At 31.9% G+C, this 72,089-nt stretch overlaps 1 protein-coding gene across 1 annotated transcript; it reads right to left on the bottom strand.

The window, feature by feature from the left end:
- Window positions 1–64,045: 64,045 nt before the first annotated feature.
- Window positions 64,046–70,424, bottom strand: LOC128997210 (HEAT repeat-containing protein 3-like). Its single transcript, XM_054422815.1, has 6 exons — window positions 70,307–70,424; window positions 68,726–68,874; window positions 67,356–67,468; window positions 66,193–66,300; window positions 65,266–65,439; window positions 64,046–64,227 (listed from the first exon to the last, which is right to left on the bottom strand). The coding sequence occupies exons 1-6, from the start codon at window positions 70,399–70,401 to the stop codon at window positions 64,120–64,122; spliced, it is 747 nt and encodes a 248-aa protein (XP_054278790.1). The 5' UTR covers window positions 70,402–70,424; the 3' UTR covers window positions 64,046–64,119.
- Window positions 70,425–72,089: the final 1,665 nt, after the last annotated feature.

Here is a 72,089-nt window from a genome sequence, read left to right as displayed (position 1 = left end):
TCATCACTTCCTGCATAGAAAGAAGATTGAAACTTTGCATAGTACTCATATAACAAAGCTTTGTTTCCATTCAATGGATCATATGGGTAGTATATTCCATTTAAATAAAGCCTTATGTTATTTAAATCACAAAAATCAAAATGTGATGCATTTTTATTATTTTTTTCTTTACGTTCAGTTTGGAAACCTACAATAACATATCTAGGTTTCTCAATAACTGATAGTGTCTTAACAGTCCATGTTTGAGAAGTGGTTTGAGGTAGCACAGGGTACTCATGCATTTGCCACCTCCTAAAGGCAATTCTTAAAGGTTGATCTTTTTCCACTAGTTTTAGAAGTGATAGTTTAATTTCATCATCAATTTTCACATAAGGCATTTTCCAGATAAGTTTGGTTATTACAAATTTAACAGTTTGTAAAGATGCTGCAGCTTGCAATATTGCATTTTTGTCTGATGAAGATCTTAACAATACTAGTTCTTGTTTCACATTTAGCAAAATCTCTTTAAAATCTTCAGCAAAACCAAGCAACAGCTTGAGTGGTACACAAAATGAAAAGTTGGTTTTATCTTCATGTACATCAATCTTAGGTAATGTCCAGCCAGCGTTCCCCATCCAGTGAACATCTCCAGGACGTGATGTAAGTATATTTTTCATTGTAGTAGTTATTCCAACATTTTTTACTCGATCTATTTCTGTTCCACATAGCTCATATCTTATTTCTTCGAATAGAAATGCGATTGCATTATTTATAAGATTAGTTGTAGTATCATCATTTCCATCCTGTTTTTTCAAAGTCACTCATTTGCGTCAGCCGAAATTGTGATAGATTGGGTACATTACTTGTTGTCTCTATTCAATCAAGTTGTGGTTTTGTGTTAGCTTCAGTGAGCATCTCCTTTCACTAACTTGGTGAGTAAAACACAATTTAAGAATTAGAATCATTTTGAAACTTAAATATTTTTTGAAACTTTAACTTTTTTGAAACTTATACTTAAATTTAATTTTTTTTTACCAATAAATTCTTTAATCGCTTATATCTTGGAAACGGTAAGAGATAGAGCAAAAATAAGGAAATTTTTAAGAAATTCCATAAAAAAGGTTTTCATATATGAGCCATATACTGATATAACTTCCATTCCTCTGGGACGTGTTTAGGCTGGACTTAACTATTGACCTTTGCCCAATGCTTAATATATACGTTATTATTTGACCTATCGAGTTGAAATTTGGTATGTAGGACGGTTAGAGCCTCTAGTTTGTTTTAGTGCAAACAAAATTCGGAATGGTTGATAAGCTTGCACACTACACACGATCATGTGAATTTTTAAAAGTTGCCTTGCGTTTGGTTATTTACTAACCGATTTATATGAAATTTTGTACATATGTTAAGGACATAAAATACAGTTGACTCGCATGCAAGGATTTGAAAAAAAAAATCATAAATGTAGGACTTGGGCTTAACTATTTACCTTCACCTTACAATTAATATCTCCATAACCATTTGAGATATAGAGTTGAAATTTGGTATGTAGGATAGTTGCAGTCTCTAGTTAGGATAAATGTAAAAAAATTCTGCAACGCTACACTACTTAAACCTTATCAGCGGAGCTCTTGCCTCCCAGCTTCAAACAGCACTCGCCTTTTGAAACAAAAAGCTCGGTTCCAGAAGAGACAGTGTTTTTCCAAAAAGTAAGTTCCAGAACAGACATTTACTCCCTACTTATGGTTTGAAAAGGGATTGACATTTACATAAAATGAAAAACATATGGTGGAAATTAAATTATTCTATTAAAAAATATTGGTGAAAATATTGAATTGTTACACCTCGTTCCACCCTGTATTTTAGTAAGTAGTAACTTCGAAAACAGCCTCTGTTTACTGACAAAAATTACTTTAAATAGTGTTTAGTGTAAGGTGGGTCTGACATAGGTTTATTTTAGCTACATTAAATAAATAAGTTGGTTCACCTTATCGAATTTCATCAGTGAATATTAGGTGAACCTGATGCATTAGGACGTCCATGTCATGCACCGTTGCTTATGGGATCAGCCACGCATGTCATTATATTTGGAAATCCCACAGGCTTTGGGACTTCAAGTTTAATGCTCAAAAACTTGTAGCAGAGCAACTAACACCTGTCCCTCTTAAGCTTCACAATTTGACCATGTCATATCTATAGCAACGTACAACCTACTAATATCTCCATTTATTGATATTCATTTACACATTAATAAAGGAACTATCGTATGTTTTTTCCTTGTTTGCTAAGCTTTCCAAACTAGAGTATCATTACATATTGTTGTAATATAAGTGGATGTTATAATTAACATATGATGGTTTATTGACTTGGCATTGTAAATATTTTGAATGTTTTTTGCTATTTAAATTAATGTGAATTAAATAAGATACTTTTGAATCAAAACTAATGAATTCTCATTAATTTATTTAAAACATAGCGCAGTCGTCCAATGAACCTAATGTTTCCCTTAATGTGCCTCATGAAGCTTCAATTTCCCTAAATGTGAAACCACCAGAACCTTTTACCTTCAACCCAAGTGGATGGACAAGATGGAGGAAACGTTTTGAAAGATACCATTCATTGAGCGGACTTAAAGAAGCCAAAGGAAAACAACAGGTAGATTTGCTTATTTTCTGCATGGGAGAAAAGGGAGAACAAATACTCGATTCATTTAAAATAAATGAACCAGATATAAACAATTACAATGTTGTTTTGAATAAGTTTGAACAGTATTTCATTCCAAAAAAGAATATCATTTTTGATAGAGCTAAATTTTTCAAGCCTAAAAAAGGATCAACTAAGTCTATAGAAGGCTTTGTAACTGCTCTTCATTCTCTATCAAAAAGTTGTGAATGGGGACAGATTGAAGAGGAAATGATTTTAATAGTCTTGACAATTGGTATGCATGATGAAACCCTTAGCGATCGTCTTCAGTTGGAAAATGACCTAAAACTTGACTTTGCTGTAAACACTATTCGGAAGTCTGAGGAACTAAAAAAGCAAAAGCATGAACTATCACACTCTAAAGTAGACACAATCACTTAAATGAATCCTAAATTTTCAAACCATTTCCATTCAAGCCAAAGTACTAATCAGTTTAATTCACACAATGATACTTTTCCTAACAAACTTAGTAATAATGCTAAAGCCATTCATAAAAATATCAAATCTTGTTTTTTGGTGTGGTTTAAGTCCATCTCACCAAAAGTATATGAACTCTGCCAGAAATCACACATGTAAACTCTGTGGTAAAGTTGGACATTACTCAAAAAGTTTGTCGATCAAACGTAAACCATGTTGAAACCTACGATTTTAAATCAGTTGACAATCTAAACCTTGAATCACAAGACTTAATAGGATCGGTGACTCCAAGCCAATTAAATTTATCTACTAGTAGATCCATGGACAGTATTATTAAATATTAATGACAGTGACAGTGGTGCATTCAAAATAGAAACAGGAGCAGATGTAACAGTCGTGCCATCAGACATTAAATTAAACAGAAGAATTAGAACTTGAACTTAGAAGATTGTCACACACCCTTAAACAGTTTAAAGGGACTAATGGGCAAGATCTGTCAATTTTAGGGATGGCTACTGTCAAAATGTACAGGAATACAACATGATCAAAAAGACCCTCAATGGACAAAAGAATGCAGTCGCTCATATGGACGATATCATTATTTGGGGAAGAACCGAAGAAGACTACGGTCATGCTCTTGAAGAAGTACTTGGAAAACTTCAAAATGCAGCCTTTACCTAAATAAAGGAAAGTGCCAGTTTTCACATTTTGTCTCTCACATTTTTAGGCCATCAATTATCTAGAGATGGTATTAACATCTACGAATCAAAGGTGGAAGCCATAACAAAATTGCCTCCTCCTACTAACATGGCAGGTGTGCAAAGATTTATTAGAATGGTAAATGCAAAGCTCGGAATGGTAAAATGGAGGAGTTTGGAGCAGTTCATGCAGTTGACTAGCTTGTGAAGAAATAGCAGGTCAAGCATTTTTCTTCTGGCGTTGAGAGATGGAACATTGAAATTTGTTTCCAGCTCCTTTATGGGTGTAGAACAATAATCCAAGCCAATTCGAGTCCCCAGCAACCTGATAAAACGTACTTGGACTCTCTCCAGCATGTTGATATGCTTAAGTTGATAAGGACCATACTAATCAGCCATAAAAACTTAAAAGAAATATTTATCATCAGGATATATGCAAAGCAATTGTAAATCAGCGAAATCATGGGTATGGAGAAACGTCATGTGGGACCTCATATCCACAAGACAGGGACTAACTGCGCTAGACGAGGTCATACAGCAAGACAGTGCTTCAGAAAACAACAAAAAAACTCATAAACTCGGGGAGGTGTAAGAACCGATCTTCACCTGTATTATCCTCCCAAAAAACAAAATGTTAATGATAATACAAATCATAATTTCGCATTCAAAAATGAATTGAGAAAACTATTAAAGGGCACAACAAGGTAAGGAAACCTTTCATAACTAAAACTAAGGTAAAACTCTGAATTCCTTGCTATGGCGCAGTTAATATTAACTGGGAAGATACATGTAAAATCTCTACTCGATACTGGAGCCAGTATAGTAGAAACGTTACTAGTAAAGAGTTTTCTGACAAACCAAACGCAGGAAATAAAGTTAGGGTAACTAAGAAATGGACTGGTATAATGTTAGCTGCAAATGAAGAACCATTGGACTTCATAAATGAATGTAAGATAAAAATCAAGATAAAAAAGTATTCCTGGTATGAAAAAAATTGGTGATAAAGCAAAACTATTATCATATGATACGAGAGCTCGCCCCGAGGTCGAAAACTCGACCAAAAGTATGTATTGTGCAAACTTCTCTAATTTTACCCCACGCTGTAAATAAAACTTGTGATTTGAATTTATTCCATTTGTTTTAATTTTCTAATTATATTTTGTTGTTATTTCGTCCCCAACATGGCAACCCATAAAGCTCATGTTAGTTTTTTTTTACTTTTAAATTAATTTTTCGTGCTCTTTTTTGAGCCTATTATAATTTATAAAGGAATTCTGCATATCTACAGGAAAATATCTTTCATTTGGTACCAACCGCGTGTAATTTGGCCCAGTAGTATGGCCTAGCTGTTATAAGTTCTGCAAAAGTTTTCTAGTATATAAAACTAGAGCTGGCACGTGGTCGAAAAACGACCAAAAGTATGTATTGTGCAAACCTATCTATTTTCACCCCACGCTGTAAATAAAACATGTGATTGGAATTTCTTCAATTTGTTTTGATTTTCTGTTTATATTTTGTTGATTTTCGTCACCAACATGGTAACCCAAAATGCCCATGTTAATTTTTTTATTTTAAATTATTTTTTGTGCGTATTTTCAAGCCTATAATTTACTCTGACAGCAGTCTACCTGATACCCTCCCTTCCCATAGCATTTACGTATTGCAGATACATTAATCCAACTGCCACAAACGGTTCCTATACTCCGCACCATGGTGGAAGTAAGTATTTACTTCCACCATGCTCCGCACTGCTTGCCTCTGATACTTACTTTACCACTTTCTACGTTGTGGACCTGTTTCCATCCCTTCCCATAGCTTTTAAGTAATTCATATACATTAATCTAACTGCCACAGACGGTTCCCACACTCCGCATGGCCTGACTTTACTACTTCCTTCACCACTTCCTACAACATGGACCTTTTATCACCCATCCTATATCGTTCCTTAAACGACTTCGTTAAATAGTAAACATAGTAAAATAGAAATCTTCCAGTGGTTGAAAATTCTACCGAAAATATTATGTATACATAAAACATGTGATCGGAATTTGCTTAGATTTTCTGTTTATATTTTGTTGTTTTTTCGTCACCAGCATGGCAATCCATAAGACCCATTTTATTTTTTGAAAATTCAAACTCATTTTTCGTGCTTATTTTTGAGCCTATTTTAATTTATAATGGGATTCTGCACATTTACAGTCAAATATCTTTCATTTGGTACCAACCGCGTGTAATTCGGTCCAGTAGTATGGTCAGGCTAGCGGTCGTAAGTTTTGCAAACGTTTTTTTAGTATATAAGATTGGGAGCTACATGCATTCGGAACGAAGGTCTACTTAACAATTTAAATTACAACAGCTGCAATTTTAAATTCGCACATTTGAACAACGGAAATTTATGTGCAAATGAAAATTTGTAGAAATTGGTGATAAATAATATTTGTATTTGGAACTCCAGAGATGACCACCGAATTAAAAGAACTAGTAAAATCATATCCAAATGTATTTACTAATAAGATCGGCGAGGCACTTGACCTACAAGTAGAATTAAAGCTTACTGATGAGAAACCTATATTTTTGACTATTAATCTGTATCCAATAGTCAATGCCTTTATGTATTCACTCTTATTTTCTAAGTCCGTCCACATTGAACAAAATGAAAGCTATAGTAGACGATTTGTTTGCCCAAGTTATAATATAACCATCTACTTGTAAATATAGCAGCCCAGCATTTTTAACAGCGAAAGATAGATTAGTAGTCAACTATTCGGAATTGATAAAAGAGGTTAGTAAAAATAAACTATCCAATAGGTTACCTGCAAAATGTATTTTAATCATCTTTTAATTTTACATACTATACTGATATGTTCTGTTACCGTTTAAATATGGCCTCGATAACAACATATGCCACTAAACATTAATCGTGGCCATTAGGTGGAGTTATTAGTATGTCTATTTTAAATATTTACAGGCTGCTGCCAATTCATTTCACTACAGCTATTCGAGACTACAACATGGCAGTACTGCATCTCTTGTGCTTCACATCTCTATTGACCTTTGCAGCTGCTGACAACTACGGCTTGAGTGATGAACTGGCGTCTTCTTACAGGGATACTAAGTCTATAGATGCTTTGAAGGAAGAAATCGCCAAGAAAATCACACCAAGTAAATTCCGTTTCGATGCTAACGAGCAAGACGGTGTTGTAACAACACGGATGGATTGTGATGTACAAGAAATAAGACTTACGCACCGGAAAACAGATATCTCCAGTGAACAATTGAATGAACCCTCATCGATATCAGGAAACGGAGGCTCTTTGGCTGTCCACTCAATGACATACGACCTGGATATGTCTGTTAAAGTTACAATATTTAAATCAGGAATCTTTCACGAGAGGAAAACTTTGACATTCTTTAATAGCAAAGTCGTTTTCACCGTCGCCTCAGCACAGAGCATCGGAAAATGTTTCGTCGTCATCAAGGATGCAACATTCGACTTTAAAAAGCCCTCGGGAATCATAGAGAGAGGATGGAATGGTTATAAGAGACTGATGGGACCGAAACTGGCAGATCAAATTAAAGCAAATATGCAGAACTCCTTGGGAGACAATGAGAAGTGGATTTGTGGAACTATGACTACTGTGAGTAACAAAAAGAAAGCATAATAATCTATCAGGATACTGTAATTTGAGTAATTATGTATAAATATTTACTTTATATTTAATTTTTGAAGTAGAAGTTCTATACTAATCGACAACTTAAAAAGAGGATTAAGAGGAGTTATGGTATTTTTCGAGTATTAAGGATCCACCAAAATCTGTTTTTAGCACATGATTAGCAAACAAATAAAAATTTACGAAAAATAAAATAAATTACTCAGAAAACAGTATCATGTTGGATTATTGTAAAGAACCTGTTTAAATAGTGTACAAATCCAACTTTCATTGTTAAACTGTGAAGTCTTGAAAGGAATCAATAAACAGGTTTTATTGACTTGCTTGATTTATTTAACAATAACCTAAATATAGTTATTGAACTATGTACCTATACTATGTTTTAGAGTCAATCATATAGAAATGACTTTATAAAATGACTAGCAGTGTGCCCGATGTACAAGCGGGAATCTTATACAGTAGTCATTTGAACCCTTATTTAACTTAGAACAACAGTTTGTTTCCATACCAAGTCTGGGCCCTTAAAATATTCAGGCAAAAATATTTTACATTATTATAACAATCGAAAACACAATAATTGACAGATTTATGGCAAATCAAATGGCTCGCAAATAAAGGTTACGCGAAAATCTATTATTTTTATTCTATATTTGATATCCGAGGATAAAAATAGTACAGCAGCATTTTTAAGACGTAGCCCTGAGGTAAAATTGTTAAAAGTTACTTTCTACAACGGTCAAAATAGTTAAATACTACCTCGCCATTATACACGTCACACGGTTGACGTTTTCATCAACAACGGTGCTCATGTCCGTTAAACGATGATAAAAAACACACAAACATACAAAATACAAGACAAAATTGAGTTAAGACATTATGATGCTAACCAAAGCAATTTTATAAAGTTACTCTTTGAAATATATTTATTAACTTTAAAATAGTTGTATTATCACAGACAGGGTTCTATAGTCTGTGGTATTATTTAGTTTGGGGAGCGAGCTGGTCTAGTGGTTAGAGTGCGGGACTCCGGTTCCTGGGGTCCCGGGTTCAAATCCCGCAAAATCCCTAGGTCTAGCCTGAAGTAATGTGAAAAACAATCCCGGGCTCATGCCTAGCGTCCTAGGACAAAAAAAGTATTACTTACTCATCGACTTATTGGGCCGTGATTATACCGTTGGTAATAACAATTTATATGTTTATGCTTGGTCCTTAAGATGACCCGAAATGGTTTTGAAAATATTGTATAGTAAAAATTAAATAAATTACTAAAGCGGATGATCATAAAAAGTTATGGAAAGAACAATACACAGCCTACGAACTATTGATATGTAAACAACTTAAAGCGAAAAAACATAATGATTGTTTGCTCAAAAAATGTTTCACTCTATTGTGTTAAATATGTCATGGTATAAACTAAGATTTAGAATCAAAACAGAATATTTTACGACAATATAGATTTACTGGGGTAGTAATATTGGGATATAAACTCAACAATGAAGTTTTTTTTTACGCAATTATGTACTGAAGAAAAACAATTAAATTTAATATGACTCTAAGAATGGTGCAACACCAACGATAAGTAGTGATTTTTTTGTGTTGTAAAAGTGATTGTCACTATCATTTGTTCTTGGGGAATGCAAAATTTGGTAGGCCTACGTACCAATAGGACGTAGGATTATGGGCCTATTGGGCTTACCGACCATAGGGCTATTATAATTGGCGGTACGGTCCAGCGATGCAGGGGTGCCCGAGTGTAGGACTTTCGGTCTGGGGTGATTATGAGAAACTTACCCTCCGCAACAAACAATAGGGAACGTGGGTAGCTCTGAGTCTACTGTCCCCAAAAGATTCCCTATAGGTAAATTGAAAAGATTTTGTGGGTAAGAGGGAAATAGGGAAGGGGTGATATGGGGTGTTTGACACAGCAAGCTGGCCAAAAACTATGAATAGGATTAGGTACGATACTTCCAAGAAGGACCTGAGCCCCAGAGCACTCCAGAGCAAGAGCAGGTATTAGATGGATTTAAATCTAAGTTTGGGCTAGTTTAGTTACAAACACCGTGCTAAAAGTTGTATATTTAAACAGTTTTTAACCAATTTTAACGACGATTTGACGACATATGTGTCACCTCAGTTCAAGATACAAAAACAGTGGATATGTATAAATTGACCATCATAATATTAGTTATAGATATTATAGTTTTGTATATACATTATAGCTTTTATAGATAGGCTACTGCAGAAGGTGGGGCCACCATCCGCCTATTGTCACTATAGCTTTCATAAATCACAAACGTTGACGAATTAGTCTCACTTTATATGATTTCAAGGCTCGTTTACATAAGAATCCATCCACTCAATAGTACAAAAATATTATCCATACAACAGTATATTATATTATTACAGTGATACAATCAAATTTTATGTAAACGGTTAAGGCCATTTACCAAATAAAAATATAGGCATATGGCATATCAAAATGAAGCTTAGAGTGTGTAGATTTTGCCGAAAAGTATTGATATGGACGAACTCCCTAAGGGCTCTGCCCCACAGGCTGATTTTCAAAAGGCTACGCCTTGCATGTTTTGGAAGTTATTATTTGATTAATTTAGTGAACAACAGCTGGCCAATGCAATCGACAATATAGTTTGTTTGTTTACATTTTTGTTTACTTATTTTATTATTTACTTTTACGTTCTTAAAAGAGTCGCGGTGAATGGACAGTGAAGCTATTTATAGCTGTTTGTTACAAGTGAGTAACTAAAGGTGTTCGAACCATGATGACTATGAGATTAACAAACCATGTATGTTGTTCGTTCCAAGAGGTTGTCACCGAGATCGCAATTTCATTGAAAAGTATTAAAGATGTCGTGAAAGAGAGCTGCGTGTTCAGGTACAACCTCGGCCAACCTTAGGACGTAAGGTATGAAGGTTCTACTGCCTTTAACATCCTTTCACATGAAAATTTCTCGAACTTGGGCCCTTTAAATGAAATATAAAGTCAAAGTTGATTAAATTAATTTAATGGTGGTTTCTGTTCACCCGTGAATTCACGGGTAGAACCTCTTGTTTCAGTTTAAAGTGTGAATTGTAGTTTAACAGCTGAATGTACATTCGTAGTACATTCATTCAGATAATTTAAACAAGAGACGTAGTATAAAAATAATGATAGGCCTACTTTAATTAAATTACAGTCTGGTGTAAGGTAGACAAAAAACTGCAGTGTTTAAAATAATGTTTACCTAAAAAAACTTCTGGTAGTGTCCTATTTACAAGCAAATACAAAGTGAAAGTAAATAACAATTTGTTATGTAAAAACCAGATAAACACTAAGTATAAAATACGAAATTAAAAACTAAACCAATGTAACAAGAGACAAGTATGTTATAAAAATGTGTTGAAAATATTAACAGTCTGGTGTATTGGTACAACAAAATATTAAAATTAAACTTGTAACTGCAGTGTTTAAATGATCAATTACTACAAAAAGGCTTCTAGTGATGTAGATATTTACAATCAATAAAAGAAATTTACAGTTTGTTATATACAAAATCAGAAAAGTCAGTTGGATGGAATTAAATGCCCCTATGCATTTCATTCAACAATTAATTAATGTAATTTGCAATTTAATAATTGGAACACACAATTCAACATTGTGCATTTCCAACAAAAATTATGTTGGATGGAATTAAATGTACTGTTGATATTAGGTGAAATAACACAGAACAAGTAAGTAACAAAATTAAACTTTTACGGCCAAAATTTAGCGTACGCAGCCAACGAAATAAAGAATTCAAGTTAAAATTACTACAAGTATTTTGCATTTAAAGGTTTCGTAATACAGTAAAGTTAAATAGACACCTTCTAGTGATGAAATGCACTATTTTGTATTGTTTTACTATCTTACACAAACATCTGTTACTTTTATATTTAGTATTCGCGGCCAACGAAATAAAGAATTCAAGTTCAAATTACTACAAGTATTTAACATATAAATGTTTCGTAATACAGTGCTGTTAAATAGGTACCCTCTAGTGATGAAATGCACTATTTTTTATTGTTTAACTACTGTACACGAACATCTGTTACATATTTAGCGTTCGCGGCCTAAGAAATAATGAATTCAAGTTCAAATAACTGCAAGTATTTTACATTTAAATTTGTCATAATACAGTACTAAAAACCACTATCATATACAGTATTAAAAGAAGCATAAAAGATTTATTATATGTAGTAAGAATTTGCGTATTTTTGAATCTAAAATTTTGAAACAAAAATAGGTTTATTTGGGGCGGATATCCACCACCCGTAGACACCATCACTTCCTGAGTCGTTAATGCCAAAGATTACAGCAGTATTCTAATACAATAGTAATGTATTTCCTAGAAGGTTGGCTCCAATGCTATTTGCCCTGTTTCCTGTGTCGACGACCCTGTCCACCACCCACAGGTATTTCCGGGAGATTCCTGGGATTTAGTGGGTAAAGCGCAAGCTCAGGTCAGGTACCTACTCCCGAGAAACCTACCCTTTACACCACAATAGGGGCAGCCCAGGCCGAGTCACGGGCAGCCCAGGCCGAGTCACGGGCAGCCCAGGCCGAGTCACGGGCAGCGCAGGCCGAAAGTCCGTTTCCCGGGGTGCCCACAGGGGGGTTTGATGCAGAAATTTATTTGGGGGGGATTTTATGATTTTGGGGGGGGGGGATTCAAGCCAGTGGTTGGTTAAAAGCACATAAAAGATTAATCAGATAATTTATACGACCTCCTTAATTTATTACTGGAGTAATTATGCAATCAAAATCCCGTTTGACATTTTATCTTGATTAATAAATCATTTTATAATTGCAATAAAATATATAGATACTGTTATGTGGATTTCCACTTTCTGACTCGTATCATGTTTGACAGTGAGAACAACTCCATGCCAACTGCTGTCAAAGGATTATGGTTGGCTTATTAAAATATTGTATCTGCAATTTGAGTTTGTTTTTACCTTTCATTATGAACTCATTCTCAAATAGTCTCATTGCCTTGAGGACCTTTTGATGGTTTTTTAGGTTTGTTTATTAATATATTCTTGATTCATAAAAAAAACCAGTATTATGATAATGATAATCATTTTCTATTTTTACAACATGAACAACAACATGAAAGCTTGTGATAATATTTTGGCTCTCCCAAATAATTATGCCTGGGTCATTTATTCATTGGAAGAAATTGACATACAGTACTGTGACAATTTAATTAAGATTTTTGATAGGCTATGTGTTTACGTTAACTTCAAGAACTAAAACACATGATTCTGGATTAATTAAATTGTATTTGTTATTGTCTTTTCTTGAATCTAAAAAGAGCTTCAAACAAATGATACTAGTCTTAGAATAGATATATAATTATTTTTTTAAGCCACACTACACTTTTTTGACGAACTTCCCATGCAAGGATTTAGTCCAGAAAACAGCTGTTTGTCCTTAATCAAATGGGGTTTCATACAGTACTACTGTACTGTAATGAGTTTTGCCGGACACCAATCAGCTGATTATAGTGTATTTGGGTGGCAATGAGTGGTTATAACAAAAACATAACCTCTATGACTAGTGATTTTTAGTCCTTTAGTTGGTGGTAATATAGGGATTTGAACGGATTTAGTAGTATGGCCGTAAACTATCGTACGTCACTCGTCCAAAATGTGTTGGCCGGACTCGTATAAAAAAACCACTACTCGACTTCGTCTCGCACGGGATTCAGGACTAGTAACGTAATATACTATTTTAGCATACTATGATGTTTTAAACAGTTTTACATATAGGTAAATTAATTGGTGGCTGAAAGTTACGTTTTGCAGGCCATGCCAGCTGTCATCGTCATTCGGGGATCGAGCAGGTTTTTACATCCCTAGGGCCGCAAAATCAGCTGCCCGCTTTCAAAACACAATCAGTACTGTATCCATAGCATTGCAATAGAGTTGTTTTATTGTCACCGCTGCCTAGCAACTATTTATTATTATTTTTGCTGATTCCTCAAATTATTTATCCACATGACCTTAAAGTTGTAGTTGTGTTGACTATATCAGTGTGCAGTGCATTATCATTGAGGTGAATTAGTGGTAATAGGGTATAGTGTGGGGGGGTGAATAATAGCGTTCGTACCACGGACTGAAATGGTTTTGCAGTTCTCGATCGTTTTAAGTCCTCGACCTCGTATCGAACTTAAAAACTACCTCGAACCAGCAAAACCTCATTTTGGCCCTAGGCACTAGTATCTAGTATGTCATGGCAGCCCTAGGTGTGTAGTAAGGATTGGGAGAAACGTGACAAAATCGTACGAAATAGGGATTTTGAAAGTTTGTTATTTTATTTCGAAAGTAGTGAGGCCATATTTTAATGGTCAAAAACGCTCTCACCAACCCAGTGAGTACAAGCAACCCTTTTTGGGGCTTGATCTGTTCGGGACTCTAGTTTTCTCGGAGTACGTTAGGTTGCTTTTGTATACAGGGTGAGTTTTAATTGCTCCCCCAACATTTTTCTACATTTTTTTTAAATATCAATCCCAGACCACTTCCAAACATTGTTGGGTAGGAAGTACTTCATTTTGACAAGGTGGTCATTTCCAGCCGCCATCTTGGATTCGCCATATTGGATGCAATATATTTTTTTCAAATGTAAAGGTGGGGTTGTGGCCCATTATTTTGAACTAGACATTTCAAAGTTATGAGGGCTTTTTGTAACTTTATTTTTATTTTTATTTTAAAATATGTTTTTAAAATGTAAAGGTGAGGTTGTGACCCATTATTTCGTACTAGATTTTCACCCAAGTTATTTTAAATATGAAGGGGGTGTTGTGACCCATCATTTCGAATTAACTTTTTAAGCTTAAATCAATACCGCGATCCATTTTTTGTTATCAAGTTTTCTTTATGAAATATTGCAATTCTCTTTTTTAAATATCAATATTTCAAAATCAAAATGTGAAAATGAAAAAACGATCATGGAATTGAGTTCAGCTTAAAAAAGTAATTTGATATGATGGGTCACAACACCCCCTTCATATTCAAAATAATTTATCACATTTCAAATTGGCTGATCCAAGATGGCGACCGAAAAAATTACATCCATCATAGCGAAGTGAAATTAGGTCAACAATGACTGATGGTGTATACTTATCTTTATCTAGCACTATTTTGAGATTATGGTCTTAGTTTGTAAATGCACAATGTTAAAATGGGCTAACAATAAAGTTATAAAAAGTCCTCATAACTTTGTAATGGATCGAGATAAAAAACGCTTTGTGGCATTGTAATCAGGGTGAAAATCTAGTTCCAAATAATGGGTCACAACCTCACCTTTACATTTTAAAAACATATTTTGCATCCAATATGGTGAATCCAAGATGGCGACCAGAAATGACCAACTTCTCAAAATGAAGTACTTCCTACCCAACAATGTTTGGAAGTGGTCTGGGATTGATATTTGAAAACATGCAGAAAAAAGTTGGGGGACAATTAAAACTCATCCTGTATATTATAATCAAAGTAGACCAATTTGTTTTATACTAAGCTATTAATATTTCACCAAAAACATTTTATTACCGTTCCTGTAGCAGCAAACCTAGGTACTCGTTAAGCCTAATGTTATTAAAATAGATCTAATTTAAAATCCAATTTGGCAAATTTTAATTTGCTGAGTCCGCAGGTTTGCTATGGCAGGGGTATTCTCATCAACCATAGTTGGAGTCCAATATTTACTGATCAAAACCTTTGCTCTGAACTTTGGACGTCCTAGGCGAGTAGCCTGAGGGAAACTCAGGGAAGTGAATATGCCTATGACATTCCTAGATGTATGGGCAATCTTATTAATTTCAATATATCGGTTTAGTATTTTAGTCGAGAAACCCGCCAGACAGACAGACAGGCACTACCTCATTTTATAATAATATAGATATACGAAATCAACTTGTTTAACATTTTGATGATTTGCAAGGTTACACTAACATGTGGCATTACCTAAACACGTGGAAAGGTGTATCAAATTATGACTACAGAAGGGCAAATCGATTATTGATCGACAATTTGTTAATTGTTCACCAATAAAATTACAAGAATAATTCATGGTTTCAACCATCGTTTAATACGCGAACAAGTGTCCTTGGATGCTAGCGGCCATCTTGGATAATTTCAAACAGCTGCGGCAGAGTTATTTATCGTTCAAATATATGTTTTCAAATACCAAAGTTATTTAAATATCTAGTATACTGGGGGATTAGAAATTGTCTCTGTAGTTCTTTAATTGTTATATATATCACTCATATTATTGATAGTTTAGTTGGCATCGTGTAAAACGTTGGGTAATGGAAATTTGAAAACGACTTCATTCTTTTGTAAACAACGTATATCCTTAACAACACTGTCTAAGCTAACTTCCTTTGTCACAATTGTCCTTAAGCAAGTCTATTTTATTGGGTTTTAAGTTTAAATGACTGACAGCTCTATTATTTTACTATATGCTTTTAAAATCAAACATAAGAGCCCCAATTAAGTTGTAATTGCTAAAATAGTTTATCTAGGCAAAATTACTGGTTGAGTTTTTTATTCTATAAATTTTCGCAGCGACGTCAAACGCAATAATATGTAGCTTAACACATGGATTATGGACATAATTATGAGTAGATGTAAAATATCAGACTGAAAAAAGTGTATGTACTTTAGATTTTATTAAGTATTGTGTGAAATGAATTTACAACAGTTCAACTATTAAGCAATACTAGCTGTTACCCACGGGCTTTACCCCTTTTGACTTCATTAAAACTATTGATTGGTTAAGTTAAGCTGAAATAAACAAAACAGTATACAGCAATACAATCAAAATTTAATCACACCTGATTTAATAAGTAGATAAACTGAAAGAATAACATACAAGTAAGTACAGCTGAGGTATTTTGACACTTGGTACATGGAAAGTTCCCTTCAGAAAGGAATTACGACCTTAAAGGGCAATTAATGAAATAATGGATAGTTTTGCGTAAGGTTTCTCGTCATGACGAAGATTTTAAGTATATGATTTATGAGGGTGTGACTTGTAGTTTTCTCAAAACTTCAAAAGTTAATTGGTACTTTGGGCTTTATATATGGATTATTACTGAGCAAACAGTCCTGTAACTTTCAACATTGGTTTGAGCTGGACTCCTAATTATCCACGTTTACGACGGAATGACTCTTGTTTCACAAACTAAAATAGTAGTTTACCAGACGAACGCGTAAATACTATTTTTGTGCGAGTGGCGTACACTACTTTACCTACGAGCGTTTTTTAAGTAACAATCACTACTCATAACTTCTAAAAGAGGTTATTTTTTCGTTTATAACCTCTCATTGCCACTGATAGTGATGTAACGACTCATCGCACTAACCACTTATTGCACCACTCACTAATTACAAATACATTTGTATTAACAGCTTATAATTTAATGTTCAAAGCATTACAATTTTACTTCTTTTCTCTCAATCCTTGAACCTCATACAATGCTGTAAAGTGAATATTTTCAACTCTTACAACTCTTAGAACTAAACTGAAAAGGCTGGTTAAAAAATTTGTCGTATAAAAGGGGTAGCTATCCATGTGTGCGCGTGTGTTTGTTTTGTTGAGGGAGTATGTTTGTGTGTGTTGTGGATGTGTACAGAGCTACAGACCACAAATGTGGTTGGATTTTAAATAATCTTTGTATGTAAGTACCATCTCCAGGCATTTTTTCCTCTTTTGTTTCCTTCTTTTTATGGTAAATTTCCTAATAAAACTCCATAAAATAACAGAAAACTCGTATTTTCAACACACAATGTTTTATTTAAATTTAGTATGTTATACTCTTTTTAACTCTAAACAAAACAGTAGAACCTCCATTGCTGTAAAAATTACTGATCATAAGTTATTGTGGTCTTTATGATTTTACCCATAAATATAACATTTCTCCTCGTGCTTACACATGGACATGTTTGTTGACAAGCTAATGGGAGGTGAGATTGCTGATACTGTTTATTAGGACAGAGAGGTAAACAACGATTAAGAAGATGAAACAGTAGACTATAATACCATTCTTAAGAGCTAATTCATTAATTGTAGAATGTTAGTTTATATTTTTTTTAATTTTTACCTGTGTATCCATGCCATCAGATTTTTTTAATGCATCATAGCGTCCCAAAATCATTTGTCTAACGTTGTCGTTTTTATCAGGTAGCATCAATAATCGATAGCCCAATGATAGCATCTAACTAGTAACCATCTTGTTTAAAATCAAACCAGCTACCTTCAGATTAAAAAACGAGCAATATAATCACTCGGCTACCCAGACAGTTTAACATCTTTATTTCCATTCACCTCTACTCCAACCCTATAAAGTCTTTACATCCAATATGATTAATGAAAAATAAGTGTAATCAGAAGAGTTAGGATGTATACAACAACTGACAACAGACTGATGAAATTCTTACATCGGGAAAACGCGTAGCTTGCGACGCACTTTTTCCTGCACAGGAAAATTTATAGGATATTTGTTCAGTTGCAAACCTTTTGCCAACGACAGCTCAGCCTACATTGCCTAGGTAAAATTCCAGGGTCTGCGACTAGGTAAATTATTAGGCCTAAGGCCGGGTCTAACCGGTATAGCCGTGGGGCACTGCGAACAAGTAAAAACATGTCACCAAACAATCGTGCAATAATCACCACCGATTCTCCTACGCCGATTCTCCTATCTCAACTCTCCTAGGGGGTCGTTGCTAACTACGCTACTCGGGCTTCGTCCTAACTATATAATAACTAAGCCCAGAGGGCCAAACAATGTGAGTGACACGATAGTTTGGCAATAATAACTTCAAAGCACGTTATCACCAGGCGGATTCTACTCGGCCACTATAATCCAATTCACAACTCTAGATGTCCAAGCTAACAATAAAACAGTAGTTCACTCAATATAAAATAATACCAAATAACAATCAAAGTATGGACAGAGTGACTAAACACCTAATAGCTGGACTCAACAACACACACCAAAGATAGATCTAAATGCCAGTTGAAACATGATTAAATTATTGAGCTACTTAAACAGTGTAATAAATAAAACTCGAGGTCTTCCAGTGGTCAAAAACTCGACTTCTCTATTTTCACGCAAAAATGTAAATAAAACATATGATTGGAATTTCTTCCATTTGTTTTTAGTACTTATTCTTGTAATAAAAAAACTGTCACGGCTTTGATTATTGTCTATCCCATCGACTAATGAAACTCGTTCTTTAATTTCTTAAAACTTGCAGCGAGATAAGTTGCCTTCATTTTACAAAGCTCGCCCCCATTCATTTGAAAGCCATCTCACACCTTCGTTTAGTAAAGTTCGTTGCCCAATTATTTTAAGGGAGGAGTCGGGAGTACATGGACAGCGCGAACCAATGGCACCTTACGGAAAGGGAAGGTGATTAGAGAGAAGAGTAACGAGAAACGATGGGTTGGAAGAGAGTAGTGTACGTGGAATGGGTAAGAAGGGTGGCTGGTTCTGGGTTGTCATACTGTCGCCGGTGCATATAAAAATTGGTGCCGTGTTGAAGAACTCCCGTCAAATTGCGCTAGCTCGCTCCCCCACTGCCGCTTGTTGATCTCAGCAATAGATGTGTGGCTACAAAACCATAGTTTACTCCCCTGTAAAAAAAATCGTTGAAATTTAATATTCTATTACTATTAATAACCAACCTTTTATTTCAATGTTTTCCTGGTGTTGCTACTAAAAACCAATACATCTCAAAATCTACCAGAAGCAAATAATCTTTTTAAAATCTATATCGTTAAAATAAGTCACAGCTCAGATAAAAATCAATTCGTAAGCAAATATACGTAAAACACATAATGGTAAATAAATTACACTGGTATTGATTATTAGTTTCCATCACAATTATAATGACGATTTCAAACTATACAATTTTGCATGGCCAACTAAAGATAAAAGAATAGAAATATAAAATAGATACATCTTATTCATTTTCTCAAGGGTATGTCTTAGAACTGAACTCAACAATGAGCTAAAAACCTTGTTAAGAAATAGATTTTATGCAAAAACTAGATGTTTAGACTTTAAAAATTGCGGGATTATTCAGAATGATAGCATTTAGATATAGAATTACTTTACAATGTGCTGGCCTGCAAATTATTAGTTTTATAATATTCGTACAATAAACCTATTGTCTATTGTATACTGTCTGTAGAAAATATAAGGCTGTCTTTAGATTACACCTAGTGTGATTATTTTTGTTTGATTTACTCTTACTACAACTTTATAGTTTTGTTTGTAAGTTAATTGCCCGAATAAACTTAAAATCGTTCTCGTGGAATATTGAGTTCTTTAGATGAGATAAAGTTTCTCCGGTAGATAAAGTAAACCAGAAACAACCCAATAAATACTGAAAATCCTTCAAAGAAACTTTGCCAATCTAGTGAATCTTCGCATCTCGTTGATATTGTCAACCAACTTTGCTGAGTTTCCTTTCTACTTTTTAGTTTAGATACTGTATGTGTAAACAAAATTGTTAAAAAAAAAACAGAGATAGAAAAATATTAAAATCAAACATTAACAACAAAATATGTGTTAAATATTGCAAAAAGGTATATTGTAGTAGAAATCGTGTTTGCCAACAAATCATATTTTAAAATGTATTTTCAAAATTGACATCCTTCAACACATTGTAGTCTGCTGTTGAACGAATAATAATATGACATAAAAATTGTGCAGGTTTGTTCAAACCTAATTATGAACATTATTATAAAGGTAGTTTCTTATAATGTCAAATAGAAAGTTTTATGATTGTCAAAAATATTAGATACACCACTTGATTTTCCAAATTGAATATCTTCCAAAATTGCTGGACTTGTTTAGGAATCGTTCCTCTTGAACCAATAAGTAATCCATAAACTTTAAATTTTTATAATTTATATTTTTTCGAATAATATGGGATAGATTTCTTATATATCTTCACTTATCTTCATGAACCTCCTTTTAACTGTAGTCTATTATTAGACTTCATATAAATTTTTAAATATTATTAGACTAATAAAGTCATATAAATTAATGTTATACTAAGCTATCAAGGTTATAGGTTATACAGCTAATAAAAAACACCTCACATTATCTTTCCTATGGCAGCAAACCTAAGTATTCATAAAATTAATGTTATGTATTTAAATAGGAAATAAATTTGCCAATTTTTAACGGAATATTTTAGTGGAAATCCAGACAATTGAATAGAAATTCCCGTAGTCCGCAGGTTTACTGCGGTAGTGGGTGTTTTCCATTGTAATATGTAGGCAAACCCAAATTCAAATACTGTAGTAAATATTATATTACAACCAAGTCAGTAAGTTTATTGTTTGTAGCACGGGTTTCCTTGAATTGTAACTTGAATATTAACAGCAATGTTGTAAACAAATATGTTCTTCATTGGGATAACAAGGGAGCTTTAAAAGCCACTGGGGTAAAGCTCAAGGTACTTATTTCAAAAATGTTATGTTATTATGCTAATCTACGTGACACGCTTTTACCAATTCAACATCGGTGGAGGAGTTCAACTAACAAATTTCGTGTTGGATTATAAATTATACAGGGTGTCCCCAAAACTCTCTGATACCCTTTGTATATTTGTTCCTTAGGTCAAAACAAGGCAAAAACACCGTATAAACATGAGCCTAAGATGGCTGGTTTTCTGTCTGTGTGTCTGTATGTGATGTACTTTCGAAGTAAGTGTAAAAAGTTAGAGGAACTGACTACATTAAATAAATAATAACATTCTCAGGCAACAGTCAAATCTGATGATTACTATGTAAACAAGTACGTTGACTTTCACTACAGATGAAATAAAAAGTGTGGTTGTTTGGTTTAAATTTTAAACACAGTAAAGAGGTGTGCAATGTTTAAGCTATCTGAATGATAGGTAGTTGATAAAAAAGATACTTGTAGGTTTATATACGAGTATCATTTTATTATTATTATATACTCGTAATATTTTATCATTGTTTGTAATAATCTGAAATTGCTTAAAATAACTTGCAAAGCGGACGGAGACTGCTGCATTGTTGTGGCAGTCTTTAGTCCATGCACTGCAACTAACCTGCAGCGGTAAAGTATCACTAAAGGTTCTAATATCTTGTAAATATGTGGCCATGTTTCTTGCCCAGAAACAATACCCTAAGATATTGGTTAAGAGTCCCGGGACACCCTGTATTTAATTAAATCTTTAACTGCATTTTTAAATATAGGCTCAACCTACAAATTAATATAAACCCTGTTATTTATTAAATAGTAATAAATTATAAATCATCATCGTAGATAACCATCCAACAGTTTTCTTAATTCCATGAATTTAGATATCTGGTAACTTAAATGCCATTCTTTTTCCACGATAGTTTGAGTGAAGTATAAAGTTGTTAAATTCTTTAAATCTCAATTTAATTTCGTTTCAGTATTTTTACGATATTAAAAGTTCCATTTGCAGTCTTGGGATCTATAAATGTTTTTTATCATCTAGAAAATTGTTTATTTTGAGGCTCAATGAATTAATATTTATACTTTTTGCCAAAACGACTTCATAGAATATTACCAAGCGAAGATGAAAAGAAAATATGTTTCTGATTGAGAAACTGACAGATATAATCTTGCACCAGGTGTTCAACACGATCGCATTGTATAGGAAGCAAACAATATTGAATATAACTTGGACATTTTCTTATGCTTCTTTCTCAAAACGAGGGAATTTTTTATTTATATTTGCAAATCGCCCTTTAGGATTTGACTAAATTATTTGACTGTATGATTTTGGAATGATTTTTGTCGTACAGTTTTTTCTAGGCCTACAGAATTTTTTTGGAGGATATGCTTGAAACCACTGGGTAATGGGCATACTGGGCATACTGGGAATACTGGGAATACTGGGCATACTAGGCAATGGGCATACTTGGCAATGGGCATACTGGGCAATGGGCCTACTTGGCATACTGGGCATACTGGGCAATGGGCAATGGGCAATGTGCATACTGGGCAATGTGCATACTGGGCAATGGGCATAATGGGCAATGGGCATACTGGGCAATGTGCATACTGGGCAATGGGCATACTGGGCAATGGGCATACTGTGCAATGTGCATACTGGGCAATATTTAGTTATAAGGCAATTAATGATGGGCTGGATTTGAGCTTGAGACTCCAAAACAAAAGTCCCTGATCTCTGCTACACCAGATGTACCCCTTATGGAGTGTATATTATTTTCAAAAAATTATCATCACTAATAAAATGAGATTTTCTTCTTACCATTCAACTATTTTCTTATTTATTTCCTAATAAACAGTTTTTTTTTTTTAGTTTTTACTGAACAAGCAAAACGTGAGTCGTGTTACCTACACCAAAATGTTGTTTAAAGTCAAAATTCAGATTATAGTGTAGTTTGTAGTTCACTAATACAAAATAAATTTTATTGTATAAGTTTGTTTATTGACACATTGCTATGTAATGAATCACGAAATTTCAAATGAATTGAGCAAATAATTAGGTTTAAATCTGTTTATTGTACAATTAAGATGATTTTTACAAAAAATTGTATTACATACAATTCAAAATAACGTATGTGTAATCATAAGTAGCATATTTAACAAAACCAAATATTTACCATTACTTTCTAAACGCATTAAATTAAGTTTTTCTTATAACGTTTTACAAAAGTTAAACTTTGCAAAGAATCTGCTAAGCTAAACTATTTGAAGACTGAGGTATCTTTCAGTACATAGTTTTAAAAGATTGAGTTTCATTTCGTTTGATTTTATTTACTGTTTCAGAAAAAGGAAGATAGGATTCATAAGTAAAGCCTAGCAAATTAAGAAGCTTAAATATTGTAAAATACTTAAATTAAAATAGTTATATAATTTAATTTACCTTAATCTTAGATACATCATCGGCTACTACATAGGAAATATAAAAACATTGCTCTAGAGTTATTGTTCTTAGAAAGTCTGGGATATTATAAAGTTTAAACCATACAGTGAAATATAGTTAATGAAAATTTAAACTCGGTAAAAGACATAAAATGTAAGTTGGGTAGATATAAGTGTTAAATGAATGTAAAAATCTATGATTTTCACTAATTACAACTAAACCGTTCCGTTGTTAGTTGCCAAGCTAATTCTGTGTTTCTTCAAGCTAATTAAATAAATCACCTTTTTATCTCTTTGTTTGCAGACAACGTTTCTATCCAATTATATAGATAGCCTTGTTTTGCCAGTTAACACGTAATAAGTCGTGGGTAATTTACTTTTGAATTATTTAACCTTGTATATTTAATTTTACTACCATGTCAATCTTTGAAGAGTTTGGATGTACATAAAACTCATTGCTACAATTAAGCTGTAGTCTACGTGTTGTAACTGCAAAAGGTTTGTCATTACCTAAAGGATCATCTTTCATAGAAAATGCGCTTAATTTACTTGCGGGAAAAATTTTATATATTTTTAAACAGTTAAATCCAATGTGCTTTTTCAAAATCACTTTACACTAATTATTGCGTTAACTGCATATATGGTTTTCTTAAAAATATACTCTTTGTTAAAACTATTCAGACTATACAAATATTTGTAATGTATAAACCTAATATTTAATATTTAAAAGATAATGTGATTTCAAAAACTTCAAATGCCTTCTTAAAATATGTAAGCTAAATGTTAAATATTTTAATCTTATTATGGGTATATTTTGTGTCCTAAGAGCTATTTAGTTTAGTAAAGCTATTTAGAATTAATTAAATTTAATATCTCATCCAACTTAATACAATATAATTGACAGTTAGTAGGCCTAATGGAAGCCAGAGATCCTAATTTACTTAGACCACATCTTCTACGTTTTTTACTGGTTTTACGACGCCTGTATTATTTTTCCGAACAGTTAGGAAACTAACTGATAAGACTTCTTCAAGTTAATTAGTAAATTGTATTAAAATATTTTTTTCAAGTGAGCTATTTTGGATTTAGTTTTATCTTGGCGCTATCACAATATTTAGAGCAAATTTGAGTTTACAGTAAGCTATATGTTATCATTGCATATCCTACTTTAATGTTTCATTTTCTTATGTGTTTTATGTATGACTTTATGTTAGCACTTTCCTTTATATGACGCATTGTTTGTAAGAAAACTTATTCCATCACAATATCCATCTCAGGAAGTTTAGAAGTTCTTGTTAGCCAGCGTTTAGCAAACCTTTCTTTGGTAAGTTTCAAACAAAAGACTTCATTGTTTAGTGCCAGTCTCATTTAATGGCTAATACTAATTAGACTTCCATCTAAATTGTATGAATTATTTACATGATTTTTAGTTGTTGAATAGTTTGGAGATTTTTTTTATTTACTAAAAAGCATGATTTTTTTGTATGCCATATTAATTTTTTGTATGGGTATTCTCAAATGATTGTTTGGTATAAATACTAAATGTTAAAGTAAGATATCTAAATATTTATATATTACGTATATACTACGTATACCTCGACAGAACTCCTTATTTAAGCTTAGTTTGCTCATTATAATACCAATGTACAACCTTAAATGAAGATATTTTACTGTATTTTCGTAAATACAAACAATAAAGTAACTATGTTTGTAGCGTGTCCGGTTTATTCCACTTCGGATTGTATTTTTATGAGTTTTCCAATATGTTTCATATTTTTTATAATATTTAAGATTACTCCAAAAGCACAAACGCTATTTTAACAAAAAAAAAAAAATATTTTATTTAGTAGCATTAAGTATTGTTTGTATAGTAAGTATTGTGACGTCTCTTAATATTAATATTGTGACGTTTCCAGTTTAGTAGTTAATGCATTAATTTACATTCTTATGTTGTTTCCGGATGTAGTGGTATATTTGTAGTTTTATAAATTGAAGTGGTGGTTTCCTGTTGCTGTTAGTAGTTTGTTTCCAGCTCCAGATTTCAGTTTGAATATAGTTTTTTTCCATTAAATCTCGTTAAATATTCCAGACGTAAATACAAAATTGCAAGTTAAAAAAAGTATTACTGTTAGTTTATCCTGATTTTGTATTTTAATAATTTTAAAAACTGTTATATCGTTAGGTTAAACTGCCTTATTATGTTTGTCAACTAATAAAGACCTTTGATGTATTAAAAGCAATAATCACCTAACACTAACAATGTTATTTTTTTCTTTACATTTTAATTACATTTTTTACAAACCTATAAACTAAAACACAACTTAAGTTAGGGAACATAATTAGTTTCAGAAAGAATTTCAAAATAAGATAGGCCTCAGAATGGCGCGCTTTTATTTTGGTGTGATGTCATTATTCAATCAATTAAACAAAATCTAAAATAATACTAAACACAGGCAACTGAAAATATCTATTATACTGAACGACAATTTTAACGGTAACTATCCTCAGTAAATAGTTATTTTGCATCATTTCACATTTTACCCAATGTAATGCCAATCATAATAGTAAATGTGTTTGCTGATTGTAAATGTTTGTTGAAGCTGATCAAGTGGAATAGTCACTGATAATGTATTGTAACCTATCAACCGTGGTCAAACCAATACAAAACAGTAGGAAAACTGCTAGTGCACACCCAGAAAGCCGTCTGCGTATAGTCTGTGGTAGAATCTCGATTAACCGTTGCTCCTTTAACCGTCACTCTCTGTTATCCGTCAATCTACCACAGTAGTTAAATGTGATCTTATTTTACGGTACGAAAATTGAATTTACAACATAAAACTGCAATTTATTTCTCTTGCAAGTTATGTAAATAGGAAGTTATGTATATATATAATATATATATATATATATATATATATTATTCACTTTCAAAGAGTTGAACTTTTTCCAAACCTTTTTTAAACCAACAATTAATTTCCACTAATATCCAGTTTTATATTATACTGTATATGAATTTCAACAAATTATGTTTTCAGCCTCTGGTGACCTAAACATGAAAAATAAAATCTGTCCTGGGGCAAGGTCTCAACATGAAACCCTAGGTAATAGCTTATTCCCTACGCTATCCAATGAAATTCTATCACAAGTTCTATCACAATCAAAAGTGAACCAATCAACGTTAAACTTCTTCTGTGAAAGACAATCGTTGTATGGTGATTGAGCACGCACAATTAAAACTCGGGAAATGTGTTTCTTTCACGGCTTCATCATTTTACTCGAATATTTTGTCTTGCACATTCTTTGGTAATTATTTTAAGCATCTTGTTCAATGAGTATACGTCATAGCGAATCTCATAAGTTAGTTGTGCAAAATACTCTGCTTAGTTTCGCCCTTTTGAGAGTTATTGCCCTACTTTTCAATACACATGTATTGAAATATGTATTATTAATACGTTATATAGATGCAAATTGAGTATGCACTCAATTCCCACTAGTGATGCGATGAAAAATATTTGGACACAATCAAATGCAATGCATTTTTAACTGATATTCCTGTCTTTGATTGTCCATCAACATCCACCTTTTTTCTGATATTAGCTGTTTACTGCGAATAAAACTTATATTTAAAAATAATTTAAATGCAATTGGGTAACTTGTTACTGAATATTATAATCAAAAAAATTGTAATAGTAAATTTTGTAAAAGTTTAAATAGATTTTTAAAGAATCGTCCAATTCTATGAGACACAAAATAACAATAAATTTACTGTTTCTTAGAAAAAATCCCTAACTGTAAATACCAAAATGTGTTGATATGAATATGCTACTGTTATAGTCAAAATACTATAATTAGTTAAATTAGTTAACTAGTTTGCCAAGACTTATATTTTATTTTTAGTTTGTATAATCAAAAGCTATTTAAACAAACAATCTTTGTGTAAACAGTTGATTTTAAAAAATAAGAAAAAAAATCATGTTTAAAATTCCGTGGTTATGTTATTTTCAAAACTTTAAACATTGAAACTTGCACAATATACATAAATTAGTAGTATTATACTTGTTAAATAACGCTAGAATAAGTTAATTATTGTAAAGCTTTATGCAACCAGAGCTGTTATTAATTAACTGTAAATACATCACTGTATTTATTTATCTTGGTCCATGATGATAAACTGTATTTTGAAAAAAAGAAATTGATTATATATGAAAATAGGCTATCAAGATTATTTTAGAAAAGGTAAAAATTATTAGAATATTTATTAACGTAGTACAGAATAATAATTGTTTACTTAGGTTACTTATTAAGTGGGAAAATGAATTTAGATACTTTTTAAATTGTATTATAATATAATGACATGCATGTTTTTATATTCATAGAGATCAGATTTCAATGTAAACATAATTACAATGTGTAATACATCAACAATAACACGAGCAAAACGCCCTAGAGTAAAAGTGCAGTGTTCGTTAGTTTATTTGAAACTCAACACTTTTTTGCACTTTCAAACGAGGTAATTTTGTTCGGCCAGGAAATTGATTACTGCAGATCCGATTTAGGTGATCTAAATGTAAACATCAAAGCATATACTGCAAATGTAGTTACTGCATTAAATTACTATTTCCACACACTCAAATTGGTTATCCCTGTAACCCCAAGTGTTTCAATTAAAGTACGTTTTGAAACAATTATCGAAACTATGTAATATTATTTACTGTCTTTTTTCAAATTTCTGTTTTGCTGATAAACTATACAGTATATGTCAACTACAGTATATACTGCTTGAATCCTAAATGTTCAAACATTTATATCAATGACTTAAAATTTTCTTTACAGAATTATTTTTATTATTTAAATTAGTCTTCAAGTAGACTATTGAATTTGAATATCAAAAGCAATACTTTAGCTCGCTGAAGGGAGAATCTAGATTTATTTCCATATCAAAGCTGCTTTCAGAGTAATGAACCTGGTTAGGACAGATTTTAATTCGTTACCGTCGCCAATTCTAAATATCTGTTTTCGCATTTCTAACACCAATTATTTTACTTTTTCACCATAGTATAAAAATTAAGTAGCTATTTTTTTCTCCAATACTTCCGAGTTTTAGTTTTGGATGGAAATATTCGTTTTGGGTTCCCTAAACCGGAAACAATGGATTTTAAATTGATTTCTGTTACAGAGCTACAGACTACACTTGTGGTCCAATATTGATGAAATTTGGTATGAGGGTATTAATTAATATTAGGTGGGTTTTTCATGTTTTTGTGAAATTTCAATTTTTAATTGTAGTATTCTCATAAAATAACAGAAACATCAGTTTTTACAAACATGGCTCAACAAAGTTTGTAAAAATTGAGTATGTTTTGGTTCTCTTAATTCTGAACAAAATGGTACAACCCAATGCTTTTACAGTTACTGTTTAAAATGTTTTGAAATTTTAGTGATTTTTCCTATTTGATATTATAGCTACTGCTACAGCTTAGCCATAATAAGGGTTGTTGACAAGCTAATGGGAGATAGTATGTGTCATTTTGCTATAACAGTTTTTTTTTTTCACAGGAGTAATGATTTTCAAATCGTAAATGATAATTTGCTACGTTACCAAGTAAATTATGGAGATATATGTTTTGATGATTCTAGAATTGCATGACTTACATTTTATTACATTTTCAGATTACAAGAATTACATTTTCAAGGGAAATATAAATACACATATTCCGAGTAAATATTAGTTTGGAATGGGTATCCCAATGTTAATCTATTTAACTACTAGTAACCATTAAATTAAATACTTAAACTGTTAATATCCATATTAAAACGCGTGTAAACGTATATGAATTTAAACATAAACTCTATAAAATTAAATTTTATTCTGTAGTATTATTCATGTTGGATTGATTAAATCACATATCTCACGTGGTTACAATTTAAAAACTATATATTTATTCATATTTACCTCATTATGGATTTAATGAATTTTGTTGTTATTGACTACTAAAGATTTTACTAAATTTTTATTCCTTAAATATTTTTTATTAAAATTCGAAAAAATCTTCAAAAGTTTTGCCAAAACACGAAGGCTTAATGAGGTCCGATGGATGAATGCATAAAACGTTTTACCAAAAGAGTTTTAGAATTTTTGAAGTATTATTCGCAGTTGACTCCACCAATAAGAGCTCGGTTCTTTGCGCTTTACATAAAACTGTATTTAAAATCTGGATTTCGAAAGCTATAGGCTCAAAGGAAATAAAAGCTTTTTAAAAATACTCAATACATTGCTTACGTCGTTATCTTGTAAATACTCATCCCAAGAAGTAGTTGCTACTTTAAAATACTTGCTTTTTTACTTTTCTTGTTGGTTTTTAAAATACGTGTCCGTTTGAAAGGTCTTAAACTATTGGCCTGACAGAAACCTATTAATAACACTTTTAGTATCGGAATCATTATTCATATTCCTGATTTATAACATAGTTATATAAGAGTGGCGTCAATCTTTAACGGGGTATGTTTCTTGACTGCAAAAGTAAGAAGTTTGTCACTCACTGGACTTAGCATCCTCCTTGTCTATCTTCTATATGTGCTTAAACAAATAAGGGATTTATCTGTTACAGCTCGTGACACTTGCGGCCTAGCGCGGGTAGTTAGGCGGGAGAGGAGTGTGGAGGTAAGGAAAAGACCAGACTGCATTTCTTTTACAAGGCTTGAATCATTTTGTCGGTTAGGCTTTTAATTTAAACCGTTCTTAACAGCTTTCCAGTGACGGTTTTGTTTAATAACCCATTGAAATTTTCTTAAGATATATTTTGGAAACGACATAGGGGTTTAGCTGTTAAAAATATTATAGATTAAAAAGTAAACAGATTAAAAATAAATTAAAGAACCTCCTCCTTTAACCTATGGTAATCTTCTGTCTATACGTACTTCATGCTGTGTCCATTTTGAGAATAAAGTAAATTAGCTAATGCAACGACAATTTAATTTCTAAAATGAGATTACGTATCCTGAATGACAAAGCTGTAACGTTTTAAGCACTGTAATTACAAAGTTTGCAGTCGAAACCAAACTTTTAATTGCGTTACGGAACTGGGTACAACAAAGCTTTAATAATTAAGCACGTACTCTCTAAAACATAAAACCAATTATATTCTAATTAATTATTTGTAAGCCAAATAGTTTCATACCAATAAGTTATTTGATTCATAATTAAAGTTTTAAAATTTGAACCATAGTCTGCACTTAAATTATTGGATTTTTATGTTATACTCGGTAAATATTAAGCCTACAATGTCAAAATTAATTATCTTGAAAAATTAAATAACTTATTTCTTTTTACTGTAACTGAGTTATGCTATTGTTAATCAAAGGCGCACGATTATATTGTAACTGAATTTATACCATGCTAGCTATATTTGAAGTTTTTGTTTAGTTCAAATATGACGTTTGAATGGTCATATGGAAACATTGCATTTTCATGATCTCATGGTTTCAAGTCATTGTGTATCAAATATGACACGTAATCTTGGTCTTGAACTGTGCTTTTGCAAATTACATTGCTACCAAAAAATAATTATTAATTACATAAATATGTGTTTCTTGAAAACACCAGACCAGGCATCATGTAGCCTACGTCTTTAAGTAAAGAGGGTTTCTGTAAAATGCATGAACAGCTTCTAAAATAAATAGTGTTTATTTTCATATGTAACCACTATAGTTAATGTTAAGCAATTTGGGTGTATTAAAACATGTAAACTACAGAGTTTAGTATTAAAATGACAATTTGTAAAAACTAGAATTACTTGTTTCATAAGGACCTAAAAATAGTCCAAGATCAGACACCAAAATAAAAAGTAAACCGTCATTGACGACTCATTTATGGTCATCTTGGCGCACTAAAGGTAAACTAAAATGTACAACACTATGTTGTTGTATGTTGTGTGTGTTGAATGTTGTATGTTGTATATGTTATTTTTGGGGTGGTCATCTAGCATCTTATTGCCCCAAAGGACGAACACATTTTTGGTCGTATTAGTGTCCTAAAGGTCGAACACGTGATCATCTTAGTGCTCCAAAGGCTGAACACATTTATGGTCATCTTAGGGCCCCAAAGGTCGAACACATTTATGGTCATCTTAGTGCTCCAAAGGTCGAACACACTTTAAAGCAATCATTTTTCAACATTAACTTCAAAATCTATGTTTAAGTTATAGCTTATTTCTATTAACTTGGTGTTTCTTTACTTGTTCTGGGCACATAATCAAATATATACAAATTTGAAGTGGAAGAAATGAAATCGTAGTTAAAAATGTAATAAAACATTAAAAAAAATGGAGAACAAATCTAGAAGAGAAATAAGTACCACAAATATGTCCGACATTATTAAAACGCTAATTATAATGGTAAAACTTTGTGACAGTATGTTTTTAACACGAGTTGTTAAACAAAAATCGTATTAGTCTCCGAGGTTGAATTTCCAGTAACAAATCACGACAAACAATGACAAACGATGTGTGACTGGAAGTAAACAAACAAACAATCAGAGTCATCACTTTTAGTACTGAGTTGGCATTTGTCAATTGTCACTTTTCACTTGTCAGTTAAAAAGAAGGAAACAATACATTGTGAGGGAGGTGGATCTGGTGGCTAAAGCACACCTCTTTTTGAAGCACCTCGTTCAAATCCAGCCAATCAACTTTGAAGTATTTGATGATACCATGACCCGGTTGTTCAGAATCCTCCTTAGGTTTTGGGTAGTTAAATCATGAAACTCAAACTGTGGATTTTTCATGCAGAAACGTTCTCCGTATTTGAGTTCTACCTCTAATATAGATGCGATAATTGTACAAGGTAAATCCACATACCTTCGGTAGCAAATATGTGCCATTCTAGCAGTATTTGTTTACATTTTACATTTTATAGCGACCTTCTACACAGATTTCACCACCCCGTAGTTGTCTATGTTATTTATTGAGTTACTATATCCCACAATTATATTGTACCTCTCACTATCAATTTCCATTACTTCACTCGTCTGTTCTAACCTGTTTCACCAAGAACAAGACTTATTTAGCTTTACGTTTGTTATTTAAATATTCGTTCTTAATTTTCCTTAAGTCTTTAAAATATGTGAAACAGGTGCATCTAATGTTAGTGAAATAGTATATTTCATTACTAGGACTGAAAGTGGCATTTTACGACACGTGCTCGAGCTTCATGTGTGAGGCAAAGCCGAGTATGTGCGAGTCATTTTCACGTACGAGCCGAAGCCGAGGACGGGAATAATGGAGCAAGTGTCGGAAAATACCTCCGGTTCGAGTTATGAACGATACTTTTCATCACGACCTAAAAATACACACAATACAGAATAACATACCTAAGTAGTATTAAAATAGTTTTAGACCACTCGCTCTAACTTGGAGAAACAAATACTTTCTTTGATATCAGCTGTTATCGAAAATCATTACTTTCGGTAAGGAGGGATGTAAGTTATATTCCAGTAATGTTAATTACCTTTTATACAATTATATAAGTAATCATACGGTATTAAGAATTTATGTTACACAGATGTAAAAATTCAAAATTTGAATTTACTGCTACGTTTGGCAGCGATATTACTAGCATTATAATATAATGCTAGTATTATCTAGTATTATATATTATAATTTTCTTTTAAAATATTATTTTAAAAGAAAATTCGACTTTGATTTTAACATATTGAAAAACTCATCCACGTATTGTAATCAACCTTAAAGTTAAGAATACAATGGAAACTCCATGTACAGTATCGAAACTTAAATTTATTTAATTAAAATACAAAATTGATGGTAAAAGAAAATAAGGGGTTCACAATAAAGTTTACAATCAGTGGGGAATGAATTTAATAATGAAAGCTTTAGGCTAAGCCTATTACAATACTTCTAAAGGTTCAGGTGTTATAATTTATTGCATGAATCTTTAGCTCAGGTGGGGTGATCGAGCGGCATTTGAATTTAATCTTGTGATTTTATATATAGCCTAATTAAAATTTTGTTTGAAATATGAAATAGGTTTAAATTATTTTCTGATTGGTTGATTTAATGACTTGATTAGTGTTTCTTGACTTTTAAATTCTGGTACAAATGTTCAAAGGTTAGGCCTAAAATTTTTTAATTGCTTTCAAGGATAGAAAATGACTATTGGAGTGATCTCACCAAAACTTGATGTCTTCTTCACGGTAAAATTCTTGATGTAATAATGATTAATGTTCTTAACAAGGACGGTTCTTCTTTAATCGAATTTCAATAATTTAGGTTCAAATTTGGGCACTTTTTTTATAAATTTTGATATTAAAATATGTAGTATCCAATTTACATCTTCATACTAGCTCAGCTCTCTTGAAAGTGATGCAGGTTTGATGCATTGTTGCACTCACACATGTCAATGCTGACTTAATCACAGAGAATTGTAGGCCACTGTTCACACATATACTATAACAATTTTAATTTGCTATAGAGCTATATTTGAATTTTGAAAAGTTATTTAAATAAAATTATATTGAATTTGAAGCAATTTTGTTACAAAAATTATAGGCTATTATATATCTATATGAAATTAGGTTATTTGAAAATTTCTATATTATATTGTTTCGAATCAATTACCTATTGGTCTGTTTGGTCATATATTATACAAGGTTTGATAAATTGACATATTGATACAAAGAAAACATATGGTGAAAGTTAAATTATCTATGAAAAATATAAGTGAAAATATTGAATTGTTATAGTATGATGAAAATTACAGCTTAGAGTGTTAGTAATGAAAATATTTACTATGGACACTATAAGAAAGATACATGATGAAAACAGTTGGTTTTGAAAGTCGTTCTGTAAATTGAATTTACCTCATCTTCTATTTAAAAATTTAACACCAAATATATTCTGACTAGGTTTTTTTAAGTACCAAAGATACTTTTAATCAAAGTTTTAAATGACTTTAGTACTGAATTTTAGTTTTTTATAGCCAAGGATTCAGGCCCTAGGATATTCGTCTAGGTGTTTCATATCATTAGTTAGTGTCATTTCTAACTCAAGCGTTACTTTGTGTTGATACGACCATCAATATAGAGAAGCTTCATGGAGTAAGAGTGTTGAATAGAACGTAAGTAAAGTTCAGGTTAGTGAGTGTTAGAAAGTTTGATAACACTGAAATGAGTTGAGAGTTTTTGACACACGTTTTTTAAATATCCATTGTAACAATTAATTGTAAGTTCAAACAAAAACAAAATAGTATATTTCATAACAAGAGTAAAAAGAGAGTCATTACATATTTGAGACCATGTTTGAAGAGCAAGATTTATCAAGCACATTAAATGGCCGAGAATATGTATAGACCCACTTTCACTCGTGTTTTAAACGTTACTTTTCGCTACACTAAAAAGACTACTAATTTTCTTGAACATTACAATACTCATAGCATTTTTCAGGTTAAAGCATCAGTATTAAACAAACAGTTAATATTTACTTTGGTTGTACAGTTTTGGTTGTCAAAAATTAAAACAGTTGACAAAACAATAACAAATAGGTTTGGTTACGTCGGCAAAATCCAAAAAAAGAAAGTAAACATTACTTTCACATACTAAACATTCTTTTGCCATAATTAACAATGTAATGATGAATTTTCGCAGGGGATAAGCATGTAACGAAAACAGGTCAAAGTAGCGAAAATCAAATTCTATCAGCTGACAATTTATAATATTAACACAATCCATGCCTTTGGCACAAAGAGAATAGACGATTACACAAGTAAACAAATTATTAGTTAGATATAAACATTTACAAAACGAATACACTCTCCCAACACCAATATAAGTTTATCACAATTCAAAGTAATGTAATTTGTGTTTTGAAATATTGTTCATTCTAATTATGAGCACTTGGTTGTGTACATTTTATTTTTAAACTTATACTATTATTTAGTTATTCAACAATAAAATATCTAAGTGAACACTGCATGATGAAATGTGCACATCGCATCAAGCAAATGTGCTGTGAAGCTTCCTACACAATACACGTATTGAACACCTGGTGTGAGATTATATTTGTCAGTTTCTCGATCAAAAACATTTCTTTACTCCATTGGGTTCTATAAAACTCTATATAGGACATGTGATGGGCTGTTCTTATCAATTATAAGGACGCACAAATTACACCAATACTTAGATAGTTAACAAATTCAATAGACGAAATTGAGTCTAATGTATACACTAAGTAAATGTATATCAATATATTTACTTAATAAATTATTCTCATTCCTTACTTACTTACTTAAGATTTTGTCATATCTCTTGTAGAATTTTAATTTTGAAGTTATTTAAAAATATACAGGGTGTCACAAAAAAGTGTGATGGGTTATACAGGACCTAATTCTACATGCAAAAATAAGTCAAAAATGAAGAATAATTTTTTTGGATTTCGGCTTAGTTTAACCGTAATCCGCCATTTTGTTTTTTGGGGAAAATATTTATTATTTAAAAATCCCTTTGAGATATTTTTACGAAACTTGGCAAAACTGTTTACACTATAGTAAGTAACATTTATAAAAAAATTATTATTTTAACTTTCCAAATTTTAAAATGGCGGCTGTTTGAATTTTTTAATGCCAAATTTCATGAAAACCGGTACCTAATTATGACCTATTATGACAAATCCAACAAAACAAAAATGAATAAAATCGGTTCATAAATAAAGAAGCTGTATTTATTTTAGTAATTTAGACTGAAATTACTTAATACGTTACATAAACTATTACATTACATTTAATACATTTTAATATTAATAATTACAGTCTAAATTACTAAAATAAACACAGCTTTTTTATTTATGAACCGATTTTATTCATTTTTGTTTTGTTGGATTTGTCATAATAAATACTAAAACTTTTGTGTCTTACAAAATTTTGATTTAGGTACCAGTTTTTATGAAATTTTGCATTAAAAAATTCAAACGGCCGCCATTTTAAAATTTGGAAAGTTAAAATAATAATTTTTTTTATAAATGTTACTTACTATAGTGTAAACAATTTCGCCAAGTTTCGTAAAAATATCTCAAAGGGATTTTGAAATAATAAATATTTTCCCCAAAAAACAAAATGGCGGATTACGGCTAAACTAAGCCGAAATAAAAAAAAAATTATTCTTAATTTTTGACTTATTTTTGAATGTAGAATTAGGTCTTGTATAGCCCATCACACTTTTTTGTGACACCCTGTATAAGTACCAGTTTAAAATACATTTGAAAAATGCCGTAAAACCAAAAGACTTATCTGATATATTTATTTTACTTGCATCTTGTTAGATTATATTATTAATAAACAAAAAATAATTGTATACGACAAAAGTAAAAATGTTTGTACTTTTCTTGGAGATCAATATTTTAAGGGATTTTATTTTTGAAAAATGTTGTATAATGAAGCACCTAAAAATGTTTTTCCTTGAAATTTATTTTGGTTTAAGAACTTCCATTGCATCTATGTGTACTTAATCGATGTATTTCATATACATCATTTTAAGATATATACCACAGTAAATTATGACCATAGATTCAAGATTAATTCAAGTTTGAACGTACTCAATAACTATCATAATAGATTCCAAAGGGATCAGTGTCGGTAGAGTTTTAATGAATTTCCCATTTAGGGAATAAGCAATTGCCGTAGGTCTCATGGAAGACCTGGACCCGGAACTGATTTACTTTTTCATTTTGAGGTCCCCAGAGGCCAAAAACACTATTTCTTCAAATTCATATATTTATATATATATGTGTGTGTGTGTGTGTGTGTGTCCGTTAGCACGATAACTCGAACAAAAACTATCCGATTTTGATGAAATTTTGTATAAACGTGTAAAACTACATTTATTCGAACGAGTTTGCGAATTAGCATGATCGGACCATGGGAACGGGGGTTTATGGGGGGTTTTATGGAGTAAAAATGGGGTTTTCCCATTTTTTACCCTAAAACATAAGATTTTTGAATTTCTTTCCCAACCATTTTGTAGAGCTTAAAAAAATAAATAATTTAGTATACTGAAGCATTTTTGTATGCCATATAATTCCGGATAAAATTAAAAAAGTGCAAATTTAAAATTTCCATGTTATTTTTATGGACAAAAGGAAAACTGTTGTAGCTTACTTGTTTATGGATATATGTTTATCAAATAAGGCAAATTTATTTATTTTATCCTATACTATTGACGTTTGGTCAAAAAACACTGTTTACCTTCCCCGTAGCAGTAAACCTAAGCACTAATGTTATTTAAATTGGGAATAAGTATGTCTTATTTATGGAAATATTTTAGTAAATATGTAATCATACGAGTTGAAATTTGCTTAGTCTGCAGGTTTGCTGCGGTGGGGGTATTATATTTGTATTCGAGATAAATTTAGTTAACAAATTGAAAACTCCTAGTGCTTTAAATAGAGGAGAATAGCATTATTTCAACAAGGTTGTTTGACCTAATAAATATAATTTTGCATAAGTATGATAATTTAAACATTGTTGTCTGGCTAAAAATACGATAGAAATTCATGAGATAGATGGGCATCTCAAGTGAGTCTATGTTCATTCCAATTTATTCTAGAATAATTTAAGAGACATTGTGACTACCGGTACATTTATACTATTTTCACGTTCCTTTATTTTACACTTGATCAAGTATTTTTCCGTCATATCAAGGTTATATATTTTACAAACAATCTGTAAAAACGTAAAAGAATGTTACATGAGTACTGAATTTGTCCCATTATTCTTATATAGCAAAACTATAAACCTTTAACTATAAATCTAGTTTTTTTATGTGTTACGATGGAGATAATCATTATTTAAAGCATTGTCTAACTATGTTACTAAAATCAACAATCGTAATGATGTGGTTTTCATGAATATGGAAAAATTGTATGCGGTCACTTAACCATGCATAATGCATGAATTTATAATACCTAACATACGATGTTAGAATAATCAATTCAATAACTGTTTGCAAGTTATTTGTCAATTAATTCATTTTGTTGACTTGCAGAATATTTTTTCATTGTAATATCTTAGTGTTTATTAATACTTGCCTAATTAACACTATACGAAAGCCAATCTGTCTATTTATACTGACACTACGTTCCACGTGCCTTGGCACAAAGTAGACTGTGAGCTACCCTCATCGTTCGTCAACTCCGTGGGGTTGGACTGATTAAGACTTTGACCCTCTATCGTATTCAACTAAAACTGTCTTCTTGATAATTAAACGAAACTAAAATATTCTTCACTTCACAACAGTTATATGCAAGAATAAACTTTTAAAGTATTGTTAGATTTTAGTCTTAACTGATAATGATATTTATTGGCTAACGTTATCTTCTTGTGGACTACTTTGACAAACAAACGTCAACAAAGTTGGTCCCGCAATATCAATAAGCTTTGAAATTCACGATATTGGAAAAGTTTCCCATAAGAGGAACTTTGGAGACTTAAAGATAAATTTATAGTAGCTTAAAACCCGTAAAATTAGTCACAAAGTACAAACCAAACTATAAATCAAACCATAAATTTACACAGAATTTGTTTAATGTCCACTGATAATAACGACAGTTTTATAGTTTACAACACGACGTCTGGGGAATAAGGATTAAGGAATAAAGAGGTTTTGCTAAAAAAAAACTACATTTTTTTACCGTTGCTAAAATTGTTGAGCTATTTCTAGGCAGTGCAGATTTACAGCATTAACTAAAATAGAAATTAAGTCATTGATTAAATATTTGTATAATTATTTAAAAAAATCTATCAACAAATTTAACTGAAACCTTAGCATATATCGATATGACGATAACTAACAGAATATCAGATGAGATTTACCGATATTTTATAATAACAGCTTCTGTGTTTTCATATAATGTAAAGATGTTTCCACTATCTTACACACAATCGTTATTTATTATTGAACCTAACTTTAACAAAGCACTGACGAATTCAGTAAAATAGACCTTTGCATAGTGATAAATGATACTATTTACATGCAGATCCGTAAAATTAGTGATTGTGGTATACTAGCCATTAACACGTCATTTGTTCACACAGATAACGCACACAAAACTAAACAGAGAGCTGAGAGATATCTTTAGGAATAAAATTACGATTCCAGTAATTACATTACTTACAAATAGATCTTTTCGTTACACGCCATTATTATACATTTGAGTAATATTTATTACCTATTTGCAATTATTTTTACAATTGAAGACTCATTCATTACCTTCCATGTTTCAGCAAACCTAAGGACTCGTTAATGTTGTTTATATAGGGGGTGCGCCGCTCTCTTTCACGACGTCTTTAATACTTTGATACTTTTCAATGAAATGGCGACCTGTTAAAGATTAGTGACAACCTCTTGGAACGAACAACACACATGGTTTGTTAATCTCATATTCATCGTGTTTTGAACACCTTTAATCACTCACTTGTATCAAACAAGCTTCACTGTCCATTCACCACACCTCTTTTAAGAACATAAAAGTAAATAATAAAATAAGTAAACAAAAATGTAAGCAAGTAAACTATATTGCCAATTGCATTGGCCATCTGTTGTTCACTAAATTAATCGAATAACGTTAACTTCCAAAACATGCAAGGCGTAGCCCTTTGGAAATCAGCCTGTGGGGCAGAGCCCTTAGGGAGTTCGTCCATATCAATACTTTTCGGCAAATCGACACACTCTAAGCTTCATTTTGATATGCTACATGCCTATATTTTTATTTTGGTAAATGGCCTTAACCGTTTACATAAAATTTGATTGTATCACTTTAATAATATAATAGATTAAAATTCAGGCAAACATAAATTTGCTTAAACATCAGCTTCGCTGTGACTGAAGTGATTTTTTTTTACACTTGTTAAATGTGTACTATTCCATTACAACAGTTTTCGTGGTTGGAGTTGTTCTGTGCTAGAAGTTTGCTAATAATGCTAATCACAATTCTTAGGCACAAAATGAGGCGATCCATTGGCTATATGGGCTATTAATTAATTGCTGTGTCTAAGAAACATGTCGGTCTTAGTCACTAACAAAACTACAAGATCGCACCTCTCATCCTACACTTATCCTCCACTCATATTTGGGTTAAAATACGCACATAGTGGGCGTCCCCATCTTAAATAATTGATATTGATATTGATTGATGCCTGATTGGTTATTGATAATTTTAATGGCCACAGCTTTAAATTAATTAATGATTTTTCAGCTTTTTATTATCTGATATTTTTGAACTTGGTGTTGTTTGATATGATATTTTAAATGCTAGATAAAAGTGTTCTTGGTATTTTCTTGAGTAAAATCAGCAATATGTTTACTAATTTTAGTTATACAAATGGAAAAGACCACAATTTTGAAATCTAAACCTAAAATGTTATGATTATTTTTTCTGAAATAGCTTATGACTTTATTAAAACTGTATACAAAACTGCATAGAGATACCTTGAATGGTTTTCAAGGCAAAAATTTTAAACAGACAAAAAATTGCGGATGTCTCACTAATGAGGCATTTTTTTAAATAATTTTATTCTTTATATTAATTTGCCCCACTTTACCTATTCCTAAATTGATTGTACTTACTTTCGGGGTTCAAGTTAACTTTTATAGAGCTATATATATTCTATCTATATTTTATAGAGCTAATTTTTAATTCTAAAAGCTAAAATAAACTTGTATCTAAGATGCACAATAATTGCTTTGGAGACGAGACAAAACTCATTCCACTATTGAAACTGAAACAGACTAATTGCATAAAAGCTCCTTAACAATTACTTGTAATTAGTGTTTAATTTGTTGTGAAGGAATGCCAGAGGAATTGTCAAGAGAAGTAACCTGACTGTAAAAAGGTTTTGTTAGTAGTGTTATTACTGTTACAATCACGCGAAATTGCTTAACAGAAAGATTTGTCAGGTAATTATTTGAGCATTGCAGTTTTTTGCCACACTAATAACTTACGTGTTAAAAATTATTCTAGATTACTAAACAATCATGATGAAAGTTTTGAACCGAATTAGACGCATCTATGTGCATTTTAACAATAGTTTGTTTGTCTTTATGAGACTTTAAAAGAGAATGGTTCCAGAGGCATGTTTTACCATTCTAACCTCACAAAAAGATTATTGGTCTAAATAATGCTAGCTCATCAACCCTATATTTTTATAAGTACAGTTTAAATTGTAAGTTTTTTCATCACATTAATCTAGCATATTTATTATTTTACAAATCTTGATCAACAAGAAATAAGAATTGTGGTTGTAGTAAATAAAAAAAACCTTACGAAAACTTGTAATTTTTTCTGAAAATGGTACATTAAAACTCCAGCAAAACCAATAACTCCAAGATCCTTCAGAATGAAACTTGGCCAATTTTGCAAATCTCCACAACGCATCGATACTGTCAAAAACTTGGTTGTGTTTACGTAACACTTTATGACTTCAGTCAAAATAATATCGCTTCTATCTTTTAGATGTGCCTTTAACTTGGTTGATTAGATTGTTTCTTCCATGACGAATAGGACTTAGAGTTGATTTTAATTTCGAAATGTCAAGTAAAATCGCTTAAAATACGTTTGGGCAGTTGACAAGACTGTTTTTGACCTATATGTAACTCTTAATAAAGGATTGGTTTAACTTACCAGGTTAGGTTGGGTTTGGATTTTATTAGTTATTAAAGTCCTCTCTAGTATTTATACCGCAGTTTGAAAATTTGCTTCACAAGTTTAAACTCATGAGGACAAAGATAAACTAGAGCATAAAAGGTCCTCTTGGCAAGAGGTAGTTTATTTAAACACCATTTAAAACAACATCGGGTACATACAATGTAATAATGTAACAATGTACAATGTAACAATGTACTATGTAATAATCAGGCAAGTACATAATAGCATGCTAACATAACAATAGCTTTAGTGGTTTTTAAACCAAATGAAAGAGTTCTGCAGAGTTCTAAAAGATTACTTGAATTGGCGTATATCAAATCAGAAATGAGTTAATGGTGAATTTAAAAATGTGTTGATTCCCCAATGTTTTATCCATACAACAAACTTTTCCTAACCACGTATTTTTACAGTGCGTTATGGATTTTCTTTTTTATATAGCTATCTTATATAGACTTAACCCAAATACATCCCTTGAACCTAAAATATGCACTAATTTTGTAATAATTATTGAATTCGAATAAATCAAAAGGATTTTGTAGTTGTATTTATTTATTGTTTTGATCAATTCAATTTTCCTGACTATTTGAATCATTTTAAATTGAGAAACAACACTATGAACACAGCTATGCAATTATTTATTTACTAAACATCTATGATGCAGTTAGATTTTAAATCCACTAAACAAGCAACTGCCAAGAGGGTTATTTTTTAATTGCCAAATTTGTACATGCCATAAGAAAACCCGTTGCATTTCATCCCTTGTATTGGGGGTTGAATACCAGGTTCAAGGGGATACTTAACATTTTAATTGATCTGTTTTAATGGAAGCGCTGTTATTCTTGTCAAGTTCCTGATTATACCTTCTGAAGGGCTCTAGATACCACAAGGGTACAAGTGGGAGACTAGTTTCCGAACAATCGTTCAGGTCTATATGCGGCTACACCAATTATATCATCCATAAAACCTTTTTGATTTTAAATCATAAAATATAATATCAAATGTTTTAAGGAGTTTCGTAACGCAATATAAAATCGCCATAGTATATAAAATAATTGATTTCCCTTGTGTTGGTATATTTAAAGTACCTTATACTTCTTATAAATTTATCAAAGAATATGAAAAATATTGAAGGATAGTAAGATTTAAATTTACTACAGTATTAAATATGCTATAAAAATATAACAATACGACTTGTATATATATATTGTTAATTATGTCTCAATAAACGATTTGATTTGATTTAATTTAAATATAATACTACAGATACCCTGCAATTAACTTGACAATATTTGTTTGCATTTTTTTTAAGGGCTTAAAAACCAAAATGTGGCTTTCTGCCTATTTGACTAATTGTATTGAAATATATAAAATAATCACAGCGTTTTGGTTTTTAAATACATACTAGATTACCTTTGACAAACGTTACAAACACCAAACCTCTTCCAATCCTTAAAATCTTGGATTAAGAACATAACTTTTTTTATATATTGTTAATTGTATTTTTTGTATATGAAAACACTGTTATATTTTTTAATCTACCACTTTAGAAAAAAAACATTATTGTATTTTTAGCAAATTGCTCATATAGGGAATAACCTATTTTATATATTAAAATTTTATTTTATATTTTTCATACAACTTTCACTACCTATCTTTAGTATATGTGTATAGTATACTATTTGGTAGATTATGGAAGTATTGATGATATTGTGTAAGAAAATTATTGCGTAAGTAATATTGTAAGCTGTGCAGAAAATGGAGTTCTCAAATTAGTTTGCAAATCAGCCAATTATAACCCGGACAAGTTTGTCCTATCTTTTGACTGTGTCTAGGATGTGTTTTGATTCCAATACAATAATTTACAACTACTTTGCTTTTTGTTTTTTTTTTTATGTCAATGTATTCACTGATTAAGTAAAACATCACAGAGGTGTTTAGATAATATATTGTTTCCATAATGTATTGAACTGAAACGAACCAATATTATTACCATAAAATAAAAAAATAATATCCATTGGTCAATAGTACTAATGTAGAACACATCACCTTTCGTATGAACCAGGCTTAGAAAATTATATAACCAAAAATAATACATGTAGATTAAACCAGTTTAGAGTGGTTTACTGTTGAATTTATAAGTTTTTCGACGAATTCTTATCATAGAGAAGAAACTATTACCGTAATTTAAATGAGTTCGCGAACCAGCATGATCGGACAATAGAAAAGGGGTTTTATGGGGGAAATGGGACTTTTACTTTTTTAAAAAGAGAAAGTATTTTGCAATTTCCTTAAAGCCATGCTGTAAAGTTGACGCCAATTGTACGTTAAATGGTTAGGTTAGGTACATTATAGATATATTTTGATCGAATTTGGAAAAATATCCTTTTCGTTCTAGGCTGTTAGTGTTTTCCTGAAAATTTGTGTTGCCCAATGCCCATATTACCTTCCTTGAAAGAGGTAACCTCATTATTTATAATGTTAATAAATAAGGAATCATTTTATCGTGTTCATGGAAATATTTAGTAAGAGACCAAAGGCAAACCTAGATTTCAGGTTTGTAAGGAGGGGGGGTGGTAAATTTAAAGTTTTTGGTGATTTTTTCATAAAAAATGTTATAGTTTTCAATAACCTATGAAATCATTACTTAAATCATTATTTAAATCCACAAAATTAGACGGATAAAACCTCCTGTTGTCCTACCTGTTTCTGTCAATTAAAAAACACCATTTAAATTATGAAATGGTATCTTTCAGCAGAACAATCTGCTAGTGATTCAATTGAATTGAGTTATTAAAAACTAGATACTATAATTTACTCGAAGCCTACTTGACTGTATTATATTTTTAGTATAAATAGGTATATATGTTAATAATTTCTCCCATTACGGTTACAAGAACAACTTCTAGAATAAAACTTGAATGTTCGCAATATTGAAGAATCTGAAGGAAGTATTCGAAGAATGTTTACTTCGTTATGAATTCAGATGCAGCACAATGGAATCCAAGTGTAAATTGGTTTGTATTGTTTCTTTGCGTGGTAACAAACTCTTGAGTGTTACAATATTCGCTGAAACTTTGTTCAGATATTAATTGAAAGATCGTATTAATAGCAAACCAGAAGTTATAGTACTTGATAAAAAAATTATATTAAGTCTTAATTTAAACCAAATAGCATAATTTTTATGTTTTTGTTGAATAAACAATGGGAAAACCTTTTTATTTGAAAATAAATTTGATTGATTTTGCAACCACATATATTTATATATTTGTTTTAGCGTTATAAACCCCTAATGTTCCCTAACACTAAGTAAATATTAATTTACTATGCGTTTTCGAACAACTACAAACATTCGTAGCAATATCTCTAAGTACCAAATAATTGTCTCCAAGTACCAATTAACTGTAGGACTTTACCATTTTATACAACCCTTATGTTGCTATGACGTCATTATTGAAAGCTTGGAAGGAACGTATCAAATTACAACCATTTTTTTAAGACCTTCCATAATTTACACATTTTTTTCCATGTTTATCTATCTATATATTAATAGGAAAGCATGTTTTTTTAAACCTTGTTTCTCAGCTCGTGTGAATCGCAGGGAATATCTATGCATACTGTTAGAAATATATTTACCTGTAGATGTGCAGAATCCCTTTATAAATTAAAATAGACTAAAAAATAAGCAAAAAAAATGAATTTGAAAACTTCAAAAAATTAACATGAACCATATGGGTTGCCATGATGGTGACGAAATAACAACAAAATGTACACAGAAAAATCAAAACAAATGGAAGAAATTCCAATTACATGTTTTATTTACAGTGTGGGGAGAAAATAGAGATGTCTGTACATTAATTTTATTTTGTCGAGTTTCGACCACAGGACGACCACTAGTAGTAATTAATGGATGTTACTTACATTTACACACATAAATAGAGTATTAGCCCCCCCCCCCCAAAAAAAAAGTAGTGAATCTGAATTAGCCTAGCTGTTATCATTTCAGTCATGTTTATTTGGGCTTGTACTGTAAATACCTGAATACCGCCAATCAGATTATCCAATCATCATAATCCGATGTGATGACTAAAAATTGTAAACATTTAAGGATGTATTTTTTTGACAGTAAAGAAGAAAGGTTCCAGATGTTTTTCTACGGAATTAATATTGCAAACACGAAAACCAAAGTGGTAGCGATCACTGTAATTTAATTTTCATCGCTTAGCTTTGATGAAAACGCAAGATTCCTTGTTCTTTAACCTAAATCTGTTCCATGTTGTATTAAAGCGAGAAGTTGCAAATGGTTAGTTTACTAATGCATTGTTAAAATAAAAATACAAGATATAACGGTGAAATAAATTATTTACGAATCGTGAACTGATATTTTTAATTGACACTTTTATTTGATAGTGGAATACAAATAAAAAAACATATAAAACTTATGTATGAAAGGTACGTATGAGACGCATATGTTTTATTATTTCAAAGAAACCAGTGAGTAAGCAAATTTAGATGAGAATCTAATTAATTTTATAATTGACACTGAATAAAATGAAATGTGGGAGGGGGAATTTCAAAATTGTAAGATACAGTAAACGGTAAAAATATTTTTTAAAAACCTCATATAATTCTTATGGAGGAAAAGTAAACTGTTGTAGTTAGCTTGTTTATAGATAAATTTTAATCGAACTTATTTATTTCATAGTGTACCAGTAACATTTTATCAAAAAACCTTTTTTCCCTATAGCGCAACCCAATAAACATAGTTTTATTCGAATCGGGAATAAATCTGAGATTTAAGGAACAATTTAGTTAAAATAGAATGGAAATATGGACATATTTTATAACAATAGTCTATCTCTATTCCAATTAATTACCAAATCAGTTGATTTTAATTCTGTATATACACTACTAAGCGGAAAATAAGTTTATACATAGCTTAGCTTGATTTTCCTATTAGGTAACCAATTCAAAATATTTATCTTATTTAGAGTTCAAGAATCATACAATCAAACGTCAATAAAACTTATAAACGTAAATAGCCTTTGGAGCTTCACGGTAGGCCTATTGACAAGTTTCCTTATAGAGTTTGCGTTGAGTATTGGCATAGATTAAACATGTTTAATCTATGGTATTGGTTTCTACGATTCCATTAGCCAACTTACTAGGTTAGTTAGTCTACGTTAAGCAGGTTTATTACGCGAATGTCTACGAAATACAGAATTGGTTAGGGTGGAGTCAAATGTTTATGATTATTTATTGTCTGCTCCAATAGTATTGTCATAGATGAAACATATATTGTACATCGATCTCTATTATTATTGTCTAATCAATATTTGATTAGTTATTGATTAATTGTGCATGCTGATGAAGCTTTACGGATATATTAACACATCTCCAAAGTTTCCGACGTATTTTGAAAGAAAGGAAGTTAACCCTACCCGGCACCTCCACCATGCAAGTCCGATGCCACAAACGTGCCAATTTACACCAATTTAAGTTTTATTGTAAACGTTTACAATTTACACTTATTACACTGTAATCGGTTGTGAGTCAGTATACATAAAAAAATTTAATAATTTATTTCCACCTTTCAAATTTGGTCCCAGACCTTTAAAGGCAAAGCGTATAAATGTCGGATGTAAATATTTAATAATTTTAGCACGATTTCTTTTCGTTGTACACTCAAGTAGAAAATTTTACTTTGATAGTTAACTAGACTCATTATGAAAAAGTACCTGAGAATAAAACGAGATATTCAACAGGACGGATAATTCAAAGTTAGAGGAGGGAGATGTTGCCGGTTAGTAGAACAAGATTATTGCGGTGAAATTACCAAGATATATTACAGACAAAGTCACAAGGCTATTAACCAGATTCATAGTTGTCTACATTTCTGTGAAACTTTGTTATCACAGAGATTGTTTCTTGGTTAATGGCTAGAAGTATCTTTGATATACCTTTGATAAGACGTGATCTGTAAAAAGTAGGTCTATGATACTGGTAGCCATGTTAAATAGAACGCCAACTATATTTTTAGTATTTATTAGCCAATCGTACAAGTAGTTGTTGAGGGATACAAATTCATTCCTAATCCATGTCTATCAGATACTATCAGTTTTAGCGCAGAGCAACACTAAATACAATTAATTTTCTGGGTGAAAATAGATAGTTTTATTGCTGGGATGTAAGGTAACATGAAGCAGCCCTCTAATATTATTATTAAAGCTCTAATTTGATAAATGATTTAAATGAAAGAGTATATTTTTGTATTTTTGTTTATAGACATTACATTAGTTTATTTTTTTTAAGTCTTGGTATATTCACGGCAATAAGCCATTATAAATTGGAGTAGATTCAGAGTCGATTTCAGTAAATTGTTTGTGAGAGAACGTTTGGTGACAAAATATTTGCATATAAATAAAAAAACATAAGTACTGTAATATTAATAACATTAACAAACTATATAAGTCAATGATAACAGATTAATGTATAAAAAAAGACCATGAAGGAAAAGGAAAAGGACAATGGTTTTTACATGTTAAAACAACCTCAGTAGAAATAAATAATTGTAGTGTATATAATGCATCAGTAAGCACAAAAATTTAATCTGTGAAAAACAATTTAGAAACACTTTTCAAGGCATGCAGTTAGATAAATATCTTAGCAGTTGTAATTATAAATGTTAGATAAGAATTACAAAATATATAAAGTTACAAAATATTATACCTTTGTGGTATTACCATGCTTTATTGTGTTTTAATAAATATGTAAAAAAAACTATATATGACTGTTTACAAAACAATAGGCCCTATCTTTCAATCAAAATTAGGGGTTGTAATAAATACGGATTCATAATTGTAAGTTGAGATTTAATTTAATAAATTTAACAATGGAAGTATGGATTTCAAAAGCACATATCAAACATGACATATTTGTGATGAAATAGTAACCTATTATATAAAACGTCTATGTATCTTTTTACTCCAATAGGAATAGTCTCTCTCAACGTGACCTATTTAAAATAATACAAACAGAAGACAAAGGTATATTCAAACATGACTGCATTCAGAATGTAATGTTTCTGATGCACTTAACATTTCTCATCCATCACTTTTAATGTTTTGTAGGTTAAACTTGACCTGGATATTTATTTTGATTAAGGAAAATAATTCCGTTGTATGTTGTATAGACGTATATGCACAATGTTTATAACAACTTAATACTGATTTAAAAGAACTACTTTAAGGTAATGGTGTCTCTAATACACCACCAATTATTTTAGTGTTATTAATGAAGTTTTTTTTTTTTTTGCTTTATAGTGTGTTTATTATTCTTACATGTGTTACATGCATCAAGACATTGTTACAGTACAGAGAGATAGTTTTGTAATAAGTAGGCCTACAATGTATATTTTTTCTTGTAAGCAACTACTTTTACGCTGGCATTACAATTGCTTTTTTTCCTACAGTTATCTGGCAAAACGGGGTTCCTTGCACTGATTAGAGCACGCAAAGGAGCTAATTGCTGCATTTACTTGCTTTTGCCGCACTCCAGTATTCCAACCAAACAACACAATAGTATATTTTGTACCTAAGGCCGAAAACGAGGTTTTGCTGGCTCGAGATAGTTTTTTTTTTAAGTTCGAGACGAAGTCGAGAATTTAAATCGATCGAGAGCTGCAAAACCATTTTCGGTCCGTGGTACAAACTATTTTTCCCCACACTACTACTATTCACAATAATAATAATGAAAAATGATAGTCAACGCAACTTGTAGGTTATGTGAAGAAGTAATTTCAGGAATCAGCAAAAATGATATTAAACAGTTGCTAGGCAACGGTGAAAATAGAACAATTCTATTTCAATGCTAGTAATACTGTTTTCACCACACTATGATGTTTTTGGCTGTATTACATACGTTAATTGGTAGCTGAAAATCACGTTTTGCTGGCCATGCCAGCTGTCATCGTAATTTGGGGACCGAGCAGGTTTTTACAGACCGGGGCCGCAAAATCAGCTGTCCGCTTACTTACTTAAAACATGAATGCATTTTAAATACACAATCAAAATCCATAGCATTGCAATAAAATTGTGTTATTGTCACCGTTGCCTAGCAACTATTTATTTTTATTTTTGCTGATTCCTCAAATTATTTCTTCACATAACCTTTAAGGTTGTAGTTGTGTTGACTATCAGTGTGCATTATTATAGTGGTGAATAGTGGTAATAGGGTATAGTGTGGTGAAAAATAGCGTTCGTACCATGGACCGAAATGGTTTTGCAGCTCTCGATCGATTTAAGTTCTCGACTTCGTCTCGAACTTAAAAACTATCTCGAGCCGGCAAAACCTAATTTTCGGCCCTAGGTACGAAATATACTATTGTGTAATTAGTATGCAAGCGGACAGTTGATTTTGCGGCCCCGGGATGTAAAAACCTGCTCGGCCCCCAAATTACGATGACAGCTGGCATGGCCAGCAAAACTTTCAGCCACCAATTAACGTACGTAATACAGCCAAAAACATAATAGTGTGGTGAAAAACAGTATACTTTTAGGCACGTAATACAAGCACGGTTGAAAATAAACTGGCAGCACTTTGAGATACTACGGCTACGATCAGCTGATGCAGTGTTTCTCATTTTGTTCATCGCTTGGATTATTATTATTATTATTATTTTGATCCTAACCTAAAAAGGTGTTGTATAGTGTTTGAAAGACTAATTATTTATATGCTTTATAGTAATTGTAGGAAAAATATAATGTGTAACACGAGCTCAAATTGCCTTTGCTGCTCTCGAGAAACTTTCGACACTCGTCTGCGGCTCGTGCGTAAACTTTCTCCCACGTGCAGCAAAGTGCCACTTCACACACTAGTTACACAAATAACTATTGAATAAATAACTTTTTTTGTAAATAACATCAGCCGATAATACACAATTTTACATCTGCATTTTCACTATAACGGAACATGTATCTACATTAGTCTCACTTATTGAAGAGGACAATATTATAAGGCCTGTTCATATGCACACTTGAATTCTTTGTTTTCTCCCCTTTATCCATGGGTCATTTAAAAAATTTACAAATATTATGAGAAATATATGTTTCTACACTATTGCTTACAATCTGCAATTACAACCAAAAAGTAAAGTGCAAACTGTAAAATGTACCATACAATAATAGAAAAACATTATTCAATATCAACGTGATCGGGCACTGGCAGACATGAAACACTAGCTCCTGAATAGCAGTGTGCAGTGTGCAATTGTTTCAATATACTATTGCAGCGTGCAAGGCAATGTTATTCGCTTTCAGTAGAAAAATCAATCACACAATGTAAGGCTCTAATATGGATGTTATACTGTATATTATATAGACAGTGATCGCATGTGTTGTATCTGTGATTATTTTAAATTTGTTATGGTTTTGCAGTTTATTCGCTGAATAACATTATAGTTTCAATAAAAATGTATGTGATCAATGGAATAAAAAATAAACTGGATGGAATGAAAATAAAAAAGAAGTGTAACAAGAAATACAACATTAATTCTTAAAAGATCATATACAGATAGATCTATATAGGACATCAGTTTGTTGAAAAACAAGAATATATTTTTGAAGTCCAAATCCTGATGGACAAGTTTTTGGAATTTAATCAAAAACATAAAGAAAATATGGTAGGCCTATAATGTATAATTTTATTACAACTATACATGTATGGAATTTTGGACTACACTTTGATTGGACGTTAACCAAGGTTAATAGTTAGAGTATGTTGCAATGGTTGTACATTACTGGACTCGTTTACCACCTCTCCATCCCTTATGTTATCAAACAAAGTTTTTATTTATAATTTATAATTTTTATTTATTTATTTCTTTGACAGCCTTCACTACAAATTTCCTTGACATGATCCCTGAATTTACAAAGATTCTCTCACCAATTTCAGGCTGTAATCATACCAATTTGTCATCCCTTTTATTGAAAATTTGTCCAACTCACCAGCAGGAATGATAAGACCACTTTCTATATTCTCAGGTTCAATTTGGTCATCTAAGTTTGCCGCCTTACAATAACACTCAAATTTCAAACCAACATTCTCAAGCGATATTACCATGTAGTAATCACAGGTTTTCTTCATAATTGGCACATAATAGAATCGATGGTAGATGTGATTTCTATGTCCTTTTGAACAAAAGTACATCCAAAAAATTTGGTCTTGGTACACAATTGGAATCCAATGTTCGGAAATTGAACCAAGATATGTTATTCTTGAAAAATTTTTATTTAATGCTAGATTTAAAATTGCATCATTATGACTACTTTTTACGTGTTCAAGTAAATCTTTGACACACCCACTCCACTTACACTTTTTACACTCAGTTGGTCGATATTCACAGTAGGTCTGATGCTCCCGATCCTTGATCACTGAGTCACAACCTTTCTCAGCATAAGGGCAAAGCTTAGGAACAAGATCAAGTAATTGGTTCAACAAGGTGTTCTTATGAAGTGAAAGGGCTAACTCTTGCTTACAAGTTGGACATTTGTCAACCTTTGAAGCACATGTTCTGCAAACTCCATGTCCGTTCATGCATTGTCTTAAGGTGGAATCCATCGTCTCAGAGCACACGGGACATTCCAAAACTTCTTGCAAATCACGCGCTAACTGCTTGACTTGATCTTGTTTGTTTTCCTGTAAATGTGAATTAAAAACTAGAATTAAAAAAGTTTCTTAATTCTATGATAACATACAATCTCTGCATATTCATTTTTAGGCATTAATGGATCATGAAATTGCAGGGGCGTCATTTGGGGTGAAGAGGGACATTAAATGCTAAATAAAATTCCCCTTGACATTATCATAAAATCAGCCATTTTTTGTAACTAAATTTAACAAATTTAAATTAGCATCCATTTTTAAATTTTGAATGGACCAAGTTGATTTTTATCATGGGGTATTTTTTCCCATGCATTGGCAATAAGTTTCATAAAAATTAATGGGAACAATTTTTAAAGATAAAAATATTCATGTAAACAATTCAAAATGGCAAATATCTGATAGGGAAAGAAGTTTTGGAAAAGATTTCTCACTGGATTTTCTCTTTATTTTTACCCATTGAACCATTTTCCGATGTTTGTCTGTTTACTTAGTGGACACCCTGTATAATGTATAACAAATAAGGGGTTATAATAACTTAAATGAATAAAGGGTTAAGGAACATTTTTACCTAACAAAAAAGGTCGTAGCTTTTGAAATGTGTTAATTTTAAGTATTTTAAGATTATAAGGTACATATTTAGTACTGCCCTTTTTGATAACTATCAGTCAAGTACAGTACAGTATCCTATTTCTTATAACAGAATAACACTTACCATTTCAGCAAAAATGTGGATGTAAATTGCCTTAACAGTTCTTAAACATTCCAGTGATTTAAAACTGTTTAAAATTATAAGTACTTTTATATCCAGCAAAGCATTGACAACCAGAACTGCTAAGCTTAGGCATCATTCAAATGATAAATAATTGTTATCTGGAGCCACATCATCTTAGCCTTTCCCTGTATCTTATCTCAACAAGTTCTTATCAATCACTTCACCTTCAATTCCTTTGCAGTATGGATGAGTGTAGCAGTGTAGGACTGATATAGATAGTGGCGGATCTACCATATGGGCTAACACGTCCATGTCACTGGCCCGGCCATGACGGAATTAGTACATAACAATTATGCTAATATTTAGTACTTATTTCGTACTATTTAGTACCAACAAACAAAAAATTAGTACCCCGCTCGGTACCGGATAACTGAGTAATTTAGGATTCCGGGCCAGTGACATGCTGGCCCGGCCATTTTCGAATTTGATCCTAATATGTATACCATCATTCAGTACCTATTTCGTACTATCGTACCTCCATTAATACCGTACCTCCATAAAGAATGTGTTTATTATTCAACAAGAGTCATCATCACCACAACAACAAACTAAATTATAAAACATATGTTAAATGCAAAGGCATATGAATGACACTACATCTCCCCTTCCTCATTATATTTACTCATATCTTATTGGTGGTCTGATAGTTCTGCTCGATCTTCTTATTCCATCATCGTGGTTTGGCTGCACCCTCCTTCCACGGTAGACATAAAAACACAAACAGAGAAACGTAGATAGCCTTTGGAGCTTCACGGTAGGCCTATTGATAAAGTTTCCTTATAGAGTTTGCTTTGGGTATTAGTTTCTACGATTCCATTACTTACTAAGTTAGTTAGCCTGCGTTAAGCAGGTTTATTACGCGAATGTCTACGAAATACAGAATTGTTTAGGGTGGAGTCAAATGTTTATGATTATTTATTGTCTGCTCCAATAGTATTGTCATAGATGAAACATATATTGTACATCGATCTCTATTATTATTGTCTAATCAATATTTGATTAGTTATTGATTAATTGTGCATGCTGATGAAGCTTTACGGATATATTAACACATCTCCAAAGTTTCCGACGTATTTTGAAAGAAAGGAAGTTAACCCTACTCGGCACCTCCACCATGCAAGTCCGATGCCACAAACGTGCCAATTTACACCAATTTAAGTTTTATTGTAAACGTTTACAATTTACACTTATTACACTGTAATCGGTTGTGAGTCAGTATACATAAAAAAATTTAATAATTTATTTCCACCTTTCAAATTTGGTCCCAGACCTTTAAAGGCAAAGCGTAAAAATATCGGATGAAAATATTTAATAATTTTAGCACAATTTATTTTCGTTGTACACTCAAGTAGAAAATGTTACTTTGATAGTTAACTAGACTCATTATGAAAAAGTACCTGAGAATAAAACGAGATATTCAACAGGACGGATATAATTCAAAGTTAGAGGAGGGATATGTTGCTGGTTAGTAGAACAAGATTATTGCGGTGAAATTACCAAGATATATTACAGACAAAGTCACAAGGCTATTAACCAGATTCATAGTTGTCTACATTTCTGTGAAACTTTGTTATCACAGAGATTGTTTCTTAGTTAATGGCTTAGAAGTATCTTTGATATACCTTTGATTAGACGTGATGTGTAAAAAGTGGGTCTATGATACTTGTAGCCATGTCAAATAGAATGCCGACTCCATTTTTAGTATTTATTAGCTAATCGTACAGTTAGTTGGTGAAGGATATTAATTAATTCTTATCCATGTCTATCAGATACTATCAGTTTTAGCGCAGAGCAACACTAAATAAAATTAATATTCTGGGTGAAAGTAGATAGTTTTATTGCTGGGATGTAAGGTAACATGAAGCAGCCCTCCAATATTATTATTAAAGTTCTAAGTTTATAAATGATTTAAATGAAAGTGTATATTTTTGTATTTTTTTTTTATAGACATTACATTTAGGTTATATTTTTTAAGTCTTGGTATATTCACGGCAATGTGCCATTATAAATTGGAGTAGATTCAGAGTCGATTTCAGTAAATTGTTTGTGAGAGAACGTTTGGTGACAAAATATTTGCATATAAATAAAAAATATAAAAAACATAAGTACTGTAATATTAATAACATTAACAAACTATATAGGTCAATGATAACAGATTAATGAATAAAAAAAAGACCATGAAGCATCAACAGGACAATGGTTTTTTACATGTTGAAACAACCTCAGTAGAAATCAATAATTGTAGTGTATATATTAGAAACACTTTTCAAGGCATGCAGTTAGCTAAATATCTTAGCAGTTGTAATTATATGTGTTGGATAAGAATTAAAAATATATAAAGTTACAAAATATTATACCTTTGTGGTATTACCATGCTACAGTACAATAAATATGTAAAAATATATATGACTGTTTACAGAACAATAGGCCCTATCTTACAATCAAAATTAGTGGTTGTAATAAATACGGATTCATAATTGTAAGTTGAGATTTAAGTTAATAAATTTAACAATGGAAGTATGAATTTAAACAGCACAGACATATGTGTGATGAAATAGTAACCTAATAAAACGTCTGTGTATCTTTTTACTCCAATAGGAATAGTCTCTCTTAGCGTGACCTATTTAAAATAATACAAACAGAAGACAAAGGTATATTCAAACATGACTGCATTCAGAATGTAATGTTTCTGATGCACTTAACATTTCTCATCCATCACTTTTAATGTTTTGTAGGTTAAACTTGACCTGGATATTTATTTTGATTAAGGAAAATAATTCCGTTGTATGTTGTATAGACGTATATGCACAATGTTTATAACAACTTAATACTGATTTAAAAGAACTACTTTAAGGTAATGGTGTCTCTAATACACCACCAATTATTTTAGTGTTATTAATGAAGGTTTTTTTGCTTTATAGTGTGTTTATTATTCTTACATGTGTTACATGCATCAAGACATTGTTACAGTACAGAGAGTTAGTTTAGTAATAAGTAGGCCTACAATGTATATTTTTTCTTATAAGCAGCTACTTTTGCTGGCATTACAATTGCTTTTTTTTCCTACAGTTATCTGGCAAAACGGGGTTCCTTGCACTGATTAGAGCACGCAAAGGAGCTAATTGCTGCATTTACTTACTTTTGCCGCACTCAAGTATTCCAACCAAACAACACAAAACAATTTACTTTTATTAGGCACGTAATACAAGCATGCTTGAAAATAAACTGGCAGCACTTAAAGATCAGCTGATGCAGTGTTTCTCATTTTGTTCAACGCTTGGATTTAACCTAAACTAAAAAGATGTTGTATAGTGTTTGAAAGACTGATTATTTCTATGCTTTATAGTAAATGTATGAAAAATATAATGTGTAACACGATCTCAAATTGTCTTTGCTGCATTCGAGAAACTTTCCACACTCGCCTGTGGCACGTGCGTAAACTTTCTCTCATGAACAGCAAAGTGCCACTTCACACACTAGTTACACAAATAACTATTGAATAAAAAAAAATTGTGGGAAATATTATCAGCTGATAATACACAATTTTACATCTACATTCACTCTAACGGCTAGTCTACATTAGTCTCCCAAGAGGACACTATTATAAGGTCTGTTCATATGAGGTAACACTTGAATTCTTTGTTTTCTTCCCTTTATCCTTGCTTTATTTAAAGAACTTATGAGAAATGTATGTTTCTACACTATTGCTTACAATCTGCAATTACAACCAAAAAGTTAAGTGCAAACTGTAAATTTACCATTAAATATTAGAAAAAAATTTATTTAATATCAACTTAAAAGGGCACTGGCAGACATGAAACACTAGCACCAGAATAGCAGTGTAAAGTGTGCAATTAATTGTTTCAATATATTATTGCAGTGTCCAGGGCAACGATATTTGCTTTCAGTAATAGAAAAATCAATCACACAATATAAGAACCTAATATGAATAGGCTATTATTTATTATATAGACAGTGATCGCATGTGTTGTATCTGTGATTATTTAAACTTTGTTATTGGTTTGCAGGTTATTCGCTGAGTATCATTATAGTTTCAATAAAAATGTATGTGATCAATGGAATAAAAAATTAACTGTATGGAATGAAAATAAAAAAGAAGTGTGACAAGAAATAAAACATCAATTCTTAAAAGATTACATACAGATAGATCTAGGACATCAGTTTGTTGAAAAACAAGAATATAGTTTTGAAGACCAAATCCTGATGGACAAGTTTTTTTGAATTTAATCAAACGCAGAGAGAAAACATGGTATAATGTACAGTTTTATTTACAACTATACATGTATGGAATTTTGGACTACACTTTGATTGGACGTTAACCAAGGTTAATAGAGTATGTTGCAATGGCTGTACTGGACTCGTATACCATTCGTCCATCACTTATGTTATCAAACAACATTTTTATTTATAATTATCTTTGACAGCCTTCATTACAAATTTCCTTGACATGATCCCTGAATTTACAAAGATTCTCTCACCAATTTCAGGCTGTAATAATACCAATTTGTCATCCCTTTTGTAGAAAATTTGTCCAACTCACCAGCAGGAATGATAAGACCACTTTCTATATTCTCAGGTCCAATTTGATCATCAAGGTTTGCCGCTTTACAATAACACTCAAATTTCAAATCCCCTTTGTCAAATGATATTACCAAGTAGTAATCACCCGTTTTCTTCGTAGTTGGTACAGAATAGAATCGATGGTAGATGTGATTTATATGTCCTTTTGTATAAAAGCTCTCCCAAAAAATTTGTTCTTGGTACACAATTGGAATCCAACATTCATTTGTGCCACTACCTGTTTTAAGCATTCTTGAAAATTTTTTATTTAATACTAGATTACAAATGTTATCCTTATGACTACTTTTTAAGTGTTCAAGTAAATCTTTGACACAACCACTCCACTTACAGAACACCACCTTACACTCAGTTGGTCGATATTCACAGTAGTTCTGATGCTCCCGATCCTTGATCACTGAGTCACAGCCTTTCTCAGCATAAGGGCAAAGCTTGGGAACAAGATCTAGTAATTGGTTCAACAAGGTGTTCTGATGAAGTGCAAGGGCTAACTCTTTCTTACAAGTTGGACATTTGTCAACCTTTGAAGCACATGTTCTGCAAACTCCGTGTCCATTCATGCATTGTCTTAATGTGGAATCCATCGTCTCGGAGCACACGGGACATTCCAAAACTTCTTGCAAATCACGCGCTAGCTGCTTAACTTGATCTAGTATGTTTTCCTGTAAATGTGAATTGAAAACTAGAATTTAAAAGATGTCAGCAATGTTTTATTATTTTATGATGACATACAATCTCTGCATATTCATTTTTGAGAATTAATTAATCATGCAATTGCAGGGGAGTCAATTTGGGGGGAAGGAGTGGATTCACCCCCCCCCCTCGTTCCTGGGTAGAGAAAAAATATGCTGCACTAGCTAGTATAATAATAATTTCCCCTGTCAAATCCTAACAAAAACATGGCAGACAAAAATCTTTCTATTCTTGTAATTTAAAACAAAAATATCAATTTATTGGACTATTTAAAGGGTCTCTAAAAACACAAAAAACGAAATTGTAGTTGTAAGAAATAGGTTGAACACCTGTTCATTTCATCAATTCTAGTCATCTTTCAGGATGACTATAGTTTCGAGGCTTGCAATCATCCCCAAAGACGACTAAGATTGATGACATGAAATAGTAGATTACGCAACGATTGCGTAAAGATAGTGTTAATGACACGAGTAGAAAATGTAAGGTAAAAGCCTTGGCAAGTGTTTTTTCCGATGTTTGGCTGTTAACTTACAGGACACCACTTAAATGTATAACAAATAAGAAGTTATAAGGTTAAGGAACATTTTTACCTAACAAAAATGATTGCAGCTTTTGAAATGTGTTAATTTAAAGCATTTTAAGATTATACGGTACATATTTAGTCCTGCTCTTTTTGATAACAATTTAAAACAGTTAAGTACCATACAGTATCCTATACCTTACGACATAACAACACTTACCATTTCAGCAAAAATGTGTACGGTATGTAAATTGCCTTAACAGTTCTTAAACATTCCAGTGATTTAAAACTGTTTAAAATCATAAGTACTTTTATATCCAGCAAAGCACTGACAACCAGACCTACTGAGAACTTTAGGCATCATTCAAATGATTAATTGTTATCTAGGAGCCCCATCATCTTAGCCTCTTATCTCAACAAGTTCTTATCAATCACTTCACCTTCAATTCCTGTACAGTATAGATGAGTGTACGACTGATATAGATAGAGGCGGGTCTACCATATGGGCTAACGAGCTTAATGGACTCATAAACTTACACTAGAAAAAACAAGCTCAATCTCTAAAAAATCAAAAATTTTGAAAACCACGATAAAATAAATGTTGCACATTAGTTTTGCGTACATTCAAATTCAAATTTAAATTCTTTATTTACTCATCACATCTTATAATGCACAAGGTACAAAAGATTGGAGTGTCGTCAGAATATAAACTAAAACTAAAACTAAACTAAAAATAATAAAGTTAACATAAGTAAAATATCTCATATAACTAGAAAAGACCTTATCATTCAGCGTATCAGTTTAAAAATTATCCTTAAAAAACTCTTCTACAGTGTAGTATGGTTTTTGTAAGAGAAGTTTATGTACAGATGTAAGGGCTAAGTTTTTGGAATTATTTTTTTGTAAAATGCTGTACAATTTATTATAAACTTTTACTGCCATGTATTTTGGAGAGTTTTCATAGAATGAAAGCCTATGCGTACAAAACTCAAATGGGCTGATTAAGGTTTATGTTTTATACAATCCTTATAATTTAAAATAAAGCTATCATCCGCTAGAGGTTAAAGGACAATCTGACTTCTGTTGTAGTAAGCAAGCGTTGAGCTCAGCGGATTTTGACAGGAGAGATGCATAATCGAAGGGAGTCCATGATGCGATGAACTCGTCCATCTCTCCTGTCAAAATTACTGCTACTTACAATTCTGTCTGTTGTTTCTTGTCACTGTCACACACCCGTCAGTGCTCACACTATTTTCTAATAGTTTTGTGATTAAACATTCATTTTACAGCTGTGCGGTCAGTAGATAAGTGTGATGGTGTATTTTGGTGTTTAGGTTTATAGATCGTTTTCGATTTTTGGCTTACATTCGTATGTAGTTGTTCTGTCTTTCTTTGTGGAAATGGACAGATTTATTACAAAAAATAACCTAGACTGCAAGATAATGAGAGGCCACTGCTAGAGCTACTGGGAACTGGGACTCAACAACAACAATCAAGCACTTCAAATCCCAAAAGAATAGCAGACTTGTATAGCAATTGAAACTGATTACTTTTAAACAAGCAACATATGTATTTAGGTATTGTTATATTATCTATAAAATAATAAAAAAAAAATTAAAAACTTTCTTTGAATATGTATGCTTTTTTTAAATGTCCTCGTCCAGTGGTTGGTTTGGAAGTCCTTTTAAATAGACTTCACAAATATTTTACATATATCCAAGGCAATTTTTTTTTTAGGTTTTACACTTAAATTTGGTCTTGACGTCTTTTTGTCGTGGGCAGCCTTTGCACTGGGAGGCTGGATCAGTGGAGTCTATGGTTGGACATTTCCATCCAATTGGTTTACAGATAGGCCTACAAAGTTTTTTTGGCAAACTTTCAATACTATCAAAATTATAAATAATAAATTAAAATTTTTAAATACTATGATAATAAATCTGAGACAACACTACGCGCACGGGGGTACACTAGGGGGGGTCTGAAAACAGTACCGGTAACACAAGCAAGCGCCTGGGGGTATGCCAGACCCAGGATGGTGATAACAGGTCAATGACTTGGTCAAAACTAATAACGCTGCGGCCAGCTGATGGCATATGCTATTTTAGGTAGCTACTGTTATGCTCACCAGGGTTGCCACCATACATGTAATGTAAGCAAATTATCGTACGTAGGGGTAAGTCATACCTCTGCGCACGCGGTTAAGGTTTCAACTATATTTATTAAAATATTTAATTAATCACGTAGGTATGTAAGGAAATATTTAAATAAAAATCCAATTAGACAAAAGGAAAACCGTTTAGTCTACAGGTTTTTTGCCACAGGGTGAGGGTATTTTTCCCAATGGTCTTTTTGTTCTACAAAATGAAGAATATACATCTGGTTCAATGATGTATTTAATTTACTCTACCATACAAGAAAAACAAAGAACAAAAACTTAATATAACTACATGGTTAGTAGTAGGCCTACAATTTTATTCTAATAATCAATGGTAGGAATGTAACTTTTCTCTACACTGAATTTGAAGAGTCACATTATTGTACGTTAAGAAGTGGGAATAAAACAAATAAATAATATTATATTCTGTGCCATTAGAGTAGCTCCATGAAAGTTCAAAACAAACTACAAGTGCTTTATTTATAAATAAAGATATATTATTAATAATTTAATTAATAATTATAGGTAATTATTGCTTTGGTACTTAGCCTTTGTGAGAACTGGTAAAAATAAAAACTGCTAACATTGTTTTTTATGCTCATTCTAATTCATTCATTTACACAATTGAAAATAAATATCTTAACGATATTTAACGTAGTGTATATTTGTGGTATTGTTCTCCTATCTTGACCACAGAGGTACACAACACAGAACCACAAAGCAGGTGCATTGACCCGATTTATTGGTGGCAGAAGCTTCAAGGTGATTCTCTATCCTCTTCACTGCCTCTCACAATAGATGTTTTCTGAGATAGATCTTGCCTCCGATCCCCCACCATGTGATCAATGGTGACTGTTATTGAACCGACCAAATATAAAGCTTACCTTTGGTTACACATTAATAAAAAGAAGGCCTATCCCTTTGGTAAATAATGTCTTTGAGCAACCTCCAATCTGAAATTGTCTTCCCTGACATTATTAAAATTACAAAATGATAAAGTTTAGTTTATTAAAAAAACATTGATGATATTATTTTGAACAAGTTAAATTTTTTAAACAAATTACTAACACAGATGTGCAATAGAAAAATAATTTGCTAGGAAATTGTTTACACGTATCGAAATAGCAGTGACTCTCGATATTCTCTGAGCTAACAGCCTTATCTCACAAGTTGGATAAGATACCAGAATTGATTGTAGTGCTCTAAATTTCTCTCTAGAAGATGATTTACTCAATAAGATTACACTGTATACAGTGTGATTGAAAAGTCCTGGTACGGTGTAATATATTGTTAACCATTATAGACAAAGTAATGAGATTTGGTATATCAGTTACAGCCATAAACATCTACTCTTTATCCTCTTTTTATCCCTTAAGGGGGCAGACCACGAGGAGTCGGACAGATTTCTTAAATAGCAGCATAAGTAAAATTTGGTATCAAATTAAAGGTTTTAGTTAGTAGATCAGTCAATGGTAGAACACAATGCCACAAACCCAAACTCAAACGGACAATTGAGTCAAAAATTACTGCTGTTCAAAGATTCATGGAATTTGCAATGCTGTTAGTCCTATACTCTACATTCTCAGGGGGAACATGTACTCGCTCGGAACATTAAATCATTTTACAGAAACTTAAAAAGAGGAAGGAGTTACTTCTTTATACCCGTAAACAATTTGCAGTTGAATGTGTAATACATGGAACATGTAAAGATTAAATTAGACTTAGAATAGGGCTCATTTAACATGCAGCATATTAAAACTTTGAACAGCAATCACTTTTTCAGGATCATCCATTTTTCATTTTTATTATGTCGTGTTTGTCTCATCAAGACCTTTAAAATGATATGCATAACAACCCATGCTTACATTTAAGATTTTTCACTGACTCCTGACGGGTCGTCCCCCAGAGGAGGTGAAAAATCAGATATATTCTAAAAAGGTAGTTTTTTATACCCATAAACAATTTGCAAAGTTTCAATTGTGTAAGTGGAACCTGGAAAAAGATATTGGGTTGTTACGGGACTTTTTGCCAACCCTGTATCGTATAAAATACTGTATTTGGGTTTTAAGGGTGTAGTTTACTGGTCAAAATACTAGTAATTACAACAAATAATTTAATTTTTATGATATAGAGGTTTTATAACCTAAATTAAAATTGCACTAATTGTGTATGACCAAGTTTAACAGTGTCTGCAAGTGCAAGTACAGTAACTTTAAAATGTAAGCTTTATTTTAAATTGTTTATGATGCCATAAAATACCTATTTTTTTATATGGGAAGCTTTATTTTTGATATTTTGAAGCAATCATGCATTTCACTTTTTCATGAAAAACTTTACTAAAAAACCTTGAAACCTATGAGTTTGGAACTTGACACGACTTATAGTTTTACTCCTCGTAAACCCCTACTTTCCACTAACACAGAATAACTCTTACTTATCTCTAATTATTACAGAATTACACAAAAGCATGTAGTAACCAAAACATCGCTGGGATAGGATGCAAATCACAAAGTCAGCATTGTCAGAAATCTGTATAATATCTTATATACACAAAGTATACATATAATGTTTGTTTACATTGAATGATAAGAGGTTTACTTCATCTAGGCATCTTGGCTTCCTTGTATTTGATGAATGGTATGAGGTTTGTCATAACTGTTGAAACGATTGCATGATGTTCACCAAGGGTCTTACGTTCCTGCCGAACCTAAAAAGTTTTTTATGAGTCTTAATGTAAATTCTTTATTCAATATATTACTGTAGTTAATTATTTTGAACAAATAATATGTGGTATTAAAACATATCCGTTCATTTTGGGGATAGCTCCATTTAGTTCTTACAAGAGTCCAATTTGGGTGCGCTACTTTTCACAAAATATGATTTTTTTAATTTAGCCTATTATTATTTAGGGTAGATTGTACGTTATGTTCTTTGCGTTTCTAATTATCTATCATAGAACAAGCTACATAGTTTATATAGTTATATATACATTGTTGCATTTTTATTCTATAAATTTATGACACAATCTATCGGACTAGCTCTGGCAAAGTTGTAGAATTCAAGTATTTAAGTACTGGTAGTATGTAAGTACATAAGTATTTGGACAAAAAGTTGTTAAAGTGGTTGAATTACAACAAGAAAAAGGAAGTAACAAATCACACACTATTTACAACCAACAAAACTAAAAGTAATGTCTTCAGCTAGTTATTAAGGAAGACAAATTCTATTAGGAGTATGTTAATTTGTCCACTTGACGCTCCATCCACTTGGAGCACATTTTTTACTATAAAAAACTTAGTAAAATGAGTCGCTCACAGAGAGTGCTAATGTCTATATTTACCTTTGTCCTTTAGTTTTTGAGGCCTATTAATATACTATAGTTTATAACAAATGTTCCTTTCAATTTGGCTAGGTTTTGTTGGAGTATTTGACAGTAATCAGTCATTTAAATGAGCGCAACTCACTCTGTAGACGACTCAATTAATTTACTGAAAGTTCTTTTTTCTTTTTAAAACTGGCTTAAAACATTTGACATGCGAATAGCATATCTATCCACAGACAAATGTTCCATCAACAAAAGTCCCAAAATATCTAAACAAGAGGGAGTCAACTTTATGCTGCACTGCGACCAATTTAAGAGTAGTCTATTAACAACATTTTACATCGGAAGAACTTCATTTGATTAAGATTTACTGTTTTACAATTTGAAAACAAATGAATAGAAACTGCTCCCAAACTGCATTACCTTAGCCTTGAACCGATGTGAGATCGTTCCGAGCCGAATAACTAGCTTGATCTCAATGGCCGCCGCGTCGGTACAATCCTCCGCGAAGAGATCCAACAAAGCATCGAGTGCCTCAGCAATCAACCACAAAGCTTTCTGGTTCTCCACAAAATTCATCAAGTAGTTCCCTATAGTCTGCAACAGAAAACAGTGTTCAAACATTTTGGCGTGAGATGTTTAATGTGTTTTTAGGTTTTCAAACCATTGGCTTTCTCCATACTCCATTCCAAGTTCTTCTGTACAATACAGAGCGCCCTTATGTAATGTATTCCAAATGGAGATTCTGGTGATGGTCGTTGTAAAAAAATCAATATACACCAAATATTCTTACTTTTTACTTTGAATAATTACTTTTAGATTGTTTTCAATCAAGTTATGTCGTAACAGCATTCTTAAGTAATATATGTTGAGTCCTGGTGTATACTAAAAGACACCAATTCTGACATTTTTTGCAATTTTGATTGGATTGCAGGTTTGCCCAGAGTTTACCTGCTAAAATTGATTTCTCACCATCACTGACAGCATTTTCAACCAAGAAAAATTTAAGGGTGAAAAAATATTGCTTCAAACCTCTTTGGCGACCTTTTGACCTGAAGACATATTTCTTCTAAAATTCATTTAAATTCAAACCTTACTTGGTTGAAGGTACACTATGTCATTGTGAGTGGGATGATCAATGTATTTTTTGTATTATAAAATTGTCATGTCTGTAGTGTAAGGAAAATGTTACGTCCAAGTTAGTCTACTATCACCAAAAGTACTTCAAAACTAGCCCTTTATGCCCTATGTTACAACATTAACCTTCTGTAAGTAAAAGCCAGAACGTGGTAAAGTTAATAATGAAAAGATGAAACCAATATCTGCAATAAACCTTTTAACAAACAGTACCTTAACCAGAAAAGTCTCGTTGTTAAAGATGATTCCCAGAGTTCCTGTGCTCCTGATGATATTAGCCTGTACTCGGGGCTCAGGGGATGTTCCAATCTTGAACAATGTCTGCAATTCAATAATAAAACAGTTAACATTACCTGGCTACATAAATTGTACCATAAAATATATCTCAATTTTGTTGAGTGAAATTTTTCAACAAAGACTGTTTAAAACCTTACATAATTTTGAAAATCGGTCACAATTTATAGGGGGACAACAAAATGTAAAACAAAATACCAAAAAACTTTAAGACAATCCAATTAACTCAAATGTTTCAAAAGTGTGTCTATAACTTTCTAATGATGATTGCTATTGTTTACTTTACTTATTTTTTAAAGGATGTGTTTGGCTGAGTTTTGTCTAAACTATTCCTATGTCCTAACTACCGAGACCGAACCATGTTTGGAGAACCAAGAATTCTAAATAAGAGAATCTTTCTAATAATACCAATGTATCGATGGCAAAATCGTCACAATCTTAGTTAGCGTTTCTGTAGTTGCGATCTTGAAAGATGTTGCCATTATAGCACGAGAGATGATGACAATGTTACTGCAACATTTGTGTGTATTGTAATGTAAGCTTCAGCATTATTAATGGATTCATTATTAACTTGGCCAACCATTGCAGTTATATTACTGCATTTACTGACATTTAAGTTTATGTTATACATCACCAGATTCACCATTGTTTGTGGTGATATTGCAAATATTGCTGACATTCGTGGAATCACTGAATTTGTCACTGTTCTTGGAGACAGCTTTGTCGACATTCGTGACATTATAACTTAATTCTTTCTAGGAAACATTAGGCAACATGAATAGCCTTGCTAATGTTTGTAGAGTCATCACTAAAACCAACAATGTTCTAGGCAGTATTGCTAACATTGTCAACAGTACATTGATATCGCTAACCAGTTTGGAAGAAGTTTGGGGCTATATTGGTAGCTCCTTTGACGTTCGCTGTGACATTGCAAACTTTTCCGACATTTACAACATCACTAGTTTCAAAGTTTGCAGTGATGTCATTTTTTACAAATTTAACTTGATAGGAACATTTACTTGATTCATTTTACAAAATCTTTTTAAGAAAGGTTAAGTTAAGACAAGTAACAATGTTTTTACCTGGATAACGTCGTCATTTACAACTTCCAGACCAGAGCACTTTTCGGCTGCGAGTCTCAACAATATAGATCTGATGGCAGCAGTGACTGCTTCCAATAGCTCATTGTCAACACCTGTAATTAGATGAAAAATGTTCATTAGATAACAAATGGTTAAAATATAATACACACTGCTATTTAAGGCAGAAGGGTCGTGGTACTAAGGGATTTTCTTAGGATAGCAAGCTTACCTGAATGGGAATGAGTTCACTCTAGCACAGGAAACACAAAATCTATACATAGTTTTCAATATCTTAGAAATGTATAAAAATAAGCCCTCATATGCCGGTGTAAAGTTTTTAAAGATAATACCAAATGAAATAAAAGATATTAAGGATAAAAAAAAGTTTAGACAAAAACTTAAAGAATTTTTGATAGAAAACCCCATCTACTCAATAGATGAACTGTTTCGGATACTATTTTTTTCAAACTTTTACTCAAACAAACTAATTGCCAAACATTGTACAACAAAATAAAGAACAGAACATTAGAAAGTCTAGTAAGCTACTGCTAGTCATAGGCTACTGCTACGCTGTTTCAGGACAGAAGAATGTTGATCAAAACATTAGATAACGCATAAAAAAGTATAAATTAATTTTAGCCTATTTATAGCATAACAACAGTAGTAAAATACACAATAAAGATAACAATAATATAAAAACATTGCTTATTCTTTCTCTTTGTTCTTCTTTCCTTTCTTAAGTTTCACTTCATCCCTCCATTCAACAAGTTGCCATGGTTACTAAACACCCAATCACAGGCTACTAAAGTTGTCATGATTACCAAATAACCAATCACAAAATGTTGTGACATAGCAAGCGCACAGCAGACAGATGTGTCGTGTGTAGGCCTAATGAGCAGACGATTGTCAGTGCAAACGGATAGCTTTAAAGACCTTGAAGCTTTGATCGGCATTCCTTTGTTTTGCTCCATTTTATTTTTGTCAAATGAACTGTGATTTTCCAAAAACAATAATGTGGGAGCCTACTTAATATTAATAATGGGCAGACATGGTTAAATATACAACGAATTTCAACAAATTAGACTAAAAAAACACAATTTATAAAGTTTTCTTGGACAATGAGGTTATGTTAGCGGAAGCCTATTGTGTTGGCGGCATGGTCGGACCAAACGAGGAGTCGGACCATCAGAGGTTGGATTAGCGAGGTTCTACTGTACTACGAATTGTGGATATTTATAAAGGCACTATGGATGCGATGCTCCCTGGTGTGTATTTACGTCTAGCATCTTAGAAAAAAAAAACCTCACCAGGAAATGCCGTGACAAGCTACACTCAACAAACCGTTTTGAAAGATTAAAGTTGCACTGTACCTGGAGAGAGTGGATTTACACAGACTTCCTGAGAGAGGATTTGTCCAAACAAAGCATAGAGGTTTTGAGCTCCTCCCAGCATCTCTAGTTCCACCACTTGGACGAGGTTGTTGAGACACAGATACGCTCGGCATTGCAGTCTGACCAACCTGAACACAGAAAAGATTTTCATTTTGTTTCATGTATGCCTCCAAATCACTGATTAAGGGTGAAATCGTTTAAATTGCTTTATCTGCCAAGTGATCCAAAATCTTTGAAAAGTTACCATTTTCGATTTTCTTTTCATTATCGCTTATCTTCTTCAGAGGAATGTTTTTTTTCACTTTTATGTTGTAGCATTTTAAAAACATTGAGTTATACTTATTCACAACATACACAGACACACACAAAACAAAGGTAAAACATTTTGGCAAATATATTTTTATTGTAAGATGTTTTTACATGTATTTTGTGTGTCAGTAGTTTGTATGTACGTTTATAATTGTTTTCAAAAACTGTCAGAAGAATATTTAATGATTGTGTTTAATCATCAAGTAGAGTGTATACATTTTATTTAAATTAGCATATAAGGTAATTTTAACTAGTTAACACAAATCATTTATTAAGTTACTAAACACAACAGGCAATAGGTAAAAGAAAGAGAAGTACAGTACATAATAAGGAAATATTTTATGGCCCCATATAATTTACTTTACATAGATTTTATTTTTAAAGGAAAGCCAAGTGGCTGATTAGGATTTTGAAGGGATTCAGTTTAGCCACGAAGAAGTAAAGTACAGAGGAAACACGCTTATGGGACAACTGTGGACTTTCAGTTTTGGTTTGTTGTGCTGGAAATATACTTGTGGTGAGCAAGGAAGAGCCCGAACAGAAAGCACTGAGCGAAAATCCCAATTGCACAGGGCACAAGATCTTCCTCCACCAAGAGCGTTGTAGTACATGATGGCAAGGGGGGGGGGGGTTTTGGACTTTTTCCGGCACTTAGTGCTACATAAATTTCAACGACTCTTGGTAACAGACACCAATTTTCTTATCTGCCTCTTCCAACATAAACAGTTCCACAACAATGCTGTAGGTTTTGTAGGGGTACCTTACTGGCTAAATCTTAGTAATACCACTTCTGTGTACCGTTCCACTGTTGGTCACAGTTGTTATCACTAAAAGTTTTTAATTGACATTTCTTTTAACTCTACTCTAAAATGAAGTCTCCTATATTACACAAAATGGCAGTGTGATCACATTGTGACCTTATATTGTGCTATTCACCCAGCCTATAGACTAACTTTATCTAGTAAGCCAGCTAACCCACAAATTACAAAGAGCTTCACTTAACAAGGGGTTTTAACAAGGGGGTAATAACAAGGGGTTTTTACAAGAAGTAGTCTAGATTTCCTGCTGAAAAGTATTTCCACAAGAGTATCAATGGTGTGATTAGTTTAAATTATTCATCTACATTACTGCTAGGTATGAAATAAACTATACTCTCGTAATCATAAAATAAAGAAAACAAAGGCGAGCAAATTAACTATGACAAACTAGTTTTGTGTAGGCCTTTATAATATTTTATATTTTGCTAATTACCTCTTCATTAGCTTTATTGTGGCAGGACAGTTACTCAATATATCCATAACATTGACTGGTAGAGGTTCAATCTTGCTGAGGACTAAAGAAATCATTTGATGTTTCTCTAAGCCTTCATGAATCTGAAAAAAAATTTTAAAAAATTAACTAAATTTTTAAGTGTTGTAAGAAAATGATCTGATAAAGGTTTTACGCAAGAACTAAGTCATATTTTAAAGCAAATAGTGAAATAGACTTCTATTAATCAAACTACAGGGTTTTTTTTCTTTTCTTGCTTTTTAGCGAATTTTCCATATAGGGAATAAGCTATTACCGTAGTACAGTAGAACTCCGATTATCCGAATCAATAGGGACCATACCCCATTCGGATAATCAAAAATTCAGATAATCGGAGTTTTACCGGAATTCCGGAAATTTTAAAGAAAGATCCTCATTTTCAGTACTTAGTGAACTTTATATTAATAATCATTTAAATCAGAACATTATTACAGTTTACAATGCTCATAGTACAAGTGTTCTATACATGTTATTAAGTCAATAGTGTTCCATCAAAGTCCAAAATTGGCTAAATGTGTTTAATAACAATTTTTTGATATTTTGCAAAACTTGTTACTGTAGCTTTACGTTTTTAAAATTGTTGAAATAAGCGATTCGGATAATTGGAGATTCAGTTAATTGGAGTTCGGATAATTGGAGTTCTACTGTACTCATGGTAAGACCTGGACGCGGGACCGATTTTTTTTTTCGTTTTGAGGTCCCTAGAGGCCAAAAACACCATCCGTTAAAATTCATATATATATATATATATTTATATATTTATATGTTTATATATTTATATATATATATATATATATGTGTGTCCCTTAGCACGATAACTCGAGCAAAAATGATCCGATTTTGATGAAATTTGGTACAAACGTGTAAACCTACGTTTATTCGAACGAGTTCGCGATCCAGCTTGATCGGACCATGGGAACGGGGGTTTACGGGGCGTTTTATGGGGTAAAAATAGGTTTTTTCCCATTTTTGACCCAAAAAACATAAAATTTAGCAATTTCTTTCCAAACCATTTTGTAGAGCTTAAAAAAACAAATAATTTAGTATATTGAAGTGTTATTATGCGCCTAATGGTTACGGAGAAAATTCCAAAAAATTGTAAATTTAAAATTCCTATGTTATTCTTATGGAGGATAAGTAAACTGTTGTAGTTTGCTTGTTTATGAACCTATTTTGATCAAATTTGGAAAATGTTTTTATTTCTTACTAACTATTAACATTTTACAAAAAAAAAAAAAAAAAAAAAAACAGTTTTACCCTCCCTGATGCAGCAAACCTAAGTACTTGTTAAACTAATTCTATTTAAATAGGTAATCTTACTAATATTATAAATGTGAAAGTTTGTGTGTTTGTTTGTTTGTTTGTTTGTTTGAAGTTCAATCACGCATAAACCACTGGACGGATTGGGCTGAAATTTGGCATGATGATAGCTTACATTCCTGATTAACATATAGGCATATTCTTATCTCAAAAATCCTTTCGGGCTCCGCCCCAGTGGCTCTGTAATTTCCCATGTTAACCTTATGAGTATTCATATTTAGGAATTAAAGAATTTAGTCAGATGTTTCAACTAAAAAAGTTGGTTCTATGATATGGAAAAGCATTAAAAAGTTATAAGATTTACCAACAGGGTGCAGCACTATATTTTTTTTGCATTTATGAAAACAGCTAATTTGAACTAAGCAGCAACAAAAAACGGTGATTCGCAATGAGAACTGTCAAAGTA

Source organism: Macrosteles quadrilineatus, unplaced genomic scaffold (genome assembly GCF_028750875.1).
Source record: "Macrosteles quadrilineatus isolate MER2022 unplaced genomic scaffold, UCM_ALF_1.0 Scaffold_6__1_contigs__length_79288215, whole genome shotgun sequence".
In the NCBI taxonomy this organism is placed as follows: Eukaryota; Metazoa; Arthropoda; class Insecta; order Hemiptera; family Cicadellidae; genus Macrosteles; species Macrosteles quadrilineatus.
This window is presented reverse-complemented; position numbering and strand designations above follow the sequence as displayed.

What these genes read in the sequence shown, in the direction of transcription:
- LOC128997210 (XM_054422815.1), bottom strand. Translation starts at nt 70,401, where the DNA reads ATGATTTCTTTAGTCCTCAGCAAGATTGAACCTCTACCAGTCAATGTT. An exon ending in TAAATGACGACGTTATCCAG is followed by an intron (nt 66,301 to 67,355) that starts GTAAAAACATTG and finishes ATTGAATTGCAG; the next exon opens with ACATTGTTCAAGATTGGAAC. An exon ending in CACATCGGTTCAAGGCTAAG is followed by an intron (nt 64,228 to 65,265) that starts GTAATGCAGTTT and finishes AAAACTTTTTAG; the next exon opens with GTTCGGCAGGAACGTAAGAC.